Source organism: Phaenicophaeus curvirostris, chromosome 5 (genome assembly GCF_032191515.1).
Source record: "Phaenicophaeus curvirostris isolate KB17595 chromosome 5, BPBGC_Pcur_1.0, whole genome shotgun sequence".
NCBI lineage: Eukaryota > Metazoa > Chordata > Aves > Cuculiformes > Cuculidae > Phaenicophaeus > Phaenicophaeus curvirostris.
In genome coordinates, this window is record NC_091396.1 from 62626650 (window position 1) to 62698534 (window position 71885).

Genomic DNA, 71885 nt, shown 5'->3' on the forward strand with positions numbered 1-71885 from the left:
AAATCAGATCCCTAAGCACCTCGTTTGCCTGTCTTTTAAACACCTCCAGGGATGGTGACTCAATCACTTCCCTGAGTAGCCTCTGCCAGTGCCTGATATTTTCCCTAATGTCTAATCTGAATCTCCCTTGCTGCAATTTGAAGCCATTTCCTTTTATCCTATCGCCTGCCGCTTGTGAGAAGAGACCAACACCCACCTCACACTCACCTCATTACAACCTCCTTTCAGGTAATTGTAGACAGTGATAAATTCTCCCCTCTGCCTCCTTTTCTTTAGCCTAAATGACCCCAGTTCCCTCAGCCGCTCCTGATAAGGCTTGCTCTCCAGCGCCTTCACCAGCTCTGTTGCTCTTCTCTGGACATGCTCCAGCCCCTCAATGTCCTTCTTGTAGTGAGGAGCCCAAAACTGAACACAGGATTCAAGGTGTGGCCTCACCAATGCCAGTTACAGAGGCACAAACACTTTCCTGTCCTGCTGGCCACCCTGTTTCTGATACAGGCCAAAATGCCATTGGTGTCTATCCAACAGGTATCACACTGGTTTTGTGATCACAATGCTAAGCAAAGACACTGACTATTTTTTTGTATCTTGGTAAAAGCACGATCCAAGGTAAAGTGGAAGTTTGTGTGAAGTCATGACCTATTTTGAAGAAACAGTTTCTTTTAAGTGCTCTGTATGGATGCCCATCATGGGTTTAAAAGCACCTTGGAAGGTTTATTGTTGGTTTTCCACATAATCTGTGATTTATGTCTTTTCTTATCAGACCTCTACTGCTCTTTGGCCTCTCATGATGAGCCACAAGTATTAGTTCAAGATGGAAAAAAAATCTAAGAAGCTATGTTTTGCATCACTCTTCTTACAACAAAACAAGAGTAGTAGCAAGCAATGCATCTGCAATGAGCACAGGTGATCAGGTTAGATAAACATCTCACCTCTAAAAGTGCATTGGTAATAACTAGCATATTCCTGAGATCCTCTTCCAACTGCGAGGGAGAAAAATAAACTTGCAGCTGCGTATGATAATTCCTTCAATATATGTAGCAGCAAGAAATGCAACTGGCCAAGTAAGATTCCCAAGGCAAAAAAAAACAGCTTGGAGTTTGTATTTCATCTGGTGACATTTGTCAACCCATGTGGTATGATTTGAAAATGTGGTGCACACAAGTCCTGCTTGGCTAATGGCTAGAGTGCTCCAAAAGCTCGGCACTTCCCTGAAATATAATGGAAACATTGCTTACAAATGATTTTGTGGATAATTGTTAAGAAAAATTTTTAATCATTTCTGGTACTCATAGCTTCTGGAAATAAGCCCTTTGCAGCCATGGCAGTGAGCACCATCAGTGATCACAACACCATGCATTTTGTGGAAATCATAAAACTAGCCAAATATGTGCCTCAAGAAAAAGAAGAAAGCAGCAAGAGACCACACTTAGCTCAAGGCAGTCCTGCTACAGCAGAAGGGAGCAGATAAGAACTGCAAGCTCCTAACTGAGTTTCAGTATGGACTGTCAACCACCAAGCTTCCACCAGTCATAACAGCTGGTTCCCCGCTAGCAAGAACTTTTTTTACTTAACCGTACATTTTTCCTGATTTTCCCCAACCCAAGTCCCAAAGGATTACAGAATAAGTCCTGTGCTGCATTAAATGATTTTATGGATGTTTTGGGAACTGTGGTACAATGTGGAAAACTAACTTCATGTTATTAAAGCATTTGACATTATTCTCCTGAGGAGTCATAACAGTCAAAATATTTAACCTTTTTTATATGTTTAAACATTCTATTAGAATGGAAATATCCATCCTTTGATATTTCTTTTCATATCCCTTTGGCAGCATCTTTTGTGTTGAATGAAACCAAATGGAAACTACCTGTTATTGCTGAATTATAGTGATTACTGAAAAGAAGAAAATATGGGATGTAGCAAGATGGAAGAAAAAATTTACCTTTCCAAAGGTAACACATTGCAAGTGCTAAAAAGAGCATCATCTTCACATCAAATCAAGCAAGGTACAGGATTCAAGAAAGAGCGTGCCAAGAGGCAATTTCTCAGCAAGATGTTAGCATCAGAACACAAAGTGATGTGTCTGGAAGCAGAACTGCTGAGCTGCAAACAACCTGAGTGTGAGTCAGAGAATATTAGGACAGTGCCTGTCCACCAGGAATATAGACTTGATTGCATGTGACTTGTGTCAACTCTGGAGACATCAAGAGCAGAACATAAAAGCAAGGCAACGGAGATATTTCTAAATGAGCCATTCAGCCTCTAAGGCAACAAATCTGGCAACAACTCAAGTTCCAATAGAAAAAGTCCACATTCCAGGTTTGTGTTCCACGGTTATATCCTTCATTCACTTTTATTCGGGAAAAGGTCACCAAAACATCACTTTTTAAATCATTAAAAGACACAATCATCTCCTTTTAAACTAGCCCATAACTCTGAAACCAGAATCCAATTGCCTGTTCAGGCTCATTAGTGTCTTTGGATCCTAATGACCCACTCAGTTTCAGTAAATGAAAAACTAATCCTTGTTTTATGCCATTGGCCCAAAAGGATTAGCCAACTCTTGCTACCCCTGCAATCAGCCTTGCACTGGGGAGATTACTGCCATCTAATACTGTAAGTCTACACATTCCAATCTGTTACAATAAGTAGCACTTAAAGCTTATTTCCTTGAAATGCTTAAGCGTATTAATGCTATAGTGTAAGATTGTTTTCTTACGGTACAATGATTCTTCATCCCCACCCCCAAAGTTTGCATTTACCAACCCATATGCAATGATACCCCTCTACTTCAACATCAGGTTCTAATTACGATTATAGTCTTGAAATGAAAAATGAAATAGAAATTTTTAGTTTGTATCAGACCTAAACCAGGCAGGCAATCATGTGCTGAATTTCCATGGGGTTGAGAGCAGTAATTTTCTTGAATTGTGAGGAAAAGCGTAACTTAATTGTTTGATGTTTGAAGGTCCAGGTGATATCTTTTGTACCCTACAATTAATTTAACAGGTAGCTAGAAAAAGAGCCACTACTTACATTTAATATTCTCTAATAAACACTTCAGGTTGTAGCTCAGTTTTGTACCACTTGTATCACTGCAATTTTTCCAACCCAGAATTCTGGCTGCTTTTGATATATTACACATAGAATGAGTGATTAATTACATAAGATGAGTCTACACTGATATGTTTGATACGTACTTTTTTTCCCAAAAGTATTCACACAACGTTACTGTTGAAAATTTTATATGGTGAAGAATTGACTTTAACACGTGTCCCACTGATACTTGAACACTCAACAGGTTTTCTGACATCAAATTAAGGAACTCTTGTGGCTTGATCGCCTTAAGTATTACATATAACAGCACAACGAAACCTGTCCTAAAGAATGCTCTGTCATGCATATTTGCTCTATTTTGACAGACCCAGACTGAAGTTACCGAAAATTAATAAATTGCTCTTAAGTGGAAATCTTATTTTTGAGTGGGAACACTCTGATGAATACCTGATTTTCTATCAAAAGCTGTGCATGAATTCACAAAACAGCATTAGGTTAAAATAAATGCCATATCCCACAGCTGCTGGATGTCATTCCATTAGTTTTTACCTCCTAGTTTCTAAATTAATATTTTAGTATCAAACCTACCCAGCTGTTGCTTATTTGTTAACCAAATATCCTGGAGTGTTTATAAGCACGTTTTACATTTATACATCAGCAAAGTTAACAGTAAAATAGCAGGTGGGACCCCAGTCAAAGCATTACATCACCTTGCAAATGATAATGATTTCTTTTTGCTGGAAGACCACTTTATTCAACAAGGCAAATGTGGAGAAATGGTCTTTGTGTTATTTCCAAACAGACAAATGACATCTCCCTGTAGATAGCATTTCTCTGAGAGAAAGAAACCTTGGGCATCAGTGTCTTCCTCCTGGCAGCAGTAAGTAAGAGTGTAAATTTTATTCCTCTGTGTTCAAAAACTGTATTCAGCGAATTAAAAATTTTATTTACACCAACGTCATGGTATTTCTTACCAATCTGCTGACATAAGGTACTTAATGGGCACTGACCTAGTGCTGGGTAGTACATGAGCTTTTACAAGGAATTTTCAAGTTAAATATTTTCGGTCAAATACGTCATTAAAAACTGAAATGGAACAGTGATGATATCAGGGCCCTAAATAAACATTTGACTTCTGGTTAGGATACTCACACAAGAGTCAAAGTCAAATCCATGCTCTGCCTATTTCAGAGAGGCTTTTTATTGTTATTACCTTAGGGCTCAGTTGTGAACCTGAACTCTTTTACTAGATGCAAGACAAGGACAGAACAGAAAGGCAACCCCCACCTCCAAGGATTCGCAGTAGAAGGACACCATATAACCACTTTAGTACTTGCAGACAGCTGCACTGCTTTTAAGAGATTACAGCTCCCAGCTGCCATTGCTATCCCACTGCTGGAAGTTACCGTCTCTAGTTAAGTTGTAGTCATGTGTGTAATATCTTTTCCTACCTATGGGAGTCAAGTCAGCTAAGTCACCTTCCCACACTTTCCCCAGTGCTACAAATCAAACTGACTGACTCTGTGTTGAGGAGTGAGGAACCAGCGCGCAGTCCATTTGCTGTGTCTGCACCACGGGGGCAATAACTGCACAAAACACATGGCAACAAATAAACAGCACTTTGCTCTCAAGCAGCCCTTGCTACATTGACAAGAGGATCTCAGTCCGTAGAGTCTTTTAGACCAGAAGTGGATGTGGCCAGGCAGATATATAAAGGACAGAACAAAATTACATTAGCCAATGTGACACACGCTAGTGTAAGCAATTCATCAACAGAACTACTATTGATTTTATAGGCCTAAACACAAGGGATCATTTTTAGGCAGAATTTGACAGATACAAATGAAAAATCTCAGTGCATGTTTATACATATTTCATGCTCTTAGATCTGAGGAAAGTATCCCAAATACTAAGTGGCTGCCTTTTCTGAAGCCACTTTCTCTTTTCTGTTGTTAACCACCCTATCCAACGTATGTAAGTAAGCAGCCGGCAAAATCTAGAACTACAGTTTCTCCCACTTCAACCAGCAGCCTTGACTAGAGGATTGCAGTGTCACAGGCACAGATAACAGAATTCATGAGGACACAGGAGAGCAAGCTTCAGTTATGGAATAATTGAGCAAACAAAATTGTTGTTTCTAGCTTTCTAAATGATCTCAGAACGTATGTCAGTAGCATACCTTAAAACACTACCTCAAATAGCAAAGACAGGTTCTCAAACTTGCCTCCACCTTACATTTTTCAGATTGTGAGGTATTGCACTAAAATAGAAAAGCTGTTTAAAACAGATCAACATGGAAACCCACACTTGGAAAGCATAAAGTCTATCAAATCCGTCTTTCTCCCTTCCTATTAGCTGGATCATAGCAGTACTTCACTAAAACTTCCTGAATCCCTCTCCAGTAACAAAATTCCACCTTTCACTAATCTCTCGGCACAAGTATTTAAGGAGAAGCCAGACTGCACAAAAATAGCCCCAAGGCATTTACAAGTTTGGCAGAAAAGTAGCAGTGGTATAGGTAACCAAGCTTTTGGTTACATGGGGCTTTGCAGGTAAGCAAGGAAAAGGAGACTCTGCTCCCTTTTGGACTCTTGGCATTTTATTGGAAGACTGTAGGTTATACTGAGAGGACGCTTTTTGTCAACTTGTTCCTCTCAGAACATGTGCCCTTCTGACCAGTTTATGCATTTGCAATGTCTTCCATGAATTCTGCTGAATGATGTTGTCTCCCCTTTATGTTCTTTATTTCCATTTCAGCCTCTTTCTTGCCTGCCCTCAGGCAGGGTGTTTACTTCACAGTAAGTGACTGAGAAACCAAATGTCCCTTATAAATTCATAAGGAGTCTCAAAAGCTAGTAACCTGTGTTTCACATGTAAGAGAAAAGAATAACCCCGAAGTGATCTGGTGTTTTCTTCAAAGGCCAGAAATGTGGAACTGCTGGTTCTAGAGAAGATGAATCTGAGGGATACACAGTGCACAGTGCTGCAGTGGCTCAGAACAGTCAGCTATTCCATAAGGAAAGATGGTTTTGGAGAACTGATGGATACACTTGTACTGACCACAGTCAGACTTTGGGAACTGTCTGCTTTTGTATCTTTTTATGAAATATACTTGATAAAGAGGAAGGAACTTGCTTTCAGTGTTTCAATTTAGAGGGACAGAAGTTGAAATATGAAGTATTATAATTGCAACACTATTTTACATCAGATATTAAGAAATACCTACAAAACTTTAAGTAAAATGTACAAAAATGTTTATTTCAAAAATTTTATAAACATTCAGTGTATAACAGCTAATTTAAGAACATTGCCTTTAACTCAAATTCAGCTTCGGTTGCTACAATCAACAGTTACTAACACTTTCTACGCAAGTTATTTAGTTTATATCAGGCTGAAAGTACTCACCTAGAAGTTCAGATGCTCTCTTACAGATATTAACTTGACACACTACCTTAAAATGATAGTTCTGCTGCTTGTGAGCACCAATGTAGCAAGAGCATAAAATAACATTTAATGAGAACAACATGCTTATAAAATAAATAAGAAAAATAAAAGCCACATGTCAAAGCACGTACGCTTGATGAACATGCATGTGCTTGCACAGCAATTGCAATAATGTATTCTTACATGAAAGGAGAAGATTAAATGCTTTGTATTTTAACTTAAGACACTGTAAACATTTGTCAAGGCTAAGTAGGAAAAGAATTTAAAAGGAAGTCAAAGGTATTCAAAAGAATGTAAATGGCTTTGTATTTTGCAAAGAAGAATGAAAACCTTTCACAGAAGGAGGCTGTGATGATCTCTGATCCTGTCCAAATGCAAATGGAAAACTAAAGTCATCTTTTCCATCTCCAAATGCATGAGAAGTCGATTCCGATGAGAAGGGAAAGGTAAACGCATCCTCACTTTCTGATTTCCCAAACAAGCTTCCTATATGGAACATATATTACATTTATTATTAAACTAAATCTTACTGAAAGAATATTGCATTCAGCATCATGTTTCTGTAATAATATTGTAGTCCCAACGTCCTGCTGAGTATCAGCCTGCAGTTGTGTGTTTATTTCTGCACTAGAAATGATATTTCCAGAAGGGCATTATTAGAATCTACATAGAATGGAGTGTGAAGTACTTGAACGATTTAGGGCAACAAATCACTTCTACACAATATACTGGGTGAAATATCTTGAATACTAAGCAATAGCGGTCTTTGTAAAATGATACGTATTTGCAGATTCTTGCTTCTCTACAAAACAAAACACTCAACTGCTGAAATACTTGGAGAAACAAAGCTAGTGACAGAAAAACACCTGAGTTTTATATTTAGTAACACAAAATTCTTGAGTTTTTCTCTACAATGGTTACATATGCATACAACCTAATATTCATCCACTTCAAAAGAGTAGTTTTGCACTTGGAGCAAACACCACCCCCCCAAAAAAAAATATTATAGCTCCATTCAGCAAAGTGTTTGATCAGAAGTGTTGATCCTATTGATATCGTGAAAAATTGGCTTTTCATTTCACTAAAGCCAGAATTTCATACCAAATGTGTAAATGTGTATGGCTCCTTTGTGTGAGTGAAAGATACTGTTTATTAAGTCTGATATTCCTCTCTGTTCCTTATGCTGTTCTTGGTTTAAACTGATAGTTTAAACTGATGGAAGTCCATTTACTATCAAGATCTCTTTAACCAAATGAAAACTTGATTTTCATTTAGTTGAGAGAGGAAAAAAACTCAACAGATGTACGCTTTCCAACACTAAGGTGGAAGATTTAATTTAAATTGTAGTATTTACTGATTATTTTAGCTTTTTCCATTAAAAGAAGTGTTCTTTTTATCAGTGAAAAAGCTTTGACACTAAAATTCTTCTCCCTTGCGGGTCCTCTCTGCTTGCACAAAACCTCCTTAATGCTATCCCTATTTCTTTCTTTGTCAAGCTTCTTTTTTCATGACATCTCATACATTTGAAGTCAAACATGCAGGGAAAGGTTTCATCTAGACAAAGCGAAAACAAACACAACAAACCACTGAACTACAGTATCACAGATGAACATCCCTTCAGACAACCAAAGGTGCAGTATCATGAGCTTGTCAGTCCCGCAAGCACATAGAGAGAGCTGAATTTCAGACTTACCTGTATCTTTTTGTGGCGACAAGGCATTCAAGTTTCCCACAGAATAACTTCCCTCTATCTGAAATGTAAACAGTTGTTTTATTTAACAAATGAGAAAGACAAAAGATAAGCTCTAATGCTGATATGTAATAAGATCTAAGACGTTGTCCCAATGAAGGTTAGTAGCCTTCACAAAATCTGCATTTAAGTGTATATATCAGTCCCTAAATTTTCAAGGTAAGCTGGTAAGATAGGTTTCATGATGTTTGCTTACATCTACAAACAGACTCCTTCCATTCTTCTAAAAAACCACACCGAACTGAGAACAGACCAAAATCTAATGTGTCTTCCTGCTGTTTTTTTAAACTGAAAAGATCCAGTATTATTTCATTCTGTGACATTTTGGAAAACCTCTAGGCACCAACAAAATTACTGCCTACTGAGTAGGACCTAATATTGCCAGAAAGAGTAGCAGAATAACCACTTGTCCCTCTTGAGAAGGGTTCTTAGGCTAGATTTATAATAGATACTTAAGTCCTTCAGAACTCCCATTTAACTTCAGAGAACCCCACAGGACTGTTACAGGCTAGTAAATTCTTGCTTTCTGCCACTGAGCAGGTGTGAAATAGTGTGAGCTCTGACAGCACTAGATGGCTTAATACCTACCTCATTCCTAAACAATTCACAAACTGCTTGCCAAACTATTCTTTCCTACACACAACTGATGCTAGAGGATTTGAACTGAACCATCTTTATGCTCCCTTTCAACTCAAATCATTCTATGATTCTGTGATATCAACTTAACATATCTTGCCAAACACAAAATAAAACAGTGGTTTCCATCTTCCATCCTTCAGCTTTCATTTGGTAACTTCAAGGCTCAGCACACCCACTGAAACAGGAGATACCTGGTTTCAAATTTCTTATTTTCATAAAAGTGTTTGAATCTACTTTCCAGAGAGTCATCCCTAAGCACTGCACTACACGCTGGTACACATCTATCCTGAGTACCCAGCTATCTATTAGCCCAGCAGAGTAAAAATGACCCCAGAGCACTGCAGTTAGGGAACCTGCAAGGGAAAAGGAAGATCTGAATTCCATTCCCTGTTCCAGTCAATTACCTACTTATCTCCTCTATTTAAGTATAACTGATCCATAGTTGCTAGTCAATAATCCTAACAGACAGTCCTTTCTTCCTTTGCTCAGCGTTCTGCATTTTGTGAAAAATGGAGGTGGAAAAAATATAATTTTAAATACTTGATTCCCCCTTTCAGCAAGACAGAACCACACAGAAGAGGCGCGTGGGTTGTGAGTTCTACCAGAGTACCTGAGGGTTTGCATTGTAAAGCTGATCCAGAAGCCTTTTTGTGAATCACCTGTATATTTTAAAAAGACCCAATCTTGCCCATATGGGAAAGATCCATAGTTGATCAGAATTTATCGTAAGGGGGTCACCAGGAAAGGAGATAAGCATTTTCAAAGGGTATCAAACCTAAAATTGAGCAGGCTAGTATAAAACTATTTACTACAACTGCAACCAATCTGAAAACCTCACTCACTGTCAATGCTGTTTTCTTAGCATACTTTGCTTTGTGGGAATTTAATATTCTCAAGTGTATTTAATAATATTCTCAAGTATATCCTAATTTTTACCTCATCAGATGAATTTTCTGCCCCAAACACAGAAGAATCAAACAAATTAAAGCCAGGTGACTTCTGGGAGAAGTTCATGAGAGAAAAGAAAGCAGGAGATTTTGATGTTCCTTCTTCACAATCTAAACTGTGAACGTTGTGAAGACAGAAAGGAAGAAACTACATTAACCATTTTTTAAAGTGCATGGATTATTTTTTTTCTCTATTTTTAATTTTTCTCGTTTGTCACTTTTTTAGATTCCTGTAGCTTCCATCAACAATTTCTTCTTCCAAAACTGAACAGATAACACACCTCTTCAAAGCAAAGTGCGGTGGTGTTCTTACCAATTCCCTAGCTTTTACTAAAATTCTTAAAGATGAAAATTGGTATGACAAATACTATTGCAGAAAAAAGCAACAATTTTAGCAAAGGAACTACAAAGAACCTGAATCTCATATCTTTCTAAGCAGCATGCTTCAAGTCAGAATGATACTTTAAGAATAAAATCTAATTAATTACCTAGCATAACTCAAAAAACATATATTTACAGAAGAGCTTTATAGAAAAGTCTTCCTATAATATCTTTAAAAAACAGCATAAAGGCTTCTACTATAAACATCAGTACAACTTTACTCAAAATCAAAATAAGAGCTGAAATCATACAAGTCAAACGGAGGTGTTTTAGGGAACAGGGTTTTCTTCCCCTTCAAGTCATGTGTTCCTCCAAAATCAGGTGTTTCTGGTGCTCTTAAAAAGTGTTCTGTGCTTTCATCTGCTCTGTCTGGATTGTCTTCATTTGACTCGAAACATGGATGAATGTCCTATTAAAAGAAATAGACAATAATGTTTATTGCATGTAAAATTTCCCAAATTATCATTAGTCCATTTACCTATATACACAGTCATTATGTTTTAGGGTTAGCTAGATGTTTTTATTCTCATGAAAATAAAATAATTTAAATAAAATGCTCACAGTGTCATATTCATCATACTTAAAACTATAACTTTAATCTCATTTAAAATAGACTCCTTTACACTGAAACAATATATGAAAATTTTCATCCAAAACATAAAGAAACTCAAGAACTGGCTGAAAATACTGATTTTGAATAAAAGAATTATTTCACTCTAAAGTATATGTTAGCATAATGCTTAAAGTCACACTGTAATCCTCTCGATACTCCCTGGTGAAATGAAGGAACATCACCATCAGTATATGTTTCAGTTGACTGAGATGTTTCCCCTTCCTCAGAAAATGTTAAATGAGAACGTACTCTTGGATTCTGTGGGACAATTTCCATCAGACTCAGTATTGGTTTAAAGACATTCTTCTCCACCAACTGCCTGCAGGCATCACCTTGTAGTGAGCTAACCAGAAGATGATCAAACTTGATCTTGTACACTGCCTTTGGCTGAGAGCTAATAACTTGTATGGCGCTACATTTTGGATCCATGGTTAAAACAACACTGGTAAAACAGAGATATTGTATTTATTGCTGAACAGTTATTGCTTACACAGAGTCAAGTCCTTCTCTGCTCCTCACCCCACCAGCAGGCGGGCAGGGGGTGCACAAGAAGCTGGGAGGGGACACATCCGGGACAGCTATCCCAACTGACCAACGGGATATTGCACACCATATGTTGTGTTCAGCAATAAGGGCTGCAGAGGAGAAGGAGGAAGAGGGGCATGTTTGGAGTTAGGGTATCTGTCTTCCCAAGTAACTGCTCCATATGATGAAGCCCTGCATTCCTGGAAATGGCTAAAGAACTGCCTGTAGTGAATGCATTCCTTATTTTGTTTTGCTAGCGTGCAACTGTCTTTATCTCGACCCACAAGTTTTTGTACTGCTCCTCTTCTGATTCTCTTCCCCATCCCGCTGTGGGAGTGCTGAACCAGCAGCTGTGCAGTGCTTATCTGCTCAATGGTGTCAAAGCACCTCTTGGTGTCACCTGTATATGCAACCTGTACACACAAGTGGTGTGAATAAAGCAAGTAAAAGCAGCACCAAAGGAGCCACACAGCCTCTGTAGCCAGCACAGAGCCTATTTGTTATGGTTTTGTGGGAAATGAAGGGGTTTGAGAAACTAGTTTCAAACACAAATATTTTTTAAATGTTTCATGTGAACAAATATTATATACATCAATTCATACAAAAACTAGGATGCGCATAGGGTACTCATCCTAAAAAGCCTATTTTTAAGGTAACTTAAAACCCCATGGAACACTGATGTGATGAAGGCTTCATACCTGTTGGGGCGCCTTAGAATAAGCGATTAAATTTACCAGATTTTGAGATTTACCTCTCGCCAAGAGATTCAAGCATGTCAAGATACTTCGACTACTCTAAACAAAATAACTCCTTACAATATAAGAAAGGCTTTGCTTACCTGAGGTGTATATGAAGACTCCTTTGGCTCATCTGCTTCTTTATCATCACATTTGGACTCTTGGTTGTCTATACAGAAAAAACAGCACTGCTTGTATTATAACAGCATTTTAAAGGGATTAATAAAAAATTATGTTGTGGGAAAGAATCCTTGAAAAAGGTTTACTAACTTGGCATTGCTATTGGTATTGGCAAGGAAGTGTTTTGTCTGCAATTTTCAAAATAACCCAGTTTGTGGCTACATCCATAACCATTACCCCTTGTTCTGCCACTCGTTCGCTGTCGTTACAGCTATGCTCAGGCTGCTTCACGTGGTTTGGCGTGTTCTTCAAACCCATCTATTGTTCCCTGAGAGTGCTATGTCTGTAAAATCCAGCTGTTGCCCTCTGAGTGTGCTGATAGCAGCCAATAGAAACCAGGTGGAAACAATATAAAAAGCACATTCATATGACATTGATGAAATGCATCTTAAAGGACTGGACAAAAGCCAGGATGAGAAATCAGAAGAACGTTGTCAGACTTTCTGCTCTAAGCTTCAAAATGCGTAATGTGTCCTGTGTATCAGGATAGATAATCTAAACTGGCAGTAGAATTTTTAAAAAAATATTTAAATGGAAGCTCAGTGCCTTGTGATTTCAAAAACTATAGGTGTATTTGTAACTATCCGATTATGTTTCCGTAAGCATCCTGTATGCATTTCTCAAGTTAATTTTCATGTTTAATAATCTTCGTATGATGCTTCATTATTCCTAAATTATTGAGTTCATTATATCCCTTTTATTCTCATTTTCTCATGCCTTCTGGGCAGATTTTCAGACTGGATTTCATTTTACCCAAGTAATTTGAGACTAGAGTATGGATTCACAAGAGATGCTGGAAGGTTCCCTTCATTAGCAATGGTCAAAGCAGAATGACTTCCAAGTTACTAAGCAGTTCAGCCTCTGTTTAAATTAGGATCCTGCATGCCTGTTATATGCAAAGTTTGAATTAAATAATCATAGAATGGTTTGAGTTGGAAGGGACATTAAAGATCATCCAGTTCCAATCCCCCTGCCATGAGCAAGGACACCTCCCACTAGACCAGGCTGCTCAAGGCCCCAGCGAGGCTGCCAAAGGCCCCAGAAACCACAGTGGAAAGGGAATACAAATGGTGGCTCCCTTAATACCAAAATGAAAAACAGCCCTTGGGATTTTCTCTTTTGTATTTATTTGATCCAGTATACAGTAACAATGCATCCTATCAGAAAAGAAAAATACTGGTAGTTTACCTACTACTGCATTTTCACTTTCAAACTGTTGATTGGAAGTCATCTGCTTCAGAGGAACTCGCAGTCTAAAAGACAAAAATTATCATTTGCCTGAATATGGAGTATTTCCATCAACTTTAACCTCAAGAATCAAAATTAGATTATTAAATAAAAGTTACCTGAATTGCATTTGGTTTTGTAAGCTTGCTATTGATTGGACTTGGGCCATTTGTGGGTTATCAGTCCCTGCAGTGTCAATAACCTTCTGAAACATAGGAAAAAATTCAAATGAGGCAGCACATGAAATTGTTACTTCACAATATCACTCTAATTTCCCCTTAGATTGTGGACATTCCTTCTTCTAGCCCTTCTTTAGGGGTCAGGGAACATAAAAATTTTTTGCTTATCTTTGCTTTACATTCCAACAGTATGAAACCCCAAACAACTTCTGTAATAATTCATAAAGTAACATTCACAGCATTGATGATTGGAAGTGAATTACTAACTTTTTTGCCACACAAATAACATTACATAATTTGCCAGCTTTATACAGGTTTTCTACTACTGCAGCCAGGTTGCTCCTGGCTGGAAAAAAACATAGAAAGAGCTGGAGCCAGGCTTGTCTCCACCTCCAAAAGCAAGTGAGGGAATACATCAGCAGCAACTATGTCCCCTGTGTAGACTGAAAAACTGCAGAAAACATGGAAATATGCCTGCCTCACAAATTTTCATCAGCTCAGAAGCCTTAACTCGTACATGTATGTAGCATGTTTGTGCCTTAAAGGCAGAGTGACAGCAGGAACCTATGCCTCAGCATCGGATGACACATTCTTTCACAGGGAGATGCTGTTTCTGGTTTGTTTCTTAATTTGTAAAATTAATTCAAATTGGGGTGTGGGACAAAAGGGCTGGTTATGCAGAATGTGTCTGCCAGTAGTTTACAGCACACCTTTTCTGAAGCATAACAACCTTCTTCCAAACTTTTTATTTTTCATCAGACTTCATCTTCTTTTCCCTGTTGCTATCACCCTTTCTTAAAGTCCCCTTACCTATGACTTGCTCCTTCCCCCTATTCTCTAAGTGCAGTTCTAGGTCCCAGACTCCCATCCTCATCCATGGATTCCCCTGGCAATAGCCCTTCTAGCATCCTCATCATGTCCAGCTCCCTCCACCTGCCACAAACCTAAATTTCTTGAAATTTCTTCTGGTCTTGCTCCACTCAGTCTACCACTGCCCTTCATGTTGCCTTATCTAATGAAGGCTGCTTCTTCTACCACAGGCTCCACTCTAAACCATTTAGTGATTCACTCCATCCTTCAGTTCCCTTGAAATTCTTAAGAAAAATCACAACTGGTTCTGTTAAATTTCTACATGACAATTTTTGTTGTTCATTAAAATTTGGGTTTAAATAGGCCCAGTGGGATGTCCCTTATAAAGAAAGACTTTGGCACACAAACTTCCCTGAGCTTCTGCCCAGCAAATACAGTTGCAAGCCATTGGGCTGTGACCAACAGGATGAGGCTTGACAAGGCCAAGTGCCAAGTCCTGCATTTGGGACACAACAACCCTGTGCAGCATTACAAGCTTGGAGAAGAGTAGCTGGAAAGTTGCCTGGCAGAGAAGGACCTGGGGGTGTTGATCGAAAGTGGCTGAATGTGAGCGGTGTGCCCAGTTGGCCAAGAAGGCCAACAGCATCTTGGCTTGTATCAGAAACAACGTGGTCAGCAGGACCAGGGAAGTGATTGTGCCCCTGTACTTGGCATTGTTGAGGCCTCACCTTGAATCCTGTGTTCAGTTTTGGGCCCCTCACTACAAGAAGGACATTGAGGGGCAGGAGGAAGTCCAGAGAAGGACAATGAAGATGGTGAAGGGTCTGGAGAACAAATCTTATGAGGAGCATCTGAGGGAACTGGGGTTGCTGTATTTGAAGTGCTTTGTATTTGAACAACCACATAAAATAGATTATGTATTGTCATGTTTTTACCAATGGGAGTTCTGCATACCTGTGACGATTCTTCAGCAAGGCTGGAGGAACTGCTAGTCGCCACTGAAAGTTCCATTGGTTTTTCTTTTTCTTCTTTCCCTAGATTAACAAATATTACTTAGTATTGTCAATAGAACTAAGCATCCAAAGTACGTCACTCTTAAACTGAACTTGGGAACAAAGATAATGAATTTTGCTGTTGATAAAGAGATAAAAGAAAATTAAGACAAAATATGAAAGTATCAATTTACTGCAAATAATACTTGGCTAATATTTGCTACAAACAGCACTAAAGATAAATTATGGATATTTCTGGCACTACGCATCAGGTATACTTCATTGCACACATAAGACAAATCAGACACAGGAGATTTTTGGAACAGACAGACAGGTTAAGTACCCAGCTTCCATTGAAAGTGTGGCTTAAACTATCACAGTACTAGCCATTTGGTAGATTTGTTATCATGGTTTCCACTCATTTACATAAAAATAATCCAAAATCTTCACAGAAAGATCATTCAACACACCGCACCTGTTTCTGTTCCTTGCATTTTAATTCTAATGCTCTGTACAGACTGGACTAATTTCTGAGGAATGCATGGGACATGTAATGGTTTATACAGCTGATGCTTCTTGTTTAGCAAGGCTGGATGTTCATTCTCTTCAAATATCCTAAAAAAAAAAATTTAAAAAAATTAACAACTGCAGAAGGAAGGAAGTCATAAAACACAACTGCTTCAAATAAGTGGAGTTTTCAAGGGACATGCTTGCTGCTAGGGTGGTTCTACTTCTTTCAGCTCCAGCAACTGCTAAAAATGGAAGTTTCCTTTAAATAATATCAGACAGAGTACATAACTGAAGGCAGAAGACATGATGTAGTAAGAAGCTAATCATAAGAACATTGTCGACTTAAGTGTTGCCAAAGAAAAGTATTAGTAGTTTGAGGTTTAACACTTTCGTCAAAGTACTTCATTATCGTAGTTCTGAAATCACATTTTCACTGAAAAAAAACACTTTTACTCTCTCTGAGATTGTCTGGAATACTCATACCATACACACAAAAGAGAAAGCTGCAACAAGCATTTTCACTTGTGGGTTAATAATCTGTGTAGGGCAAATAGACTTTTACAGCATAGAAAAACAAAGGTTAGCAGAACAATGCAGGGTAAAGTGTCTGTTTGACACAGGAACATCTACCATTTTTTAAAATAACGAGTTTTATCTAATTTTCTCCCTGGCATTCCTGCTTAGGCCTCGATGCTTCTAGCTGCAACATCTGGTTTATAGCTGGCTAAACAATGTTGTTCATAACAAATGAATAATTGAGACAGCTTTTTTGCTCTTCTTGACATTTTCCTTAATCAAAAATAAGATAAACTGTGGGATGCATTTCGTAAAGTAGTGTGGAGTGAAATTAGCAACACTACTAAAAAGTACAAAACTAGAAGCTCTGGTTAAGATACACAGATCTCACACCACATTAAACTAATAAGCATGCACAACTGTGATCACATAAAACCACGAATGCACTGCAGTCAAATAGCTGATGAAAAGGAATATCTACACCTGCAAAGTTACATAAACACTTGGACTGACATCCAACAAACTATATAAACCATATCTCACCTAACAGATCAATCAAAAAAACCCCAGGAATGATAAGAGATTCTTTAAAATCTGTTTTTCTTTCAATTACAGGAATAACAGACATTGCCTGAGTCAAGAACAAGTATTACAGGAAATAAGATGTGCACATGGCTAGTGTATCTTTAAATTCAGACGCAGAGAGTGTGAAATCAGGGAGAAATAAAAGCAGTGCAAAGAACAGAACCCTTGCAAAAACTGCTTCACCTTTTCCAAATGGATTATTTGGCCACTTTACCACAATCATCATTCAAAATGAATTGAACAAAGCTGCTGCTGCTGAGGTTGTGAGTTAGACTGTCATAAACCATTTCTTTTACAGAACATAGGATGCTCAATTGTGTTTTTAAAAGTCCCTGAAGTCAGTTTTCATGGGCTTCTGTAAAGCCTAGCAGACAAAAAAAACCCACCTACTGTCCATGAGATAAAGCATTCATTTACAAAGCGTATCTTTTCAGAAGAATGTGTCAATGGCCAAATTACAAACAGGACTCCGAAGCTCTTAAGATACATGTTTTTTAAGTAATACAACCTTCTGCAAGAGCCTGCAGTTAAACTTCATGCATGTGCAATGCACCTGCTCCCTGCCCTCCCTAAAAACATTACAGAAAAAACAATGTGCAACTCTGACAACAACTCTGACATAATTAATCACCATTGAAAGAAAAATCAAACTGTATACTGAAGCTCAAAATAGTCCAAATTGCAGTAACAAGAAAGATTGTGTTCTTTCTCTACTTCATTGTTAGTAGACATCTGAGTAGATAAAAAATATTTATCTTAATTCATACTGTGAAATAGATAACATATTTTTACTAAGATGCAAAGAAAAAAACCCACATATTCTTAAGTCTAAGAAAAATCCCATTTCCATAGCAATAGTTTCTTCTTTATAGAATTATGAAGCCCAAATATGAATATTTTATCTTCACTATAGGAATAAAGAGTATTTGATTATACCTATGAAGAATTACACTTGCTGATGTGGTGTGTACAAGGTTCTCTACTGAAGCCATGTTCAGTGTTCTAATCCAGAACACGCCAAAAAGTCCTTTTGGAAGCATCACTTTCAATAATTAGTAACTAACAATTGACTAGAAGGTTGTGGTTAGTACAAGGTTAAGTCTTCATTTACATTCACATTTAGACATCCAAAAGCAGCCGTCTTTTCCAAGAAATATATTGTGTTTTTTTTTCTCTGCTCAGTAGAATCTCATCACTTGTAACGCAAAGGTAGTGAAAGACCTGCAGTAATCCACCATGGAATATCCTTCCCAAGAAGGTTTAGCAAAAATGTCTCACTTGGAATGTAAGATATTTTAGGTGTGCAGAAGTAGAATGAATATATAATGAAAAAAAAAAAAACCAAGCCCACAATTACAGAATAATGGAACTAAAACTCTCACAAACATTCTTAAAAGCAGAGAGAATGAACATGATACATGACAAACCACAGTTCAAGATTTCAGCCTTTCTGTGTAATAAATATGATCTCTAATGGATAAATCAAGACAAGGGCTTCAAAAGGGTTGAGACCTATTTGGTGATTGACGAAAACTCTGAGTCTGTAAATGTTAGTTGTGATACCTGCCTGTGTAAATGGCAAACTATGAAAGCCCACAGTTAGGAGAAAACAGTTGAAATGGGAAGAGGAATTTGTGTTTTGCAGTCAGCCTAATCAATGAACAGCTGGCCAGCAACAAGTGGTTCAAACTGGCATCTTCCAAGCCTTTTAAAAGCACAGTTACCACTACCACCCTACTCAAAGAACCTACATCTAAACACCTATTCATTAACTCGTGGGTTGGTTTCTTGTCCTGCTGCCCCCTAAAGCATTTAATGGGTAGTAACTTGTACATTGATCTCAGTGCTTTCATTACTCTGTTTAGCTCTTTCGCTCAGTGTTGCTGGTGGTTTTCACACTGGTCTGCATCAGTTCAAGGAGGGTCACAGCATAACTCTTCATCTTTCTTTCATTCTTTCTTCTTTTGTGGCAGAATATGAAGATATCTAATTTTTTCTTCACAAAGCTCTCTTTGCTTTGTAGTAACCTTGTAATAACTGCAGAACAGCTCTCAAGAGATACTGCCTCTGGTCCCCACATTCTGCTGTAACAGTTTTGTATGTTGCCTTGAGTTTGCAAGGGTTTTAATTTAAGTGACTCATGAGCTAAGCAATTTTTTTTTGTCTGTGTTTTTTTCACAGTGGTTAGAATCACAAGTTAATACACTTATTTTTAAAATTGATAATTACTTTATTAGATACTTCTAAGCTTTCTAGTAAAGACTGGTTTTAATACACTAGTGCCAAATATGGATTTTTAAAAGCAATTTTCATGCCATTTTCTACCAGTCTTTATGTTATGGATACCTTTGAGCTAAATAAGCTTTAAAATTTAGGGAAAACATACTAATTAATAATCAGGTTATGGTCTGACACCATGTGCTATATCATGTAAATGCATCTACAGAGATGAAAAGGCAATGTGAGTTAGGATAGTGTACAATGTTTACAGAATCTTACAGCCAAGATGCAAGCCAGGTAATTATTGCCTCACTAAGAGCACTAAAAAGATCTACTTGTATGCAATAAAAACAACTTCAGGTGAAGGCACAAGCACCTAAGGTCTCCATGACATGGAGGTAAGCATACAGCTGGCAGGTCCAGCAATGCACCCTATGAATTCCTTTCCATGAGGAGCCTGACTGAGTGCTTCTTACACTTCCATGCTCAATGCATAGATCTCTGCCTTTTAGAACAGGTCTTTAACTGGCATTTTGCTTTCTGCAGATTGCACATACATGGATTTCTTTGAAAACTCAAAAAGAGTGCTTCCCATTTGGTTTTTTTTACCTCTTAAGTGGATTTCTTGCTTCCCTACGCTTCTTAGGACTTGCCAGTTACAAAAAGTTTACAAAAGGCAGAATGGGTGAAAGGACTTAAACCACCAAAAAGAAAGGAATCATCTAAATAATTCATAGGTCTGTAAGCAGATATTAAAGACCTTAAATCCTTCATGGAATGGATCTTAGGGTTGATTAAAATTACACCTTTCTACAGATATAATACCTATTTAAAACCCTAAAAAGCTCCTTTTTCAAGCACACCATAATGCAAAATCACATGGACAAAGTCTTTTGGACATATTTTCAGTTTAACATGGATCGTGGTCTAAAAGCATCAGCTCTAAGGTTCGTGTTTCAACATCTGCAAGGACTCCAAATAAGTGCAAGATAGTCCTGATGCTGATTTTCAGTCATTGTAATTGAGCTGAAATTGAAGTGGGTCCCAGTTGTAAATGATTACTGACTAACTAACTAAGCCAATAATCCTGTCTATGAAACTTTCACTCATGCTTGTTTTTAAGAACCAAATTAAGAGTTAAATTTCTTAATTAGTTCAGAGCCAAAGACAAATGTCATGTGGAACCCTGACTATTTTCCCCAAAATATTTGTTTAGCAGAGTTAATGTATTTTACCTCTGACTGAGCAGTCACTGTAGTTGTATTCAAGACTTGCAAAGCTGTTCACATAGATCCATCAGCAGTAGCTGTGAGGAGCAACTGTTTCTACAAAACACTTTTAAATAGTGTGTTTCCAGATACATTTAGAATCATAGAATCAAAATTTGCCACCATTTTAAACCCAAGAAACATAAATCTTTTAAAATTACACACGTAAATCACATAACCAGAATTAGAGAAACTTGCCAGGCATTATTCAGCAACAATCTGTGTTTTGTAGCAGGCTTTGTGTGTAAACGCACAGAGAGTACTCTGGATAAAAGCAAGGGAAAGAAATAATTTTTAAGTGTACCTTTCTTTAAACTGCTTCGGCTTCTCTAGACTTTTCTGATTTTTTCCTTCAATCATTTTGGAATTATTTTGATCTTCCACAGTCTCTTCAAATGTCTTAAAAGATAAAAAACAAATAACACAAAAATCGAAAGAACTTGAAAAATTACAGCTACATGCTGCTGTTGTTTTCCAAACCTGATGAATCAGTGCATAGCAGCAGAGTTTTTGTAGCCAGGACAGTCTGAAGAAATAAGCAGAACAAGGATAAAGAGAGGCAATATTTTTTTTGTTGGACCAACTGCAACAACTGGAATGAACACGGATGTTTTTGAGCACAGCCTCTACATATCTATTCAAAACAAGGAGCTCCTTACATGGCCTCCTTCACAGTTATAAATAAAGCACATCCCTGCTTGCTATATATTTATACTGCGCACACCACATTAAGAACTTGAGTCTGTAACGATGAGTATCAAACAGTATCACAAAATAGAAAGAGAAAGCACCACCCGTGCACAACGTGCTTCCACCAGGGCTGGCTGAAGGGGACCTGGCTGACACATCCATAAATGGAGTACATGATCATCCAGCCCAGAGAGGTTAAAGTGTCCAGGTGCAACAATACAAAACTTACCAGACTCTTCACAAGGTTGGCCTGCTGGGCTACTCAGGCTTAGAACCTTTTACCTCCTAGCAGAGAAGAGGGTCAAAATGCTGTCCTGACTGAGTTTTGGGGGTTTTTTTGGAGGACTTCTCATCAGTGGAGCTGTTCTGATCTCCTGCCTAAAATCAGCCAGTTTTACCTCTGAGTATAATTTATGTACACGTTTATTGAGGGGGAGGGATTAATCTACAAGTTTTTTATTGTGAAGCGAATCTAGTTAAGCACATTCATATTAATGAAACCTTAAAAACCAGTTGGACCCACACAGGCTCTGTGCTCGAGCCCTAGGGCTCACTGAGGAACAGCCCTGCTGTATGTTGAAGTGTGTTCTCCAGCACTCTTGAGCTTGCATGAAAGTCATCGTGATACAGTGCCTTGATGGAAATTATGTTGCAAACTGAGGTCAACAGAAAGCAAGCCTGAAGAGCCTTTACATTCATGGACCCCTCTTCTCTAAGAAAACATATGCGATGTTAAAGGAACATAATTACTAATACTAGAATCATCCTGTTGATCCAAGTGCTTGAAAACATGCTACTTCTTTCACATTTCAGAAAACGAGGGTGGTATACAAAACTACATACAGAAAATGTATTTTTATAAAACAGAATTAAAATACAGTTACCTTTTTAAAATAATTTATTTTAATTTCTAATTCATCTGCTTCTTTTTGCAGTTCAATGGATTCTTGCTTAGCAGCTGCAGCAAGCTTTAACATTTCCTGTGTTTTTTGATATGAAGAAGCACTTTCACGTTAGGGAATATATACTACTTTTTTCAAGTAAGAGATACTATCAGATCCCTCAGCCCTCTATACCGTAAGTGCAAATGCTAGAGGAAGAGAAAGCTCTGACAAACGTACATTTCATTGACTCATAGAATGGTTTAGGTTGGAAAGGACTTTAAAGGTCATCCAGTTCCAACCCCCCGCCATAGGCAGGGACACCTCCCACTGGACCAGGGTGCTCAAAACTTCATCCAACCTGACCCTGAACACCTGCAAGGATGGAACATCCATGACTTCTCTGGGCAGCCTGGGCCAGGGCCTTCCCAACCTCGTTGTGAAGAATTTCTTCCTAATATTTAATCTAAAAGCTCCTCCTTCCAACTTGTAGCTCAGACAAGTCTTCAAATCTAATTTCACATGGGCTTCTCCTCTTTAATCAAGCAAATAGGAAAAGTTGGACTCGATGATCCAAGAGGTCTTTTCCAACCTGGTGATTCTAAGATTTTTACGTCATTAAGTGAAATTTTATTTTCTTTACTTTAAATGCTGCCATAAATTTGAGCTGAAGACTATTGTTTGACCTTCAGTTTTCTTGCAGTGAACTGCCAATGCTGCCCCTCTAAACATGAATTTGTAAATAATTACTATACTTCTTAATAGAAAGATGTTAAATGTAAATATAAACTTTCTTGCCTGTAAACTACATAAACACTATAAATCAAGGATACATGTGTAAAGCCCAGTCATTCAGGGATTTAAAAGGAACAAGCTCTGCAGAAATAAAATTTCATTTCATATCATTAATTCACAAATCTGATTTTCTTTACAAAAGCAAGATAAATTAATAGATCAGTATCACTTATCTCTACTTAGTACACATAGCAGAAATAGCAGTATAACAGACAGTAATGCTATCAAAAACAGCACCAAAAAAGATGAAAAAATAAATTTAAAATGTTGAGAAGATTGTTATGAAGTAATTTTAGGAGTTTTTCACTCCCAGAAGCCCAATGGCAAACATCTCCTCATTACCTTCGTGGGTTGGAAGAATGAATATTAGTGTATGGACTTTAAATTCTTGTTCAAAGTCTCAGTTTGCTAAAGATTTTTTTCCTAAAAAATGGTGCAAGAAAAAGAAGACCTTTCTTTTAGCTGAAAAGAAACTGCAGAAAATTAATTAGAGAATTTCTGTTCACCATTCTTAATGTGCAATGTACTACCATTATTCTCTACTGTAAAGGCATTGTTGTAGTAGTACCCAGAATATCCAAGGAAGCATCTTCATCCAATTTATACTTTTCAGAGTGTTTCAAAATCCGGTTTTGCATTTCTTCAATCTCTTTCTTTTTTTTGTAATACTCCTGTGCAAGAGCAGTTTCTGCGTATTTTTCACGGTGTTGCTTCAAAATCTCCTTATACTGGGTTATGTAATCCTCATACATTTTCCTATAAAAATACATATAATTTAATTTTTTTTTTCACTCAAAGCCATTGTTTATAAGGAAAAAAAAAACTATTAATTTTTTGCACCAGGTCAATTAGATTTGCAGCTGTCCTGGAAAAAAAGTGGGATTACACTTTTTTTATCTTCCAGCCAATTTTCAAGAAAAACTATGCTGTATGTAACAAAGAATGTACTCATTACATAAAAACAATCAAATCTCATTGTTCTGGAAGGACTGCAGACCATCCCATGTCCAAAGGCAGCCTGGCAGATGACATTTTTTTCCACATTTAATTATGATGAAACTCACTGCAGGTCAGTTTCTCCACTCTTGTATATTGGCACAATTCCACCAGTTTTGGTGGAACTGTATCGAACTTACATTAAAAGAGAACTTGGCCTGGAATCTCATATTTAGAGCAGACTGACGCACCGCTGGACTCAGAGCTGCCCCCAAGGAGATGCTGAGTAATCTCTGTCTGACTCAGGGAAGCCTTAAACATGCACATCAATCACATTAAACCTGCAGGAGTATTCTTGCTTAAGGTTAAGCAAACACTTAAATGTTTAGCTGGCAAAGAGCCAGAATGCTCAGCTTCTCGTAGGATTGCCCTCTAAATTATTGGTACACTAATATCATTGCACCATGTGAATACATAGCTTCCAGTCATGAGAGTAGGTAGCATCAATTAATGTTCATGGCATCTTGTACGTCTGCAAATTATCAATATCATGTTTGGAAAGAAGAGAAAGAAAAGTGGTTTTGCAAAGAACAGCCATCCTCTTGTGTTATATCAATGACTGACTACGCTGGAAAAGACTTTTTTCAGGCTTGCTCACTTGGGCAAGCAATATACAGGATAGATTGCTAATAACAGTTCAAATATTTAACTGCCTCATTGGGACAAGTCTTTCATTACACCAATACTGCTGCTAGGCATAAGTTTTTATGGGTAATTTCCAGTATAAAAGTAGTATCTTTTAAGAATGCTGAATAATTGAAATTGCAATCAAAGAACTGTGTCCGGTTCTTAACATCACACACAAGTAAGCTAAGTATAGAATCATAGAAGCCTGTATTTTCCACACAGACAAGACCTAACCACTAATAGTTGTTTTTTTTTAATTATGACTAATTACAGCCAGTGCCCAGTAACTGTATTTCTCTGCATTTGAAAGCCAAAACTTAATAACTGCATAAAATGAAATCAAGATGCCAATATTTTTTAAAATGTTGATATTCTATTCATTCTTGAAAAAGAAAGATAAATTTAGGCATATGCAAAATACATAATAAGAGTTTGATGATGATATTTTATGTGGATGGCACATGTTTATAAAGGTGTACAACAGCTACAGACATCCAGCATGTATCTTTAATGCAGGCTGGTCATTTAAATGAGAAAGAAATACTGCACAAAGCTGCTTGATAGTAGAATAGGTCAATATAAAATAACAGAAGGTGAAGGAAATGTCGTCCCCTAGGAAAAGGCTGTGTGAAAAATAGAGGCAAATTTTAAAATATTAAGTTATTGGGACACCTGTAGATCATCCAGAAATTCCTTTCTGAAACAAATTATGGTGCATAACGCAACTAAAGCCAGAGACTCACCTGCTTAACTGCAGCACAAATTAAGCCTACATTAAAGAACAGCTTTCACTGCTTGCAAAGCACATGGTGTTTCTCTTTAAAGAAACTGCTATTAATCATTTAAATGCAGCATGACTGAAAGGCAGACACTTCTGGCTGCCCACTGGCTCATCCGGGCAATGGAAGAGAGAAAACTTTGTGACCACATTCAAGGGCAGAAGTTCCTGATCTTACAAAAAGAAATGTTCTTTTTAATTGTCACAACAGGGGGAAAAGTAAGACCTCAATTTGCAAAGAAAAATACACTCCAGGCACTGGTTCCTGTTAAATAGACTGAAATTCCATACATCTGTTTAAGGGAAAGAAGCTGTAGATCCTGTGAAACCAAGGACTTGAGACTTCCCAAACTTCATGTAAAAAAATCCATTAATCAATTTGCTTTTCTATACAGCTGGTATTAGGAATATAAGTTTCTTGATTTACTGATTATTTGCGCATACTGTAACAAATTTTCCAGTTGTGAAAGATGGAAATTACTCAGTTCTAGTTAATTTAATAGGTGTCACAAACAATAACTGAGAAAAAAAAGGCATTTGCTGGCATGTAATTAAGAACATGTCAAAAAAAATTTAAAAGTATATATAAAAGTAAAGTAATCCTCAGATTTTATAAACTTTTCTCAAAATGTATTTTCCACAGATTAATATTTAAGGTCATAGGGAGTACAGTACAGCAGTCTTAAGAAATTCTCATTATGTTTAATATTTTTCCTAAGCAATTCCCATCCTCGGTTCATACAATTAAACACGAGCTATTAGAATTCAGCACTGTTCATATTAAAGTCATTAGAAAGAGTTTCAATCTAATACCTATGGGAAAAGGACAGCACCTTCAAAATCTCTGAACCTTACATGGACAGCTATTTATTCCTCTTTCTTTCTATTGCTTATTATCAGGATGATTTTCCAGTATTAAGCATTCCTATACGTTCATGAAAACAGTAACAAAAAAATATGTGGAATGCTTTGAAAACCTCCATAATAAGTGCCTAATTAAATGAAAACTGATCTGCCCATTTTTAAAAATATCTTCCTGTCTAAAGTAGTGGCTCCTGAATGCCCCCAATGTCAGGCTAAAACGTGCATTCAGTGGATGAAGTTTTAAATGTACTTATTTTTCTCTGAATTTATATATTTCGAATTTGCTGAATGCACATCTTGTTGATTTGAACATATCATCAAGCGTTTCAGTACAGCAGGATCGTATTTGAATGCACCATTAGATGACCCTTTCCATAAAATACATGAACTAAAATTATTTTGTGATTTATAGTCATGATGTCCTATAATTACGCTTAGGAAAACAGATCAAACACTTCCATGCTGGAATTGAAACTAGTAATCTAAAGAAGCAATTTAAAAGTAATGCTTCTTTGGCTTGTCAGCTCAAATTAGTGAAAGCCGAAATGGCTTCATCATATACTCATAGAAAGCAAACATAGCCTTGTTTTTCACCAAATATAGAGCTCAGAATGTGAAGAAGACAGATAAGCTACTAACTGAGTTAATTAAAGGCTATCAGGCATGCTCTTTTGGCTGTCTTGGACAACTGGCAAAAAGAACACTTACAAAAGAACCAAAGGCAACGTTTACCATTACCGAGAGTTACACCTCTAAATTGGTATTTAGTTATTGAGGTAAATCTGCCATGATTTTTTTCACCACAGGGCTAACCAATCTCTTCACCTTCACAAGCAGAGCAGTAGAGGTAAGCATCCCCTCTAAAATAAAGATCAAATTTATCTGAGTGTTCAACAGAGATTCAGAGGTTTAACTTAGCACACTGCTGTTTTAACATTTCAGTGAAAATCTTCAGGGACTGTTCTTTGTCCCACTGAACACAGGCAGCTACATTGCACAACTAATCACTTGTTTAAAATGCAAAATCTAATTAATGAAGGTGAAAACAACTGAAATGTCACTTACTGAGCAGAATTAAATTTGCAGTTAATACCGACTAGAATCTTACCCAAATTGGTCTCAAAATGGGTTTAGACCAGTCTTTCCTGAGCCACTCACTCTGTTTTTCATGATCTACTACTGAATATTCATGCTTTATGATTATTTTGAAGAACATACAGCAGAATACAAAAACTTGATTTGCACATTCTAATAACCATATGCAATTCATATTCTCAAATAAAGAAAAGCACAAAATTATCAGAATGCCTCCAATTGCTACCTTACTTACTCCATATATGAATGGTTCAATTACATGATTATTCTGAAGAAAACATAAAACCTAAGTATTTACCAAATAAATCTTTCCAAACCTGAATATCTGAAACTCCTGAAATCACATCTACATGAAGACAAGTCATAGCAGTGGCAAAACAAATCATTAATAGATAACACTTATGTAAGTTCTTGCAAATATGCTCTGATATTTCATGTTTCTGCCAAAGCTAAAGCATTCATTGCTTTTATTTCTTGGGCATATTTGATCCTTTTCCACCAGTAACTACAAATAGCATAAGACCTCGTAACAATGTAAACCAAAATTTCTTTAGTTACTGAGCCACTTCTGTTATCCAGAAAATTTACAACTGTTTGATGCAGACTGCTCTATCTTTGCTGATCAGTTTAGATAGCTTATTAAGTACTACTGCTAGAAACTTCATCTCATGTGATCACTGATACCTCTCATTTTCTGTAGCTTCTTGTAAAGCTTCGAGTTCGTTTTTCAAATATTCTTCATGCTTGCCAAGGATTACATAAGTGGGCTTCCACCTGTGGAGAAAGTTGAAAAAAGAAAGAACATAAATGATCTTTCCTAATAAAAACTCATTCAGAAATGAAGACATCAAGCTCCTTTAGCCAGCTTACTAGAACAAATAACTTACTTAATATTTTTAAAGTCAATCATAAATGGGTTTAGTACAGAAAGCTTTCACATGCATACTTTTAGTTTGTTCAGAACTTAAAGCTGCCAATTGAAGAACAAATATATATGATTAGCAAAGACTATAAAGCAGTTTTTAAAGAACAGAGTGAGCATCACAATTTTTTGAGACTATTTCTAAGCAGTTAAGCATCCAAATGCACATATCAGGCACTCAGAACAGCACCAGCAGTAAATCCTTTCGATGTGTACTGTCCCCTAGCTGGAGATGCACAAAACTTTGTTCTCGCCGATATCACAAGCAGCAATTTCAAAGTCAGAATCTCCTCCGTGTCCTGCTCAGGAAACAGCCAGAAAGATGCTGCCTTTCAGCACAATAGCCTAGACACTGAGAGCACTGACCTGGTCATTTGGAGTCACAGGTCCCCATGCCAGCTCTTACCAACTAGATTTGAACTCAAATTCTGACCCTTCAGGAAAACACATCAGCTAAGGGTCAATAATGAATTAATGGCCGATGAGAACTGAACTTCAGCTGCTTTCAAGTAATATTTTCTTCCTCTAAGTTGTCATCAGCCTCTATTTTCATATTTCACACAGTGGTTACCTGGCTATACAGTATGTCTGCATGGTTAAATGCACCCATTCCAGGTACCTGGCTCCAGGCAAGAGGTGCCAAGCAGCTCATACCCAACCCATAACTAGATTCCTCTAGAGCAATCTGATGGGCCCACATTCTGTAATGCTTAGCCTGGATCGCCTCTCGTGCGGTTCCCCTACAGCCTTGAAAGACAATTAATCAGTTTTTTGTTCTTCTTCTCATTTCAGGAGCTTCATGTAATGTAAGAGCCAAGATGCAGCCCATCAAAGTGAACACAGAAGGGACTTCCTACTAGTAAACTAATAGTACTCCCTCAACATCCAGGTATTTCAGGTGCCTCATCCTTGAGTGTAGGAACTCTAGAAAACAGGCTACCTATAACATAAATTCAGCTTTTGTACAGAGCAAAAGCTACCCAAAGGCATCAGAAGCACTACAATGCAGTCTGAGTGCAACTACCTGTCCTAGGAGATGCACACACAAACCCCAACTTTAGGAACACATACATAGATTCTAACAAACCTAAACATTGAAGAAATAGAACAAGGAAAATCCATAAAGACTGAAGAGATCAAGTGAATCTGAAACAGGAGAGATACAGTCACATTTAAAGAGTTACATGAACAAGCATGAAGGGAGAAATGACAATGCAGAAAAAGGTTGCAGTTGAACTAATCACATAACACTTTACTGCACAAGTGAGAGCAGCTGAGGAGGTGAGGTTCACTTTGCCTGCATATTCATGAGTAAGATTAGTAAGTGGTATTTTTGTTTGTGAGTATGAACCCATGGTTCAAAACTGTAGGGTTTATAGCACACAAATAGACAAAGTATGTGGATTCGGGCAGTCGCTCCCAAGCTGGAATAAAATAGAGGCTTCAGTAACAGCTAACAATGCATTTTACATCAGGGAAATAAAGAACAAAGACTTAAGAATTAATTTGCTGAACTGAAGTCCAATAACCTTGAACAAAATAAAATGTACTCCAGGCGGTAAGACAACACAACATATAATCAACATTTACAAAAGCAGCAAAGTTTGTCAACAAAAAAAAAACAAGTGAGAAACTGCAGCATCCATTCAGGAAATTTATGACTATTGCCACAAATTGTTTGACACAATGGGTGATTCAAAATGTAATTACAAAGTTCTACTTCACGATAGCTAGCGTATATTCAATAGAAAGCTGAATTTTTAAAGGGTCAGATTTTTTAAAAAAAAAAACAGAAACCAACATACTTATATAAAAATGTACTGGCACACAAACACCTTCTACTCAGAGAACTCCATGCCTTTCCTTGGAGGAAAAAAAGAACAAGCAAAGAAAAAGGCATAGAGCTTTTATCAATGAAAGTACAAACCGCCTCATACATTTTGTGTTCCCATCTATTCTGCAGACATGCAGAAACAACACAGTACAAGGGTGCTGTTTTGTAAACACAACACAAAATACAAAGTTCAAACAGCTCGTCTACAGCTTGGTAAATGCATCACTGTTTCACAGGGGTTCTGGGTAGCTATCCTTCCTTTCACCAGCTAAAGTATAAAAAAAATGTGTATCTACATGAATCCAAAAGAATAAAAGTATCTTGTAGTTTAGCTAGTGGGGCAAGACAACAGTTTCTTTTCCAAATTGGCAATGTTCTGAGTTTGTCTGGCTTTTTAAAATTATTATTATCTACAAGAAATCTCAGCATACCTGAATCCAAATTTATAAAACAGAAGAGAAACAATATAATTGGACTAGATTCCATCACTAGTATATCACCAATTTTTATTGTTCTGACATCAACATTTCTAATTTGAATTCATAAAGAAACAGAAACTAAGTATTAAAAAAGAGTCTTTGTCCAAAAATATGTACTTCATTTTGGTCATTCTGTGTTCTTTGTTACATAGGCCAATACATATTTCTTCAGAAAGCACAGTATCCTGATACACCTGTCTCATAGATCATATTTTCTGTAGATGTGTTGAATATAAGAATCCCATATTTCGATCAAAGTCTTCAGGCATGCTTCAGTATACTTACAATATCCAGCAACCCAGACAAAAAGTTGTTTCTTTGAGAGATCTGTTGAGTTTTACTGGGAATTCATCAACTATAAGGCTGATTTTGTCTCCAAAAAAACATTTGGATTTACAAAATCAACATCAGAATCATGTCCTATGTACACAGAATACCAACTCAAACAGATTTTAAAGTTTAAGATGATTCTACTACATAAGTGCTCTAATTGTTTGATCTTATAGCCAGGGCTTGTTTATCACAGTTTTCAGTATGTCGTTAAATGACATTTTCAATAATTTAAGACACAAAGTCTACTGTTCCGCAAGCATTGTCCTTCCATGAATACATGTATTCATTAATGAGTCACTTCTCATTTTCAGTCTCTTTACACTAATGCCATTAATTATTCTTTGTAGGACCTGAGCCAAAACCCATTGAACTCAATGATTAAAATTTTGATCAGATCCTTAGTTCTATCCTTAATTTTTTATTTCTTTATTTGCATCACTTAACAGTTTGTGATTTGCAAAAGGATTTGTGACTTCAAAAGATATCTTCTAAAGCAGCATGAATGGTTTCAGAAACTTACAAAAGTGTTCATTTTATACTGCATTGCAGGCAAGAATTTAGTATAAAAGAAAACTGGAATTTTATTTTCAAGGTCTAATCGTTTCCTAACTCTTTTTACGATAAAGCTACAAATCAGTATGGAGCGTCAATTGATCCAAACAGCAGCCACTAAACCCTCTTCACTCACTAATGACACCATTCTTTCTTCTGTTTTCAGATCGTTCAAAATACACCTAGAAATTACCCTCCCTGATGCTATTTTTCTTCTTTTCTTTATACTGAAATCCTCCATTCACATCCTAAAATAAAAATTAAAACATATATCATGATATTTTTATTCACTTACTTATCTTTAGGTATAGAATTTCAAGGAAAGAAAATGGACAGAACTTGCTAACAAACCATCACTTAGCTGCCAGAACTGACAGACTGTGGCGAGATGAACACTGCAACGAAGAGACACAATTATATTATCTGGGCCAAACTTGTATTGTCAAAAACAGATTTGCTGTTTTAGCTACTCTCAAAAATCCCTGGGATTCTCATTTTTAAAAATGAGACATTTCATGTCACTAAGAAAAAATCTCCTTATAGCCAAATTCTTGCTTGAGAAACTTCTAATTGCTAAGACTCAAAAGTGACCTTTACTTAAAACTTCTACCGGTAATGTGATAGAAAGATTTCTGTGAAGAAAACGGTGAACCACAGCCCATTGCATTCATCAAAACTGTGTGCCCAGAGGAACAGTTCTGCAGTCTGCGGTAATAATTCTACCAAAATCTGACAGCAGAAATACACATGTATCTGTCTTACGGGACATCTCAGGAGAGGAAATGTATAGAACAATAAGTAAAATGAAACACATTGTGAACAAAGGGTTGAGAGATGCTTTGATTTCAGGAAGCCAAAATCCAGAATTAAACAAAGAAAACCATAATGGAGCCTTATTGGCAATGAGATTTATTAATTTTTTTAACTAAAAAAATCTTTTTTGAACAGTATTCTTAATGCTGGTCAAATGTGACAGAACTCATATGCATGCAAATATAGAATCATGTTTCTATTACCTTATTACTTTAATACTTCAATACTTCAGCACACTGCAGACAGCACCTGTGATCTTTGAAAACTATTGATTCTAATAAAAAACTAAACCAAACTTAAATGCAGTCTGTTTTTCCATAATATACTTTTTTTGAGGGATGGCAAATACTGCAATTTTTATACCTCATGATTTGCGCAGATTGAATAAAAACAGGAAAATACTAAATTTTTTTAACATCCTTTCTGTCTAAACACACATATTTTTACACTACTTCATCACTGACTTTCTTAATGCAATCTATAACTCAAAATTGAGGCTATATTATACTTACGCATTACAGCTCTCCTTACTACTCTCATTTTGCTTGTGCAAATCAGCAATTGCATCATTGCAGCTATTTATATTTTCCTCCAACCTCGCAATTTCTTTCTTCTTTTCTGCAATTTTTGTAGTATACACTGAAATTAAAAATAAAAAAAAGTAAGCAAATGTATTTTCAACAAGTCCATGAAATAAAAAGTCTACATTCAGAATGATTCCAGCTTTCTTGCAAAATACTTAATTTCAGTAGTGCCAGTTGAGTGGACAGCCTGTAACTAAGCAAACCAACAATGAAGCAAGTCAAAAATTTAAGAGGTTTCAGCTGTGTGGCAAGTACCTTAATTATCATCTAATATTGTGCCACTGACCTTAGAAGACAAGAATTCTATGTGCATCCCAGTCTATATAAAACTGAAGTAGCTATTAATCGTAGAAATCAAAACATTTTTAACAGTTAGAGCTGACCTTTCTTCTTTTCTCAGCCCACAGCATATGTAAATGCCAGAAGCAGCATGCAAGGAAACAACAGCATAAGCCACTTTGCCCTCAATAATGCTTGCAACTGGGTAGAGTGACTGGAGCAAACAAGTTGATGTCTCTCTCAAACATTTGTTCTGTTTTACAGAACCTCAGAATCACAAAAGTTTTGAATGGGAAAGCTGACTACAAAACGGGAAAAATAAAAACATCCCTAACGACATATAAGCAAATTATTACTAGAAACAGGAACAGAGAAATTAAAATAAAAAAGGAATTTACTCCCGGCAGGAATATATAATGTATGAGAAATTATATAGGACAAAGAGGTTAATTATTAACAACATGCATCATAATAACAAATCCTCAAGTACTGTGATATTTGTGGAGATTCTTAAGGCAGAATCTTACTGCTGCCTTTTCAAACAGCAGAAACTGATTCCATTTCCTGAATGGGTGATTAGTTAGGAATCCATGTCGTTGATCATGATCGGTGTTCTCTTTCACAAGTTAAAGCTGCAAGAGCTATAACGCATGCTCACATTGCAATGCATTAAGCACAACTAGGTGCATGTTTGTTTTCTCTGTGCTCTTGATTTCTTATTTTTCCATTCAGATTTATTAGTGCCAAATCATCCCTTCCCATCAGTGACGCCCTGATGCACTGTACACCAAAGCCGGTTGCCCCAAACAGAAGCCAATCATGGACATCCTGCCCTTCTCATCTACTTAACAGGGAAGGGCATCTTAGTTATGCGAGATGCTGCGTTGCTTGAATTACTACTCTAGAAATTCAAGTCATCTGGAAGTTTGAGTCTGGTTTTGCAGCACTTGTTATATATTCGCTTTCAATGCCCCCTGCATTTATATCAGAAAAAAATACTTCTCAGAGAGAAACATCAGTCAGTGAAAAGCTAAAGATTCTCAATGTATTTTACTGTCCTGAGTCACCTTGAATATCTTCAATATTATAATATTTTCTGTATCTTAAGTCAGTAACTTGCCCTTACTTAGCATGAAGCGTAACTATTAGACAACTGACTTATTCTTCATTACTATTTTAAAAAAATGGTGTATTTGGAAGTGTCCTGCAGGTGACATTTTGAGATTTACCCAGACACAACATAACTGCATTAACAAAACTTACATACTTAACAAATCATTTTAGTATTTCCCATAGGTGAGTACTTCTGAGATAAGTGCGAGCTGTTCTGCTCACCCTTTTCTTTCGCAGGACCATGTGGATGAAATTCATCTCTCCCAACTTGACAATGCAAGCACCTACTTTAGAACTAAACACCCATTGCAATGGCCACACTCCATGGAGACAAGTAGACAAGTTTTAAAGCTTACTTGACTAACTAACTTTAAAGTCTTTCTTCAGGATAAGACAAATCACAGGCTAAAAGTGCCTATTTCCTCCTCTGGTTATGAAGGGACTCTAGCCAAAAAGCCTGATGAATCTCACACCAGAAGTCCAACGCTGAATGCTACAACTGTTCCTCTGCCAAGTAATACTCACACAGAGACAAAATTAAATCAGTGGAACTAATTCTGGTTAAGTTTTTGAAGGATTTAACCTGAACTTTTAAAAATCTGAGTATTGGTTGTGAATTCACACATATTTAGGTATCTCTGAACTGAACTCACAAATAGTTATGCCACGTTACTACAGAGCCTTTGGATTTTCCCTAAAAGCATGCTCTTTTGCCGTAAGCTTTCATAAACGTTAAGAAAAACCTCAACTCTAAGGCTCAGTTATGTGACTGAACAGTTAAAATGGAATTCCAGGTGTACCAGATTTCATGTTACAGATGTTTTAACATTTAAGATGCTTTGGTTTAATATTGATAATCTTCTTAATGAATAAGTGCTTGCTTAGGCATATCAGTCAGGATTATTAGAAATGCTGCTATCAAGAGGAGCACCAGCCAGACCAGAACTCTCTCTTATTCCTTTTCCTAAAGACTATGAGCTTCAGTATCTACCTGTGAAGTACCAGTGGTGAACACAGGTGTCCTTAGATTGTCTAAAGAATAGTTTCTCTGCCACAACTGTTTTTATGAACGAATGATAGGATATGGTAGCATGGTAAAAAAAAAATCATCAGTCCAGACCTAAGTCTGTAATATCATGCCATATGTTAGTCCTGGGGAAAAGGAATTTGATGTGGAGCAGTATTTTCTCATTGGGTTTACTGCTTAGAATTTCAAATAAAATTGTCAACTGCTCAGTTGCAGGAAAGAGGTACCAGGCTTAAGTAGGTAGTGGGAACTGAGAGAACTTTCATTATTGTAAGAGAACAGAAAGAGAGAAGCAGCAGTGAGGCAGAGGTCCAAACCTGTAAAGAACAAAAAACATGAAGAAAGAAAGGGAGGCAAGTGGCAGATGCATTGAGCAAGCACAGCTGAATCAAAGAACTGCCAGTGACTGTGAGGAGCTACAGAGTAAGAGCAGGAAATGGCGCAGCATGAAACTGGCTGTCCACGAGACAGCTGAACAGCATTAGCTGAAAGTCACAAGCAAAAGCAAAGTCTGCTAAGGAGAATGAGCAAGTATTGATGGCAAAGGATGAGGTAGGGTGATAGCAGGACACGAGACAGCTTCCATTATTAGTCTTGCTTCCGCCCCTGAAACACAGAACATGTACCAGGACAAATGAAACAAAAGCAGTGTGTTCAGTGTCTAATAAAATGATAATTTATCACTACTCACAATTTATCTGTTGCTTCACATGTTCCTTAGCATAAGTTGTTTGTTCTAGCTGGAACACTAAGAAGAAAACAAACACTTTTACATATATACATATACACAAACGTATATTGTGCAGCGTTATTTGCACAAGCACTGATTAATTAAGATTTTAACAAAGTACTCCTCTCCATAACCTCACAGCTAACAAAACAGCATGTAGGCAAACATGAAAAATTTAATACTATAAATTTGTTTGAGGTTACTATAACTGTTTAAGTAGAAAATGTCACTGTATGTACTGCATTGGTAATTAGTAATTTAAAAGTACTTATAATGACCTACCAAACTCCAGCAGCAGTTTGTCTAAGTTGTTCAAAAGCCTGTCACTCATTGTGCCGTCTACAAAAGAAAAATGCAATTTGATGATATACACAGTCAAAAGCTTTATTGCTACAATAAACAAGTCAAAATTGCAAGACAAACCCACACATTTTAGGAGAAAAGGGAGAAAAAAAATGTAACTGCATTTGAATTTGTATCTAAACCACTTTAGAGGAACCACGATAGTGGTAATGCAATCACTGGAACTCCAAATCACAGTTTAGGAAAAGGGAGGTGTAGCATTTAGGCAAAGCTTTGTTCCAGGAGCAGTTCTGTATTTGAGAGGCTTAATGTTCTTAGAAGGCATGAAGGACACAAGAAAAGGTGCTTGTGTACAAAATGTGTAGCCTTCAGTCCAGCTGGTTTATTAAGCCTATCGGAAAAGCTTCTTATCCATTCTGTACACTCCTCCTGTAGTAATCACAAAGTACATTTAAATCAGAAAGTATATGCATAAATGTGATTATAGACAGAACTCGCACACAACGGAAAGCAGATCCATTCTTCTGTTTATATAGTGCTGCTATGTGCAGAAAATCAGTTACAGGTTTTCAAAGAGTTTGGGAGTAGTCTTCTAAAAAGGATGCAGTCACTATTTCATCAGGAGGTGATGAATACAGCTAGTTAGCTCAGGCATACTTAAGCAAAGTTTTCTGATTCTTAACTGCTTAAGCAAAATTTCCTGATAATTAACTGTCCCACAACAGCTTTCCCATACCCTTAGTATTGTCTAAAAAGTAAAGCCACAACAAACTCATGATGGGGATGATATCCTAATCCAGGATGAAGTGGAATAGAAAACAACTGCAGAATTTAACTGAAGTGGCATTAAGGCTACATGCTGTAGCACTGAGACTGGGAAACAGGGGGAGGAGGGGGAAGCATTTAAAATGCTGGATGTTTGACAGAAATTAATTTGCCTAACAGTTAAGTGAGGATCAGAACACCTAATCCAAGTGACTGGATTAAGTATAGCCAGTGATAAAAACTCCAAGAAAGAGATAATAGTTTTACCAAACGTATTTAAAAGCTTGGAGCCCCCTTTCCTCATGCATAGGAACACTTAAGATAGCAAACAAAACATTTTCTGAAAAATTAAGAAAAATACTAAGAAATGCTACCTCACACCACAGGTCAATGAAGCTTAATTTGGCTTTCACATGATCTGAAAAAGAACTCTAAGTAATTCCTTCAGATGCAAAAATCAGTTTGGAGCATAAACTAAAAATCTGTTCTCTCAAAAGAGTATAACAATGTCTACGAGTTGTTTCCCTGACAGTTCCTATAAAAGCTGCAAGGCATCAGGGCGTGCGCAGACGAAAGCAAAATAAAACCCACAAACATTACTTCAAACAGCAAATAATTTCTATTCATTGTTTTTTGAAATCACAACATAAAGTTCACCAATAGAGCAGACTATTATTCTATCATCTAGTCACTAAGGCAGCTATGAACAATTTTATCTTTTGAATGGTTTTGTGAAAGACAGAAACAGAATGCAAGTGAGTGTTTAATATTTTTTCTCCACTTTTACAATACAATTTATGTAAAAAGTAAAGTTGCAGAAAATAACAGTGCTTCTGAAAGCACACATATGTAATATACCTGCTACTCTGGATGTTGCTAAAATGAAGTTATACAAGGGCAAGTGGCAAATGCTGTTCTGTGTGATTAATTAAGAGGATGCACGTGTTCAGTTGCATTGGTAACCTGCAAGATGTTTGTAGATTTTAAAAGCAGTGGTTAACATAAGCCTAATACAAAAGACATCTAAATTTTGGACAAATGATGACTCCCAGGGTAAGACTGTAGTAAAGATCAATTCTGGGTCCTACTGGAGAAAAGTAGCCTCGAATCATTAGCCAAGTCTGGATGACAAATCCAGAGCATGTTCTCATATGGGGCTGTTATTTTTGGTAAGTAAGCCCTACAGAGCTCCATCAGCTTGTGCTACTGCAAAAATCGAACACTTTTTAGGATATGCTGTGATGTTCATTTTTCAAACAAATTGTAAATCAAAACCTATCGCTGATGTAATGTATTTCACAGGTTCTTGTAACTAAATTAAAAGCTTTGATGGGAACGCATTTGTCCTTTTTCTCCATTTTAATGTTAAAGAGAAATACATAATACACAGCAATGGGTAAAACAGCTTCAAACAGCATATATTATTCCTAATGCTCCTATTCAGAACGCTGTCATCAGAAAAATACTATTACCCATCTTGCATGTTTATACCGCATTAATAAATGTAATTATATGGAATTCAATTGTGGCAATAAAGTTACGTGTGTCACAAGATTGCACCGAGCGCAGAGACCACAAACAAACTGCCTGATGGACTCTCTGGCCATTATCGAAACACCAATATCAATGCCACTTCTGATAGCAGAATTAAAGCAGCAGCTTCATATCTCATCTGACAACCACCCTTTCTAGGTTCCTCATTAAAAGGTGGAAAATACTGCTAATCTGTGAAGTAAATTTATTCCTTACAACCAAATGCTCCATTTAACCCATTGTCAGCTGTGAGACAGTACTAAATTCTGTTGGCTTTACTAATTTTCATTCCAGCAGAGCTATTTTGAGACCAGGCTGTATTTAGAATCATAGAATCATTTGGATTGGAAGGGACTTTAAAGATCATCCAGTTCCAACCCCCCTGCCATGGACAGGGACACACCCGACTAGATCAGGCTTCCCAAGGCTCCATCCAACGTGGCCTTGAACACCTCCAGGGACAGGGCAGCCACAATTCCCCTGGGCAACCTGTGCCAGTGCCTCACCACTCTCACAGTGAAGAAATTCTTCCTTATATCAAGCCTAAATCTGCCCCCCTCCAGTTTATACCCATTACTCCTAGTCCTATCAGTACAAGTCTTTGTGAATAGTCCCTCCCGAGCTTTCTTGTAGCCCCCTTCAGGAACCAGAAGGTCACTATAAGGTCTCCTTGGAGCCTTCTCTCCTCCAGGCTGAACAACCCCCACTCTCTCAGCCTGTCCTCATACAGGAGGTTCTCCAGCCCTCTGATCATCTTTGTAGCCCTCCTCTGGACCCATTCCAACAGCTCCATGTCCTTCTTATGGTGAGGATTCCTGTAAAAGACTCTACAAAGCGACTGGTTGTTTGATTCTCCTTAAAATTTAGTAGAGTTCATATTTCTGCACTAACTTTTTACCTCTATTTAAAAAAAAACATGCCTTTCATCGTGCTGCTTATCTTCCTCCACCCCTCTCCTGCAACACTGTTCTAGGAGCCCTGCGAGGAGACTTCAGCCCTGCCTCCAAGATGAGGATGTGCCATCTTTGTCAAAACCCTCTGCTGTTCCCACTGTTTATGGCCACATCTAAGCCCTTTCCTCATAGGTGACAATTCCAGTTATTACATCTGAGTTAATGTAATTGTAGGGCTCTTCTTTTATGAAGCCTCTGTTTCTAACACTTTTTAAAGTGTTTTAAAGCTTTTGCCTTGTGTGTTGCGTACCCTGCCTTCACGACTGCCTACCAACACGTCCGTCAAGCCTTCAGAAAGTCAAATATCACACTTTACCACAAAAGTAGTTCCCATTACAGAAAGTGGAATATTTTGATTTAAACTAACATAGAGTTAAGTTCATCCAAGTAATCGTATTTTTGAAAGTTAGACAGAATGTCCCTCTGATAGCATGGGTTTTTTTTAAGGCAGTTTTTTTTCAAGTAGTGGTTTCCCAGACACTGTTACATCTTGTGTTAAGTATGATCTGTTACTAACACTTAAGTTTTAAAGTGCTTTGCCATGTGCATCGTATACTCTGCCCTCATGAGTGGCTACCAGTGTGTACAATGAGCTGGACTGACACAATTAATTGAGTTGGGAACATGACAAACAAAAGGATATTGATGCAGATAAATCCCTAAATTCCTAGAATTTGGAAATTTAGTTTATTTTTTGTCAAAATTTCTTCACCGAAAGGGTTCTTGGGCAGTGGCAGAGGCTTCCCAAGGAGGTGGTTGAGTCCCCTTCCCTGGAGGTGTTTAAGGCACAGATGGACGAGGCGCTGAGGGGCATGGTTTAGTGATTGATAGGAATGGTTGGACTCGATGATCTGGTGGGTCTTTTCCAACCTGGGCATTCTATGATTCTATGATTCTATGAAAATAGTAAGGAAAGCCCCCGTCCTGTGGCAAACCACAGAGGCTGTGATGAGCACCATAAAATGGTGGCACCAGAGAAGGGGAGTGGGAGGACAGAGGTGGTGGGTATCCAGGTGGCCCCTCTGCATTTTGTGGGGCTGTGAACGCTTGGAAAATGACCAGGACATGCTGGCTTTGCCAGAAGGGGAAAGGTGAAGAGAACCATGACAGGGGCTGCCTGTCATGGCACCTGTCATGGTGGTGGCATGGCCACCACCCCGCTCCCTCAGCTTCGTCTAACAGGGGCAGAGCCGCCTGCCTACCCCAAGGACTGCCCTGAACAAAGGGCTAGCTTCAGCCAAACATCGCCTGGTTGTTCTCCCTCCCTGACGCGCGCGCTGCCCTAAGGCAGGGAAATGGCGGGGGGAAAATGGCGGCGGGGGGGGAAATGGAGGGGAAAAAAATGGCGGGAAAATAGTCAGGCAGCCCCACACCCCTGAGCACCGAGCAGGGAAAGGGGCGCGGAGCCAAGCTGGAACCACAGCAGCTCAGCCCCAGCAAACAGCACAGTGACGCTGGGAAACCTGGACCAGCTTCGTTTGATACAAGAAGGAGCTCCCGTGACAAAAAGGGGAATGGAACAGGCTGCCCGGGAAGGGGGTTGAGTCCCCTTCCCTGGAGGTGTTTAAGGGACGGGTGGACGAGGCGCTGAGGGACATGGTTTAGTGTTTGATAGGAATGGTTGGACTCGATGGTCCGGTGGGTCTCTTCCAACCTGGTGATTCTATGATTCTATATTTTTCATGTAAGCTAAAGTAAAGCTTCACCTAAGAAACTGTATTTTCTGAAAGTTAGATGGAATGTCCCTCTGATAGCATCTTTTCTTTCAAACAGTGTTTTTCCAAGCACTGATAATGTCTTGCACGAAGCACAATCTGTGCTGAACAGATGCGTCTTCTATAATCACCTCTGTTTGCAGCCTTTCCCCATCTCAAATGCAAAGTCACCAGAGCTGGAGCCAAAGCTCCAAATCAGCAAGAGATTTGACTGTTGTAAAGCTCATAATAACATTAAAATTAGTCTTTCGGAAGCAATAGTGATACAAGAAGTAGCTGCTATGACCAAAAAAAAAAAAAAGTGGAATATTTTGATTTAAGCTAAAGTAAAGTTTCATTAGGTGATTGTATTTTTTGAAAGTTAGACAGAATGCCCCTCTGATAGCATGTTTTCTTTCTCTGATAGCATGTTCTCTTTTAGGCAGTGTTTTTTCCAGACACTGTTCACTCTTTGGAGGTGATAACGTCTTGCGTGAAGCGTGATCTGTGCTGAGCAGATGTGTCTTCTCCTATAATCACCTCTGTTTGCAGCCTTTCCCCATCCCAAAACAAGGTCAGGCAGCACTGGAACCAAAGCTCCAAATCAGTAAGAGATTTGACTGTTGTGAAGTTCACATTAACATTAAAATGAGTCCTTGGGAAGTAACAGAACATGCATAAGATTACTGGGAAAATTTATCTATATGCATATAAGTGGGAAATACATACTGTAACAGCTCTTGCCTCACTGCATACGGCTGGTGGAGAGTGTTCCCTTACATTGCCCAGCCCTGATTAGAGTGTGCTTGCATTTTGAAGCTCCAAATTAAGTCTTAGAGAGTTTACTTGCCAGCATTTTTGGTACCAAGTGGGAAATCCATTCTGTTCCCAGTTCTTGTCTCGCTGCACATGGCTGATGGAGATCACTCCCTCGTGTTGCCCAGGCCCGATGAAGGATGCTTGCTCTCTAAAACTCCAAAACGAGTTTATTTGTCAGCATTTTCCACCTCACACCTGCGGGGAGAAGGGGCTGGAGCCATTCTGCGCGCAGGTCGATGTGCAGCCCTTCCATCCCTCGGGGGACACACTAGAGGGGTGCCTGTCTCCCCAGAAAACACCCGTTTGCCGTAACAGTGAGAGCTGGGGGGCAGGGGGGAACAAAACCACATTTCCCAGCGCTCTCGCTCCAGCCATGGGTGAAAAGCGATGAGGATGCTCCATCTACCGGGGAGAGCGCGCAGGCGGGAGGGAGCGGGGAGAGGTGGCAGCGCCCGTGCTGGCCCAGCCGGGGGTGGGCATGGATGTTACCACTGCCTAAAGCCTCCCTCCTTCCATCTATCAGGTCTAAAGGTGCGGGGCAGCCCCACACATACTTTAAAACCGCGTTGAAGTCTCCCACTTGGCACCCGGGAGCGGTGCTTTGCATTGAAGATGCGTGGGAACGTCACCAGCCCCAGCAGCTCCGATGCGCCCCGCAGCCTCCCCTCGGCACAAGTTGGGTGCATTTATTTATTTATCGATACGCGGGCAGCATTACAAGGCAAAAAAATGCACAGTTCCGACACGGAAAAAAAAAAAAAAACTATAACATTAGTACATGACACTTCTTTCCAAACTGTGGTAGCCTCGGGGTTGGTTTTTTCCTCCCTATTGAGATTGCTGAGGCTGAGGGTGGATATAAGACCATAAATAAGCAAAGGAAAATAAATGAGACGAGGGGGGCACAGCGTGCAGGGGTGGGGGGAAGGGATATCGGCATGGCTGGTGAAAGAAGAAAGGACAGGGAAAATAGAAACAGGACGGAAGAGATTAACAGAAAACAGTTTCTGCCACCCGAGGCACTGGTCAGACGCGATGCTGCTTTCAGGAGAGTCAATTCAACCCACGAGAAATGCAGCTTCAAAGAGAAATAGCTGACCCACCTGGCTTCAGGTCAGAGATGAAGGAAAGGAAAGAAAAAGAGAGATAAGTGGAAAACGGAGTGTTCTTTTGGAAGCCACATGTCTGCGGCCTGTGCTCAGTGCACCCCTCTGGCAGCGAGGCTCTGTCCTTCCCTGCAGCATCTCCGTGCTGCTCCCATCACCCACCTTCTCTCCCTGCCTGTCCCGGAGGGCAAAAGCCGCTTCCCTGCCCGGCTTTCTCGGGGATGCTTTAGTCCCTAAATACCCTGCAACATTCCGCAATTGCTGGTTTGCAACCCCTTTTCCTATATCATTAAATAAAGCCCGAGGAGGAACCACTTCAAAGCTTTGTCCTGCCTGAAGCAACTCTCCTAAAGACCCCACGAACTTCCAGAAACAGGAATTTAATAGCGGAGTAGCAGGTAACTCCAGTGATGCTCATTAACACCTCCCGGTGTTTTAAGCAGCGATGCCAAGGGAGGCTGAGGTTCCCACAAACCCGGGGACCCGAGCTCACCCGGAAGGTTGTCAGTCGTTTCAACAGGCTTTGGATAAAGCCAGCAAAGACTTCCCGGCTAATTCCCTCCCAGGACTGGCAAGAGCTCCTCACTGGGGCTTTTCAGGGCCCCGGAGCTACTGCAGCCCGTCTATTTATCACAGGGACTCCCGACCCGAGGTTATCGCGGTGCAGGCACCACAAAACGGTTCCTGCAGCTGCAGAAAAGAGGACTTTGTGTCCCGCTGGTTCCGCCTTGTTTGTTTTGCCTTGCATCCCTTAAAAAAAAAAAAAAATAAATAAGAACCCCAAAGCTATAAACGACTCCTTTCACTCCCGGCCGGAGAGCAGGAAGGACTCTTCCATAGGATCACCCCTAATCAATGATGAATGGGTTGCGTTACTCTGAGAAAAGATGTGGTCAGTTCAGGGCTCAGAAAGGGCACCCAAACCCTCTTCCCTCGGCTGTCAGACCCCTCGACCCGTGACCCCCTTAGCGGGGATCCCCGACTCCGCCTCTCCGCTTTCTCCATGCCTCTTTCATCCAGTTTTGGAGCTTCCCTCGCTGCCTCCTCTAGCCGATGGAGAGGGTACAGAAACCCAGAACCTTCTCTGCAGAGGGGACGGGACACCCTGTGCCCCCCAGGCTGCACTAATGAACTGCGTTGGGAAGATCTCTAGGGTCACCCCTGCCAAATTCCCCAGAAGAAAACAGGGAAGAGGGTCCCTGCAGTGTTTGGGAGACACGGGAGAGAGCACTAACAAATGCAGAGAGACAGGGACAGGATAAACTTGTCCTGGTCAAGTCCCTTTCTTCTCAACCAGAATAACCAGCACAGAAAGACGATGAGCAGGTGGAGAGACCGAACTACTGATTCTTGAAACTCGGCAAGGTTCAGGGACTTGTTACCGCCCGAAAACAAAAACACAAACAAACCCCAAAACCAACCAACAACCAAAAAAAGTCGTATGGCAGTTTGTCGGGGTACGGGATGGACGATTCCCGTCCTCACGCAGCTGCTCTTGGAGAAATTTGCTCCTTGGAGCTGCACAGTGAATGCCGAACCCAGGCAGATGCCACCACCGCCGTTGGCCATATCCCTCTTTCCAAGCCCGGGATATTCCCAGGGACCTGGACCAGGAGCTTGGACTGGCCTGGATGTGATGCTGCTGACACCCACTAGGCACCTAACGCTGAGGAGGAGCTCCCTCGCCAAAAAACAGGGACCTTCACTCCCGAGCAGCCTCCATCCGCAGCGGGCAACCCCCAGTAAGGGCTGGAGCCCAGCTCAGTGCCAGCGTCCAGGCCAGTCGTGACACGGTACTTGTGCCGGACTCAGTCCCAGAAGCATTTAGACACTAAGCTATCTCACGATATCTCATCCTGTTTCTTCACCCTTCCCCCAAACACACGAATTGTCCCCATTCCTGCTTTCTGTTAAGTTGGTTTCGTGGCAGCCCTAGTCCCCAACCTGGGGAGATATGTAATAGCTGAAGGATTGGGGTTTTTTTCATTTCCATAGGCATGAAATAGCTTTCCATACGCCTGCCACTTTCAGATCCCCCCCTCCCAAGGGAAAGGAGTCGCCAGAATTCCTTCTTTTCCCAAAGGACCGCTTCCCGGGAAAGGTGGGGGGTAGGGGGGAAAGAAGGCAAAAAAACGTTAAAACAGACAAACAAAAAAAAAAAAAAAGTAAAAAGAAAACAAGGACTTCTTGGCTGACAAAACCGCCTGTATTGTCAAAACCTTCCAGATCAATTTGAAAATTTTGGGGGGTTTGTTTGATTGCTTTTTGTTGCATTTTTTCAGTGCAAAACCTGATGGAAACAGTGGGGTTTAAGATACATGTAGATTTTTATGTGAACATACTTTGGTTAAAAAGGAGATTTGGTGCTCCGTGTATTTATTTTCAGGTAAAAGCAGCAGCCAAACAAATCCCAATAGATCGGACGCTTTTGAATCAGGCCCATAACTGCACCCTAAAGATAATTAAAGATAAATCTTGGGTGTTGGATACTTTCTGCCTGCAGCCCTGACCTTGATCAGGGCCCTGTACAAACGTGATCTTTCCTTACGAGTCTCAAAATAATTGATTTTTTTGTTGTTGTTTTCAATGACTCTTTATTATAACATCAAATATATCAGCCGGGGTCTAACACCTCGTATTACACCTACATATTATAATAGGTAGAAGGACAAATATTTAATAAATAGCTTTGAGATTGGAAAATGGGAGAACATCTCTGTCGGTCTGATTGCGTTTGAGGGACTCTAGTGCTTTTGACGGTTCTCCGTGATTTAAGTGGGGATCCAGCCTGCACGCTCTCCCTGACACTAAACAGACTACAGCTGTGAGCATAACTCTTTTTAGGAAGAAATGGAGTGATCGATAGGTGCTATTTCAACAGTTATGGCACTCTTAAAACGAAAAAAAAGACAAACTCGCGAAACACATCGGAACACGGGTCCTACCAAGCATCTCCCACCACATCATGCGGAGCCTGATCCCTCCCTCCTCCAAAGCTCCCGGGTGGCTCGGTGGGAAACACTCCCGAAAGCCCTAGACCCGGTCCCCGGAGGGGCTGACATTTTCAATAACCTTTTCTTATGAGCGACAGCGGGTTCTCTCCTCCGCCTGAGCATCCCTCCTCCTCCTGAGGCGCGGGGCGAGCTGCGGGAGCCGGGGTGAGGGCAGGGAGCCCCGGTGCCAGCTCCAGCGTCGCCGAACCCGGAGCAATCCCGGTACCAAGCCGGGCCGGTACCGATTCAAGCCCAAAACATGCCGGTTGATCTCCTAGGTGCCCTCCCGAGGGACTTATTGCACTCCACCTCCCTCAGCCAGCGCTGCAGACCCTGTTAGCATCACTTCACGAGCTCCTGCATCCCCGGCAATCCTGCTGATACCTTTACAGCGGGGCTTGTCATTCCCAGGGTATTTTTGGGTTTGCTTTTGTTTTGTGCAATACTTAAGGCAAATCAAATGTTTAAAAATACCTATTCGCGCTTTGGAAACTCCGTCTAGATAAACAATCCCCAGGGACTGCGATCCTGGGACCCAGGGTAGCTGATAGATGCTGATGTGAGGATGTACAGACACGCTGCTCAGCATATTTCTTGCTTTAAGGCCCTGGGGGAGGATGACAGAGCCCATCGCGTCCACGCAGGCCGGTGTGGATTGCTAGCGGGATTGCTGATTAATCTCTTTTAATGTGCTGTTTTATTCCTTGTTCCCCAGCGGGTTCAGTTCTGCAGGGTGAACTCCTCACGCTACCTGTAACAAGAGGCAAAGCCGTGACCCAAATTAAGGTAATCGCCATTGCCAGCTGTTAGTGTCACGAGTGGAGTCCATATTATACGGGAAAAAATGGAAAAGGGGGAGGAAAGCGGAATCGAAGCGGACTCGCCCGAGCGCACAGCCAGGCTCTAATGAGACCCGGGGATGCGCTGGGAACCTGGGCATCCCAAGACCTCCAGTTTTCTCGGGATCACTTCCCCGAGGAGCCTCTCCTGGCCGCGGCACCGGGTCCCCTTTCCAGAGCCCTGGACACGGATAAAACGCCCGAGGGAATGGGAGAGGGACTGCAGGGTCCCCCTGGGGCTCCTTGCTCTGTCTCCGAGCTAGCGGCACAGAGCAAGGAGCCCCTGCGTCCTTCTCCAACCAGGCACAAGCCGATTCCCCCAGCCTGTGCCGCTTCCCAAATACAAAGCCGGGCTGATTTCCCCCCTCGGGTCACCCTTTAAATGGTTAAACAGCGAGTTCCCGGGTCCATTTCGGCGTTGCCTTTTCTTTCTCCTCCTCTCCCATCCCAGCAGAGCTGACAGCATCTCCCCATCGGGGCCGGTTTCTGGGGAACAAAGACTGGGGAGCTGGGGGACAGGGCGCTCGCCCCTGCGAGCTGCTCTCGCTGCCTTAATGAGGATTCATTTCTTTAGCCCACAGTCCTGGCTTTCATTGTGGAGCCTGTCTCGCTCTGCTCACAATCATTAGGCTGCAGCCCCAGTGACTCCCTCGCCAGATCATGTGCATGCTTTAAAAAAAAAAGAAAAAAAAAGAAAAAGAAAGACCTTCAGGAATATTAGTAATCCTCCTCATCATCATTTGGCCAGTCTAAATTAGCTGCCCCTTCGCCCATGCTTCCCAGCGTTTCACCGCTCTCAGAGCAGAGGGTTTTTCCATCAGCCCCGTCTTGGGATGCTGTCGGGGCTGCTACCGAGGTCGCCACCTTCTCCCCCGCAGCTCTGGGATTTTCTTATCCCCGTCCGAAGTGTTGAGCTGCCCGGATTGCTGTTTTTCCCTGGCGAAAAGGATAGATGGGGCGTAAAGGCACTCTCCCTTATCAATATTATATCATATAAATGATATTTCCTATTTCCCTCTTCTCTCTCCCTTCTTTTTTATTTTTTGGGGGGGGCATCTGCCCCTTTTATTCCTCTAAAATGGGGCGAATCCAACCCGGGTCTATAAAGTGAAGCCGAAGAGTCTCCCCTTTTATTTTTTTTTTAAGTTTCTGTTCAGTGCCTCCGAACTCGCGAGTTTTGCGTGTGCTTTTATGTCTCCCCAGCTCTGTCGGGTTTTATGAAAATGAGCAGTATTGAAAGCTTTTCCATCCTGCTAGCTGTGAGCCTCACATAAATGATGTAAATGGCTCGAAGGGTTTTTTTCAAGTGAACTGTGTAGATCTGTGAAAATAATATCAGAGTTTTCCGTCAGAATGAGCTTAGCACTGTACTGAGGCGTAGCATAATCTGACCCGACACCTCCGACCATCTGCGCTATCTATCTGCCTTCTGATTTACCAAATCTTCACAAGCAAAAGACAAATTGTACTTGATACTAAAGAAAAGACGGCGAGCCCCAGCCCGGCTCCATTTCTGCAGAGAAATGATTGGAGAAAATGTAAATCTGTTTAATTTCAGTCTACGAGCAGCTAGCAAAGGAGCTTTCTTAAGGAAGGAAGAAAGGAAAACAAAAAAAAAACCCAATAAGACAAAAAAAAACAAGAAAAAAAAGAAGAAAAGAGAAGGGGGAAAGAGACAATAACAAGATATCAAATTAAGGAGGAATTTCTTTGACAAGCGTTCTAGAAAAAAAGAAAAAACGCATTACAAAGAGCAGAGGAGAGAACATATTGAGCTTAATACAAAATATATGCTGCCTTTCCGACCATGGTCACTAATGTTCCCGGGAAGAAATTGCCACTGAGCAGCTACGTGTGTAATAAAGTGTGGCTTCTTGATTTACCACCCTACCTCTCTCTCCAGAAAACAAATTGTACACTCACGGCTCAGAAAGTGAGTTCCCCCCTGCCCCGAGAGGCTGGAGGTTTGTCCCTCTCCTCCGATGGGGCGTGCGGGAGCAGAAAAACCCGCGGGGAACGATTCCTACTGGGTGATCAATATTTCAAAAGAGTCCTGAAATCTGTTTTAAGTCGCTGTCCTGACCTACAAATGACTTCTCACTCCCCGCGACTATTCTCGGCGTCTATTCAGGGCCATTCAGCCGAAAACAATACGGTTTTAAATGTTAAAAAATATAATAATTTATGAAGCTTTAGTTGAACGGAGAAGGAAGCTGGGCTCTTTGCGGATAATTCCTGGTCTTAACAGAGGTGGGAAGTCACCTATAGACGGAAAGGGGAGAGTTTTTCCCTAAATCTAGTCCCTAAATCCCCGCTGCATCCATTGTCACTCCCAGCACCGCTGCCACTGTTCTGCAGCCTTTTTTCACCTGATTCCTCATCCCTGCCTGATCCCCCTCTCCGTGCGCCCACCTCCGTGCATCCAGCACAGGGCTGGACCCCCAGGCTTTACCGGGAAGGGCGTAGGAGGGGAATCCCGGGCATCCCACCCCAAATTCCCCGCGGCGAACGGCAGCGGGTGCGCCCCTTCCCCGCACCCCGGGGTGGCCGCGGGGCAGGGAGCGGGGAGCGGGGCGGGGAGCGGGGCGGGGAACGGGGCTTCTCTCCGTGATTGGCAGCGGCTGACAGTGAGTGGCAGCCCCGCCATGGAAACCCGGGAGCCAATCTGCCGAGCCCGGCAGCAAATCAGCCTCTCCCGCAGCAGCGCGGCGGCGGCGGCGCGGAGCTGCGCTTCTGCCTTGTTTTTTTTTTTTTTTCTTTTTTCCCCGTTTTTTTTTTTAAATTTTTTTTAATTCCCTTTTTCCTCCCCTCCTTCCCTCCCACCTCCTCTCCGCCCGCCCCCCCTCCCCGCTCCATCCTCCTCCGCCTCGCCCCTGCCCGCCGCCCCCAGTCTCCGGAGCCGCCGAGCGCTCCCCATCGCCTCCTTCTCCGCCCTCGCCGGCGCCTCGGAGGCAGCAGCGGGGCTCGGGGCGGCCGCTGCCCGCTTCCCCGCCGCGGGGGTGTGCGGGGGGCATCGCCCGGAGCCCCCCGGAGCCGCCTTCATGTTCCAGCTGCCCATCCTCAATTTCAGCCCGCAGCAGGTGGCCGGGGTATGCGAGACCCTGGAGGAGAGCGGGGACATCGAGAGGCTGGGGCGCTTCCTCTGGTCCCTGCCCGTGGCCCCCGCCGCCTGCGAGGCTCTCAACAAGAACGAATCCGTGCTGAGAGCCCGAGCCATCGTGGCCTTCCACACCGGGAACTACCGGGAGCTCTACCACATCCTGGAGAACCACAAGTTCACCAAGGAGTCGCACGCCAAGCTGCAAGCCCTCTGGCTGGAAGCTCATTACCAGGAGGCGGAGAAGCTGCGGGGGCGACCCCTGGGGCCGGTGGACAAGTACCGGGTGAGGAAGAAGTTCCCGCTGCCCCGCACCATCTGGGACGGCGAGCAGAAGACACATTGCTTCAAGGAGAGGACGAGGCACTTGCTGCGGGAGTGGTACCTGCAGGACCCTTACCCCAACCCCAGCAAAAAGCGGGAACTGGCTCAGGCCACGGGACTTACCCCCACGCAGGTGGGCAACTGGTTCAAAAACCGCAGGCAAAGGGACAGGGCGGCAGCCGCCAAGAACAGGTAAGGAGCTGCCCCCCCCGTCGGGGCGCTCGGAGTCCCCGCAGGGGGCTTCGTCCCCGCCTCCCGGGGACCGCGCTGGGATGCGGGCACAGGCAGGAACGGGGACGTGTCTCCCCGGGAAACGCGGCGAAGGATCAGCGCGAAAACCCTACGGCTTCTTATTTCTTTTTCATAGCCGGGGGGGTCTCCCCCGCTCGGGCTCCTCCTCGGCTGCTCCTCGAGGAGCGGGAGCTGCCGTCACCCCGGCAGGACCTGGAGGCTAAGCGGGAAGAAACCCCCCCTTCCAAGTTTTTCCTGGACGTACAGATGCCTCTTTCACATCTGTCCACCTGGAGCAGAGCCGGCAATACCCTCCGTGCCCCTTGCTCCTTTGTCTTGCCTGAAACCTTCACCGGAGCCATCCAGGAACGTTTCTTGGAGGTGGCATTGGGGTTGGAATTGGATGGGCTTTGAGGTCCCTTCCAACCCAAACCATTTTATGGTTCTATTATTTTTCTTATTTCTCTTCTCCCTCCCCTTTCTTTTTAAATCTTAAAGGACAAAACCCCGGCTCTCCCTGTGCGATTTTGCCCCAACACCAGTGGCAAAAGCAGCCACCCCGGGAAACGGGAAAGGGAGCAGAGTCCCCCCCATTATCTCCTGTCCAGAAGCCCGGGGGGAGGGCTGGATTCCACTTGTCACCCTGTATTCCCGCCGGCCTCACGTCGGGGCAGCGGCTGCTGTCACCCAGAGGGAAGGTGTAAGGCCTGCAGGAGGGGAGCTGCCGCCCAGGAGATGCTGCTGGGAATGACAGTCCCCTCGGATGTGGGCACAGGCTGTGGAGGGGGGACAGCCACTCCCCGGGTCTGCTGGCCCTGGGGTGGGCACCGCTTTCCCAGGCAATCCCTTGCACCCCTCTGCCCTCTGCACCCCAATCCTCCTGCGCCCCTCTACCCTGTTCACACTGATCTCCCCATTCCACCCTACTTTGTGCGCCACAATCTGCATGTACCCCTCTGGCCTGCGCACTCCCATCTTCCCTCTATCCCCTTCTCCTGTGCACCCAATACCCCTGCACCCCTCTACCTTGTCCACCCCAATCTCCCCGCGTCCCTCTACCCTGTGCATCCCAATCCCCATGCACCCCTCTTCTCTGTACACCCCAATCCCATGCATCCCTGTAACTTGTGCACCCCAATCCCCATGCACTCCCTTATCCTGTGCACCTAATCCCCCTGCACTCTTCTACCCTGAGCACCCCAATCTCCCCTGCGCCCCTCTGCCCTGTGCATCTCCATCTCCCTGCACCCCAATCCCCCTGCACTCTGTGCATCCCAATCCTATGCACCCCTCTACCCCGAGCACCCCAAACCCCCTGCACCCCTCTGCCCTGTGCACCCCCTTCTCCCCTTCACTCCCTTACCGTATGTACACAATCCTCCTGCACCCTTTTACATTGTGCACCCCAATCCCCCTGCATCCCTCTGCTCTGTGCACCCCAGTCCTCCTGCACACTTTGCACCCCAGTCCCATGCACTCCTCTATGCTGAGCACCCCAATCCCATGCACCCCTCTATCCTGAGCACCCTAATCTCCCTACACCCTGTGCACCCGAATCTCATGCACCCCTGTACCCTGAGCAATCCAAACCCCCTGCAGCCCTCTATCCCGAGCACCCCAATCCCCCTGTATCCCTCTTCCCTGGGTACCCCAGTCCCCCTGTGCCCTGTGCATCAGAATCCCATGCACTCCTCTATCCCAAATACCCAATCCCATGCCCACCTGTATCCTGAGCACACTAATCTCCCTGCATCCCTCTACCCAAGCACCCTAACCTCCCTGCACCCCGTGCACCCCAATCCCATGCACCTCTCTATCCCGAGCACCTCAAACCCCTTGCACCCCTCTATCTTGAGCACCCCAATCCCCCTGCGCCCTGTGCATCCCAATCCCATGTCCACCTGTATCCTGAGCACCCTAATCTTCCTGCATCCCTCTATCCAAGCACCCTAACCTCCCTGCACCCCGTGCACCCCAATCCCATGCACCTCTCTATCCCGAGCACCTCAAACCCTTCACACTCCTCTATCTTGAGCACCCCAATCCCCCTGCACCCTGTGCATCCCAACCCCCTTGCACTCCTCTATCCCGAGCACCCCAACCTCCCTGCACCTTATGCACCCCAATCCCTTGCACCCCTGTATCCCGAGCACCCCAATCCCATGCATCCCTCTACCCTGAGCACCCCAGTCCCCCTGCCCCCCGCGCACCCGACCCCCCCAGCTCAGACTGGGGCGAAGCGGTGCGGGCTGGAGGCGGGGGTGCCGGGGGGGGGGAAAGGGGGGGTCGGGGGGTGCCGGGGGTCCCGCCGCGGTCCCCGGGCGGTGACGCGGTGTGTGCCGGTTCCTTGCAGGCTCCAGCAGCAGGTCCTCTCGCAGGGCCCGGGGCGGGCGCTGCCGGCGGGGGAGGAGAGCGGCGGGGAAGCTCCGGGCGCAGCCTCCAGCCCCGCCGCCAGCCTCTCCAGCAAAGCGGCCACCTCCGCCATCTCCATCACATCCAGCGACAGCGAATGTGACATCTGACGCCGCCGCGGCGACGAACCGGGGGCCGGCGGGAGCCCCGGCTGCTCGCCCGCACGGCCCGGGGGCTCGCCAAACGCGGGCGCTCGCCAGCCGCACGCCTCCTCCCAGCCCCGCAGCGGACTGCGAGCAAAAACCCTGAGGAAAAAAAGGAAAAAAAAAAAAAACAACCCACCTCTGCTCAGAAGGATTTGCAGAATTGATGCCTAAAAAAAAAAGAAAATTAAAAAAAAAAGGAAAAAATACTAAAGAAAAGCCACAAACCGTTTAAAAAGCAAACAAACAAAAAAATTAATAAATACCCACCCCAAATGCCAAGTTGCAAAATGTCTGAGCGCCTGCCCGCGGGGATGTTTCTTGTGGAAAAGACGCTGTTCTTTTTGTTGGGTTTTGCTTTACTTTAAAAGTTTTTTTTATATATATATATATAATGTTTATTTACTTATTTAAGGGATTGCTATGGTAGATTTTTTCTATTATTATTATTATTAATTATTATTATTTTTTGGCTTGTTCTCTATGTGCACAGGTGACTTGTAGAGCATGTGCAGGACGAAACTGTATGAAGCAGCCTAAAACCGTAATAAAATATTTGGTGAACAACCCTCGCGTCTGCTTTGAGGTGACAGTGTCGGTGCCGAGCCCCGCCGGCCACGGGTATTTCAGCATCAACTCTGCAAGAACCGAAATAGCCGGGTCCCTGGGACTGGGGGTGATGGATTTGGGAGGCAGGGAAGAAAGGGGAGCAGGGATAAAAAAAAAAAACGGGGAGCGGGGATGGAGCTGGCGGAGGATGGGGATGCCCGGGGAAGGAGTGAAGGAATCGCCGAGGCTTCTCTTCTTCCTAGGGTTAAGGCTTTTGGGATTCTCAGAGCAGAATTTTTGGACAGGGACAAGAAAAAAAATTTAAAAAAAAAATTAAAAAAAAAAAAGGAAAAAAAAAAAGCAAAAAACAAACCCAAAACGGGGAAGCTTAGCTTCCTCCCTCGCCTGGGAAATGTAAAAAGAAGGGGATTTAACAGCCCTCCGTGCCCGAGAAGGGCTTGAATCGGGGGTGAAACCCCCCTAAATCCCAGTCCCTGCGCTGTGCCAGGATCTGTCCCCACCATCCGCCTCTCTCGCTTTGTTTTTGCGGCGTCTTTTCTGGAGGAAACCAAACGCCAGGTCCAAGGAGCGCGCTAAGCTTTCTCCCCCAGCAGAAGGATTTTATATTATACAATTTGACATTGATCTTTAAATCGCCTGAGCTGTGCTTTTTTTGTCTGCTCGCTCTCATCGCGTTTACTCCCCTGTCCTCGGAGATGCCTCCCCCGGTAAGCTGATTGCTCGGCTCGTTTTATTTAGCAGGAGAAGACTCGGATGGGAGAAGCCGGGCAGAGCCAGTGCGAGAAATTCCTCGGCTCCAGCTCCCCTGCAAAACCTGGGGAGGCACAGGGGCCGTTTCAGCTCCCCGATAGATTAATTCAGTCCTGCTGAAGCAATACGCAATTCCTTTTATCGGGAAGAAGCATCTCGGCGGCGGCTTTTCCCTCTCCGCCTAAATTCGAATTTAAAGCCTAGAAGGTGTTTGCACCCGCGTTGTCTAAATCTGCGTTTTCCCCCACCAAGCGATGGTCCTTGCAGACCGCGGGGCAGGTATTTATTAGCTGGTTTTTAAGCCCATTTACCAGCAACCCTGTGTGATTCGAGGTGCCGGGAGGGAGTAAATAAACTGCATTTGGCGAGTGGGGGAGCAGAGGGAGGCAGCGCAGGGTTTTCCAGCTCCCTTTGGGGGGGACCAGAGCCCACCCTGCACCCCAAGGCTGCTCCGGGTTTGTTGCTTTTTGTGCAAGAGAAGCTTTGCAGCTCAAACCTCCAATGAGGTGGAGGTTTTGCCTCCGTTTGGGGTCGATGGGCAGCGCTACCCACCTAGGAGCCTCTTCTGGGGGGCTGATAAAAGCGGGTTTCACCCCTAAAACGGAATCGGCTGGAATACGCCGTGATATTCCTTTCCTTTCCCGGGAATCGGTGAAGCGGATTGGAATTTCTCCAGCGGCTTCTGCGGCGGAGCAGCGAGCATTTACTGTGGGGAATTAAACCTTTGGGAAAGGCGTGTAGAGGGGTGGGTAGCTCTCCGAACACACACACACACCCGCGCTGTGATAACGTGGGATTCCTTTCTAACTAAATAAAAGCTGGAATTTGGACAATAGGCAGCGGCGAGAGGATCCTTTATATCGACAAAGGATGTATGCGGTTTGAAGGATGCTGGATGCCCGGACTGGGCTGTGGAGGGAGAACCGGGGGAGCTGAGCATCTCCCAGCCCCGCTTCTTCGGCTCCGCAGCGTTTGGCCGTAAGGGTAAGACCCACGGAAGAAAAACGCTTTTTCCCCCCTCCCTTTTTTTCCCTTCTGCCCTTTCCCTCCCCGCATTGAAAGGGAATGCCCTTCCCCTGGCATCTTCAGCATCTTTTTTTTCCTAAAGATCAGCCCAAGCCTCGCCCTCCCGAGCCTTCGGCTGAAATAACAATAATAATAGTATTAGTAATAATAGTAATAACACCACCACCACTAATAATAATAATAATAATAATAATAATAATCGAGGAATGGGGGGGAGCTTGTATTTACATTAAACAAAGCGCTCAGAAAAAGGGTCGCTAAAAAGTCTGCCTTGACCCCTCTCTCTCCGGTTTAACAAAGAAGGAAAATATTGTATCAAAAGTGAAGTGAATGAGGAGGGCGGGGAAGAGAAACAGCTTTTTCCTCTATTCAAGCTGGGGAAGGGGAGGGGGGAGAAATGTTTGAATATTTCCGTTTCTTTTGAGAAGCGGGGCAGCCCCGGGCAGGGCTGAATGGGAAAGTCTTGTAAGCGGGCTGGGAGGCTGTCAAACTGCTCAGAGTAATCACTGCTAATGAAGGGGTCTCCAGCCCTCCCTGGGACAAAGGATGCTTACGAGTGCTCGCTGGGGCTGAATAGCTAATAAGTTTGCAAGGGGGGAAAATGAGTGAGCTGCCCGTCAATTGATTTTGCAAAAAAAAAAAAACCACCAAAAAAAACACCAAAACCAAAAAACCAACAAGAACAAAAAAAAGGAAAGCAAAAGGCTTGCAGGTTGGGGAGAGGCTGGTCTCGGTGCAGCTGGGGACAGAAGGCCCACTTATCTGGGGCGCATTGTCCCAGCCCTCCGTGTCAGAGCAAGGCTGCTGCTGTTCGAGGTGGAAATCGGTGTGGAGGGAGGGCTGGGGGATGCAGGAGCCTTGGAAAAGCTACGCTGGCGTTTCCATGCTGGCAGCGCTGCCCCAGCTGCTGCCTGGCACATGCGGGTGCTCCCCGCATAGCGATCTTCGTGCTCCAGTTTGCACGAGCCTTGCAGAGCGTTCATCCCAGCCCCATCCCACAGCCAGGTCATAGAATCATAGAATCGTAGGACAACCAGGTTGGAAGAGACCCACCGCATCATCGAGTCCAACCATTCCTATCAAACACTAAACCATGCCCCTCAGCACCTCGTCCACCCGTGCCTTAAACACCTCCAGGGAAGGTGACTCAACCACCTCCCTGCAGAAGGGGAAGACTGTTCCCTAATTGTTCTGCCACCGCCTTTTGGCCCTCATCTCGCTACGGCATTTTCTTTGCAGAACAATAAAAGGGTGGGTGTCTAGAAAACTATTGAATATTCCGCTGCCACCAGCACCCCGCTTGGCTGGGAGGCTCCTTCGCAAAGGGCCTGCTTTGGCTTGCTGGCCTGGGAGCTGCCTGTCATCGGGGGTCAGGAAGGGGGCTCAGTTCATCGATAAGTGCCCTTGTGTGATGAGAAACTGGTGCATCTCACAGCTGGGGGAAACCGGAGAGTGAGCTGCGTTTTGGACCTTTCACGCATCCAATTAAAGGCTTGGGAGGATCAGAGTCTATCACAGATCCAGTTACCCCTGGCCAATGCAGGGGTAATACCATGAGAGAGAGCGTAATGCTCCCTAGTTATGTCTGTACCTGCCTCTCAGCCACGCCACGTACTGGCTTTTTTAAAATTCCTGTTATATTCCAGGAAAAGATCTAGATGTGTTTGCTGGAGGGCAGGATGGAGGGGAGGGAAGCCAAAGGGAAAGGGCGCTGTGGGGTGCAGAAGCTGCTAAACTTTGACTTGTCCTGTCTCCTGTCCCCTCCTCAAGGCCACCTTGCAGCCCCAGCACCCAGAGCAGAGCCTGAAGCCTGGGCTGACCTCGATGTGCCTCCCTCGAGGGGGGCCTGGAGGGTGAGAGTGAGCTGGGAATCCAGGGAAGGAACAGTCATCTTAGATCCCTCGAGGGGTACAGCACTTTGCACTCTATCAGCATTTATTCTTGGCACCGTTTTATGGCTGAAGCCCTTGGATTTCTATTCCCCTCTGTTTCAGAACAAGGCGCAAGACCTCCAGCATAAGGCCAGGAATTGGCTTCCCTTCCTTCATCGCTTTCTACATTCAGTCTAAGCCGCCCAAAAATTCCCTAGAGAGACCATTTTAACCCAACAATCTTTTGATCTGCGACACAGATCTCTCTGGCACACATCGTCCCTGTGAGAAACACAGCTTGGAGAAAAGTTTCCAACTTCAAACATTATCAGAGCAGTGTGGGTTCACATATTTGTCCTCTGGCTTTTTTTCGGAGATGGGGGAGAGGCACCGTGGCCCCAGAACCCTACACACTTGGGTAGTTTATTAGTTGTCTCCTTACGCTTAGCAAAGTTGTACCTGGTGACCCTCCATCCTGCTGGGGTCAGCCCCAGGGCATCAGCCCTCACTGCTTCCACTGTTTCTGTCCTAGAAAGAAGATGCCAATCAACCAGTGCTCTCCCCTCACAGCCTCTTCTCGCACTGTATAAAGTAAAACCCAAAGAGTTTTGCCCCACAGCACAGAGATAAACCTGACTCCGTGGCCTTTCCTGCCATGATCGTGCACATGGTGTGGGTGGGATGGGATTTGTGCCCTCCCCATGTCTGGAGGAAAAGTGTCTCCTCTCCAGCAATGCCTGAGGAGGGACTTGTGGAGACCTCCAGGATTCTCTCCCCATCACACCTATCCCAAGCCAAATAGAGATGGAGATGATGTCAGACGAGACTAGGAGGTTGCTATCCACAAAACCTGGATTTGCAGCTTATTAGGCAACCAGGTCAGCCTTTTAGGGGGGTGTCCACACACAGACCAGCCTCACAGGGTAGTCTTTCTCCCCCAACACGCCTTCATTCCTGACTGGAAAACATCCGCAGGGTTTTAGCTCTTTATTGTCACAGCAGAGAGTAGCCACGGAGCAGGGAAGCCGCTTTGCCACGTCTGTGTTATAAAAGGACATATCCTGGCACTGCTGCTCACTGGTGAGGGGCCCTGCTCCATGCTTTTCAGCCCCATCACCCTCTAAATAGGGTGGCTGTGCCCATATGGCCTATGGGAAATGCTCCACAACCCCCGCTAGCTACCGAGCTGCTCTCCAGGGACCATGTGGGACAGCTCTGCCTGGTCTGATGCAATCCCGTGCCAGGGACTCTTCTAACATTTTAATAGGATAAGTGATGAACCTAAGTGCCCTCATACGTTTTAACATACAGATACAGCCAGACTAAATCACTTGAGACATCCCAAACAGCCTAAAGGATTTAGACACATCTCTTTATTTCCATTTAAAGCTGTTCCTCATAACCCAGCGGCAGGAGCAGAGGGTGTCCATTTGTCCTGGGCACCCACGCCTGATTTGCACCAGTCTCAGAAGTCCAATCCCTTAGAAACTTCACAGAAGCTGGATGTAGGTTTTAGAGGGGAGCTTCCACGAGACATGCAGCCACTGCCGAGATCGGCATCTGCATCCACACACACGGGTATTGATCAGCAGAACAAGCTTCTCAGCCTTTATTCAATAACTCCATAGTAACCCGCAATGACACATGATTTGGGGCTGCACTAGGACAAGTGGGGATTTTTATTCTAGTGTTACCTCCTCTTAATTTCAATGGAGAGCTCTACAACAAGAGAGCAGGACATTATTTTGTTCAGCTGGAAGACTTTTGCTGCGTTGAATCTTATTTCAATGACCATTAGTGGCTCCATTAAGAACAAAGGCAACCCATTACTCCCAATTTTACTTACTGGAATACGTGTCCTTCTTCAGAAGCAATTCTTGAAATGCTTTCACACCACATAGTTGTAATACTAAGGTAGCCAAGGACAGAATGACACCTTTTATTCTGGAACAACATATTGCAGGATAATTCCCCATTAAATGTACAGTCAAGGCAGCTACACGTAGGGACACACAGGTTCAGTGTTTTTCAGGAACTTCAAAGAAACACAAGGACACACAACTGTTCTACAAGGAACAAATTGTGATTCTGTGAAATTGGTGTGTCTTCAAGCTGGGGAAAAAAAAACTTCTCATAAACCTCTCTATCAGGACATTTATACTGGAAACTGCTCTTCAAGCCAGATTGGTTTTTAAGTTAATTTGAAGGCTTTGTGGATTGTTCTTCAAATTACCTCTGTTTTCAGTCACTTTCTTGTGTGCCTGTTCCCATCCCGGTCAGTAGCTGGTCCCTGGAGCTACTGTGGGGATGGGTGTTTCCGAAGCCGACACGAAAGAGATTGATTTCCACAGGTTGCCAGCACGGTCAGTGGGAGAGAGACATTCGCAGGTAGATGACTCAGAGCACCTAATCCCACTCTAGTTGCGCTAGCACAGTAATCCAGCACTGTCAATCTGGCTCTGTTGCCCAGAGAGATGGTCCTACCCTCCTCCCCCTCCATCCACAGCAGCAAGAAGATCTAGGCAGTTTTAACCAAGATCAGCTTTCTAATCAAGTTCACCGTCTGCGAAAGCCTGTCTCTCCCTATTGACCGCAGAGATAGATGAGACTTCTGAGGGCAAAGTTGAGTTTCTGTGAGTATTGTTCCCACTCAATCCATGATCCTTTTTATCCCTTGACATCCCCAAGTGCTGAGGGAGCGATGCTACGCAATTTGTTCAGCTTAAACTGCCAGAGTGTTTCCCAATGGACTTGTTTGGCATGTCACTTGTCAGTTCGAAGTTCTTCAGGGCTTCAGTGGTGGGATGATTCTGTAGGGGATGGCACTTGAAGCAATATTCCCAAGTAACAAGTGATAGGATGAGGGGAAATGACCTCAAGTTATGCCAGGGAAGGTTCAGACCGGATATTAGAAAAAAATTCTTTACTGAAAGGGTGATGAAGCATCGGAACAGGCTGCCCAAGGAAGTTGTAGAGTCCCTTTCCCTAGAGAAGTAGATATGGCACTTTGGGAAGTGGTTTAGTAGGCACGGTGGTGTTGGGCTGACGGTTGGAATGGATGGTCATAGAGGTCTTTTCCGACCTCAGTGATTCTATGATTCTACAATCACATTGATACTTACAAGCACATAGTTCATGGTTCCTTGGTGGAACTACTCACCTGCTTCCAACATTTTGAAGCTGGTTTTCCCAGTAATATTTCATTTTATTGCTATGCAATGCTAATAAATACTCCTATTACAGTATTTTAGCTGGTCTCTACCATTTTCCTTTGGCTTTGCCTCTGCTGGAAACTCGCTATCTCCAGGAGCTGAGTGGTCAATAGCCTCATCTCTCTGCTCCAAAACCTCTTCACTAAAGAGCTGAGCCACAGGAACTCAGTTAAAAATACTCCTTACATCCATGGTATGTGCGGGACTTGATGGATGCAGTTCTTCACCCTGGGCTCCCACAGCGTTAGGTCTTGCCTTTCACCCATCTTTCATCATCCATTGACTTTCAAGCGTGTCAGCTCAAAACTAAGTGCTTGCAAGACTGAGGCTTTAAACAGATGAAATATGAAAAATTTAAGGTTTGTAATGCAGCCTCAGAGCAAAGTGAACGAGCTGTTCTGCTTGTGGCTTGTTTTTTCAGAGACACCTATTTGTTCTATTACTTATTGGTGTTGCTAATTGCCATCTGAGGGTTTGGGTGGAAGAGGGAGAAGGTTGAGCTGCAGGATGTGGAGCTCTCCTGAGAAAAATTAGCTCTGAGTAGTAAAGAATCTGCTGTAGCAGTCCTGGAACACGTGCCACATTTTGCAGAGGCTTTCAGTGCTCTGCATTTCTTTGCAGAGAGAGCTGCTGGTGCTCAGTGGTTTTATTTAGGAAGCCACAAAAAATAGTTGTTTCGTTTAAAAGTCCTAAATTTGAAAATGCTGGCCCAAGAACTCAGGTTTGGGACATGCTTGAAGGGAATAAAAAATCCATTTAAAAACATTTTTAAAGTCTTTGATTTTCGAAAATCAAATTTAAATGCTTTGTTTCAGTGTGGTATCAAAATACCCCAGCCAGGAAATTGTTGCTTTCCTGAATTGAAGACAGAAGTGTTGTCTCCTGCCCACATCACACACACACACACACACACACACACACACACACGGAAGCAGGGGAGGGAGGAGGACACAAGGGAGGGATCTTTTAGTGTTCTGTCTAAACTAAATGTCCATTATGGAAATAAATGTGCTCAAAGGAAAAAAAAATGCATCCACATTAGACATTTAATAGGTCATTTCTTTACATGTACAGTATACATCTTTTTATATAGCTGATATTGCCTGTATTGGAGCATAAACATTAACCTCCTACAATTCACCTTGGTTTGCAAACTGTAAGAATCAATTCACCTAAGATGGATGTTGACGTCTAGTTAGCTTTCTGCATTATCTCAGCTGGAGAGGTCACTAAAAATAGTTGTATAGCACTTTGAATTTTCAACAGGGAGACTTTATTATCGTTTAGATCCATCATCGTTACTTTACCTACTGTGGTTCTTCCAGCTGAAATAATGCACAGAGCTGGTAGTGGCTAAGTGTTTTCAGAGTTCATGCACTGATGAGCAGGACAGCTTGGACAATATCTGAACTGCTAGCAACAGCAAACTGAGCAAGCTGCATGGACAGGGTAACACTGGTTCAGTAAATCACCACCGCTTCAACTATTTCATCAAAAATGTCTTTTTTTTTTCTGCTTTCCTGCACTGCAGAAGCAGGATTGAGCTGTCACTGTGTGCTACCCTGATCCTGCAAGCCATTACTTTCACAAGGAGCAGCCCTCAGCCTCCTCACCTGCCCCGATGAAGTCGATGGGGCTATTTGTGCCAAGAAGCATCAAGGGGCTGTGGGGTCACATCCTCGTTGTGTGAGGCAGGGCAACAGGAGAAAGACTGTTCTTAATGGTGCTGCAGCATGATTTTTGTTTATCTTTGTTACTTTTAGCAATTTCCCATGCTTTCTTAGGAATAAGTCACCTTGCCAAGGCTCTCATGGCCTTCCAGGCATTAGAACTTGCTGTTTACATGTCACCTCTATATGTCACTGCACATACATATGGATGCAGGTATACGTTTGGGCTGTTCTGTTTCGTTTGTGTTACTAGACCGACTCAGTCATTACAAGGTTTCTAAGTTTCACCTACCAAGTACTCGCACGTGAGAGCACAATGCCTTGGCCCAGTGCCTTGGCCCAGTTGCTCACACTGGCATTGCTGATCCTGTTTCCAGGTATTGCATATATTTAAGCAATGGGGCAAGGCTCAGAGAAGGAACAAAAAGCCTGGGAACAACAGCAAAGTATCAGAAGACACCAAGAGCGATGGAGCAGGTTGACTCCTTCATTACACTGTGGAGTAGGTGTGATTAATAAAATGCTTCTTTTATTTTTTTAATAAAATTATATTAATCACTTATTGCATATACACTCTTTCACAGAGTCACAGAATCACTAGGCTGAAAAAGACCCACTTGATCATCGAGTCCAACCATTCCTATCAAACACTAAACCATGCCCCTTAGCACCTCCAGGGAAGGTGACTCAACCACCTCCCTGGGCAGCCTCTGTCAGTGTCCAATGACCCTTTCTGTGAAAAATTTTTTCCTAATGTCCAGCCTAAATCTCCCCTGGCGGAGCTTGAGGCCATTCCCTCTTGTCCTGTCTCCTGTCACTTGGGAGAAGAGGCCAGCACCCTCCTCTCTACAACCTCCTTTCAGGTAGTTGTAGAGAGCAATGAGGTCTCCCCTCAGCCTCCTCTTCTCCAGGCTAAACACCCCCAGCTCTCTCAGCCGTTCCTCATAAGGCCTGTTCTCCAGCCCCTTCACCAGCTTCGTTGCTCTTCTCTGGACTCTCTCCAGAGCCTCAACATCCTTCTTGTGGTGAGGGGCCCAGAACTGAACCCAGAATTCGAGGAGCGGTCTCACCAGTGCCGAGTACAGAGGGAGAATAACCTCCCTGGCCCTGCTGGTCACACCATTTCTGATACAAGCCAAGGTGCCATTTCCTTCAGCATTAGAAGTTTGGGAACATTTGGGAATATCAGAACCAGAAGTTTGGGAACATTGTTAACTGCCAGCATCTTTTTGGATAATGGAAGAAGTATACAGCTGTGGATGTTATGTGTTTGTATCCCTGTCTCTCATTTCTGCATCAGAGGAATTTCAGGAAACATTTCTAGAAAAATAAGCTACCTGAAATTTTTATCCTGCAAAAGTTTGTTCCCAAGGAGGGTCCTTCACTGGATGCTGTTCACACAAGTCAGGACTGATCACATTCAGCCATGCTTTCTTAATACCCTGCAATAAAACCTCAAAGTTTCAAGGAAGTCATAGAATCACAAAATCATAGAATGGTTTGAGTCAGAAGGGACCTTAAAGATCACCCAGTCCCAAGCCTCCTGTCATGGCCAGGGACACGTCCCACTGGATCAGGCTGCCCAAGGTCCCATCCAGCCTGGCCTTGAACACCTCCAGGGATGCAGCAGCCACAACCTCCCCAGGCAACCTGTTCCAGGGCCTCACCTTTCTCATAATGAAAAATTTCTTCTTTATGCCTAGTCTAAATCTGCTCCTCTCCAGTTTATACCCACTGCCCCTAGTCCTATCACTACTGCCCTTGTAAAAATTTCCTCCCCAGCTTTCTTGTAGCCCCTTCAGATACTGGAAGGTTTCCTCAGAGCCTTCTCTTCTCCGGGCTGAACAACCCCAACTCTCCCAGCCTGTCCTCATACAGGAGGTGCTCCAGCCCTTGGATCATCTTTGTAGGCTCCTCTGGACCTGTTCCAACAGTTCCGTATCCTTCTGATATTGAAGATTCCAGAACTGGACACAGTACTCCAGATGGAGTCTCGCAAGAGCAGAACAGAGGAGCAGAATCACCTCTCCCAACCTGCTGGCCCCTCTTCTTCATAGCCTAGGATATGTTTGGCCTTCTGGGCGGCGAAGGTCAATGGACCTTTAAGTCAGGGATACACCAAATGAATAAACCTCCTAGTAAAAGTCAACAAATGCAGAAGTCTGTAAACTAGAGAATTTCTTCACTGTGAGGGTGGTGAGACACTGGCACAGGTTGCCGAGAATGCCCAGTGGCTGCCCCATCCCTGAGAGTGCTCCAGGCCAGGCTGAATGGGTCTTTGAGCAACCTGGACCAGTGAGAGGTGTCCCTGCCCATGGCAGTGGATTCGAACCGGAGGATCTTTGAGGTTCTTTCCAACCCAAACCATTCTGTGATTCTAAAATCCCCACCTAAGCTCACAAAAAGACCCTGCACCAACATACTGATGCCACATGGACCCCTCTGCTAACACTGCACATCATCTTCACTCCACGTGTTTACCCTCACTGTACGTGCCTGGAGGTCAGCATGACCTGACAGCAGCAAAAAGAGATGCCAGGAAAGTGCAGAAGAACTTTGTGCTCCTGCGTGGCTCCCACTCAGCTAGGGGCTCCCCAAGCCAGAAGAGGATTTCTCTCCCATGAACCTCCCTCTGATTGGTGGAAACTTTTACCAACTGCAGCATCTCATGTCTCAGCATCTCGTGTCTCAGCATATCTGAGCACAGCGCTCTTCATGTTCAGCACAATGACTTCTTGTCTGCCTTACAGACACTCTAGTCACACAAACAATTATATTTTAACAGGTCTAGCTGTGTCAATTGTTGCAGCACCATCTATCTGGAAGTTCTGCTGTGATCACCTTTTTTTTGCATTGCATGTAAGAAGAAAAACAAGCAAAGAAAGCATTTATCTCCTGTGATAACAGTCACCCATCTCTCAGAATCATAGAAACCTGTGAATACTTGAATGTCAATTCAATATTTTCCCTCCTCAATTATCAATGATTAAAGCGATGAGTCTTTTTGATATCAATGTTGCCTTGATGCAATGTATACCAGCAAATACAAAGACTACCACACATGGGAAGGATCCAGTGTTGATTAAAATGCATTATCCACACTGCTTTACCCAGTATGTTTGTAACTCGCACAGGCCACACTCTATGGATAATACATTTTAATTTTATGGGGTTTAGGGCTGCAGGTGAAAGATTCAGCAACCTAGAGAAGAGCCTAAGAGCACTGAAGGAAATAGGGTTTCAGCACTGAAAGGAATACGGGTGTTGTCAAAGGAATAGAGAGGTTTTCCTAATTAATTTTCAGATTTCACCCTCACTTCAGAGAAATGCTCTGATTTCTGTGCTGCATCTCAGAGGAACATTTCCACATCGAATTGCCAGCCAAGTGGCAGGTAAGTGAGGGTGGGACTGCAGACGCCTTGGTCCACGTTAGGTGCAGAGCCTACCAAAGCTCTTAAAGTGAGTGAGGCAGAGGGCTAGACATGATGGTGAGGAAGAAGTAGAGGAACCAGTGCCTGGCATGCAGACACTGATGGGCACCATATCACAGTCAGATTTATTTGCACCTCTGTTCGCATCCGTAGGGCTCTGCAGAGGTTGGCCCTGACCCCTCATGTCTGTGCAGCTGATTTCAGGCCACAAGGCTTAAGTTCAAGATTTCTCCAGCAGCACAAGCGAGTCCTCTGGCAGTACCCCTGAGGCAAAAATGGGTAAATTCAGGCTGAGGAGCGGAGGTGGTGCTGGATCATACAAAAATCAGGCAGCGGGGACTGTCCCTTTGCCTTTTGGGAAGGGGCAGCAGCTTGGATTAGGGTTAAACGGATTTGTGCTTGCAGGACCCTGGGCCTCTAATTGGGTTTTTTTTTTTTAATTCCTGTAATCCTGGATGATTTGGAGCAGATGCTTCCAGATTACTGCCAGGCCCAAAGGTGACTGCAGGAAGAAAACAGTCCACGCTCAGCAGGCAGCAGGACAGAGGGCTGGGGGTGTTACTGTGCTTGCAGGTTTTCTCCCCTTTTTGCTGCTCAGAGGGGATGCAGAACCAGCAGGGACTGGCCTGAGCTGGGGTTTGGCGATTTGGAGTGGCTTGAAGTCACCTTTGGCCTCCCGGTAGCCCATGGGCATGGAGGGACAGAGCCCATTCCCCAGGAGGCAGCTGATGGGAAAGACAAAACCATACGTAGCTGCCAAAGAGAATTTATTTTTCCTGGCTGCTCCTGAGCATGTGTGAAAATCCCCTGGGTGTTGGCAGAAACCCTTACACCTGAAACCCCAGCGCCAGGCTGCAAACACACCCCACTGGCCAGCAGCAACCTCAGTGGGTCCTGTGGGTGAGAACTCTCTGTCACCCATCAAAGGGTGAGGCTTCAACTGCTGTTGAATACAACACATTGAATACTGACAGGGATAGACTTTTTATCAGGGTCTGTTGCAACAGGACATGGTTTTAAGCTGAATGAAGGCAGATTTAGACTAGAGAGAAGGTAGGAATTTTTTACAACAAGGATGGTGAAATACTGGCACAGGTTGACCAGGGAGGTAGTGGATGCCTCATCCCTGGAAACCTTCAAGGTCAGGTTGGACAGGGCTCTGAGCAACCTGATGGAGTTGAAGATGCTCTTGCCCGCTGCAGGGGTGTTGGACTGGATGGGATTTAAAGGTCCCTTCCAATCCAAACCATTCTGTGGTTCTTTGATTATATGACAGCCTGTTATACATGGGCTTGGCTTAGTTTAGCACCAACCTGTAGCTTTTCTCCAGGATTCTCGTGAGGTTGAGCAGCTCCTGCTTGGCTTCTGCAGGAGAGACCAAGGGACTATGTTGACCAGAGAGACAGCAAGAGGCACGGGTGATAAGGGCAATGAGGTTAGTCCATGGGAAAAAATGGAAATACAGTTTCTTCTTAACCATCTCGGGGAATTCTGATGATACCTCAGAAAAGTAGCCTATACCCACCTTCTGCACAACATAAAAATTTGTTTAATCTAATTCCCAGGAATACTTGGTGAAATCCTTTGGGTTTGTTGGCTCAACAGGACTCCTTGCTGTCCACTCCAGCGCTTCCTTCCTCTTGTCTCTTTACTGCTCTAGGTCGGATGACCAGTAACTTGTCTTTGATCTTTGGGAAATGGTTGCCTAACCTGACAGAATAAGATTAGGAGCCTGGATCCGAGAGCAAACCTGTGTTTGTCTGTGGGCTCCAGCAATAATTTTGCAAGTCTCTAATGCTGCCACTCAAAGCAGCCATTTAGGGTAAAATATCTTTTCTGATGTTAAATATTTAACAAATACCATACAAAGATATGTAATATCTGCAATATTCATAGCCTCAACAGCAGTCTGAAAACACTCAGATTTGGCATGGGGTTATTTGAGTTTTCCTTTGAAGTGCAGTAAATTTCCATTGTTTCTTTGGCATTCAACATTGCCGTACAACATTAACAACAAGTAACTGATAATTCACAGGCCATTTGGGAGAACGTGATGGCCCGGAGATTGTTGCAATAAACACAACATATCTTAAATAGCTTAAACAAGATGTGGTGTACAGGCTGACTTGTATAAGGAAATGATTAATGACTATTATTAATAATTACAAGCTCCAAGCTAGGAAAGCACTTAAGCACAATCTTATGCCCCATTGGCTTTGCAGGGCAGCCTCTCCATCAACCCTTGGGAGACTTCAGCCTGTTCCTTTGCTCAGCTCTGGTCCAGGGTGTGCAGGAGCCAGGACCATGATGCCAGCACTGCAACGACCCTGTCACATGGAAGCTGCTGTGCCAGTGGATGGTAGTGACGGTAGTGACATGTACCTCATGGGGTGGTGGAAAAGCTGAAAGAGATGAAAAGAGGAAAAAAGTGGGGAGATTTAGATGAGATATTAGGAATAAATGTTTTACTGTGAGGGTGGTGAGGTACTGGCACAGGTTGCCCTGAGAAGAAGTGAATGTCCCATCCCTGGAGGTGTCCAAGGCCAGGTTGGATGTGGCTTTGAGCGGCCTGATCCAGTGGGAGGTGTCCCTGCCCATGGCAGGGGGTGGAACTGGATGGGCTTTAAGGTCCCTTCCAACCCAACCATTCTGTGATTCTATAGGTATTGCCTTTCTCCCTTGCTTGGAAAGGAAGAGGAAAGTTTATTTAATAACACTAGCATTAAAGGTTTGTATGGAGAAGCCTAGAATCAGGCAGTTTTACCATTGCCTGACAAAGCCAGCTGCTTAGAGAGGCTTTGGGTCGGGCTATTTAAAGGTGCTTTTGATCCCCAGAAGGCTCCCTGCACCTGAGTCAACTCATGGAAAATGAAAGCTGCTGAGGGTGGCAGGTAGAAACAGGGTCCAGGGCACCCCAACCCCAAGGAACTATGAAAATGTGAGTGGGGACTGATGTACATTGTGGTGTTGGCCACAAGAAGGAGACACGGATGAGCAGAGCTGTGTCTGGCTGTCCCCACGCTCAGCGTCACACTGCAGCTGTCTCGGTGGCAGGGCAGGGCTCACCTAGCTGGCACCAAGCGTCACTTCTTATGACACAGCGGTGGCTGCATGGATCAGCCACACAAATCCTTAACTGTCACGAGCCGTGCCAGGGCTGGGACAGACGAGGTGACGTCAGGGACACAGCAGTAGCAGTGGGTCCCTAGGCACAGGGGAGTCCATGACTGACGCAAGGGCAGAGGAGCAGCTGGAACTATCAGGGCTTTATCAATTCTGTTTTCTCCTTGACAGGTACAGCTGAAGCAAAGTTCTAGGTAAGGATCTGTGCTCCAGCTTCCACTTCAGCCTGACACTACCTGATTAAAACTGCCTCCCGTGGCCCAGCCCCTGACTCCTGGCCCCACTCAGGAGCAAAAAGACTTACATTTGAGTGGGGACTTGGGGGCACTGTACCTACAGCAGATCATAGAATCATAGAACCACCAGGTTGGAAGAGACCCACCGGATCATCGAGTCCAACCATTCCTATCAGACACTAAACCACGTCCCTCAGCGCCTCGTCCGCCCGTCCCTTAAATGCAGCTGCTGGCAACCCTCCAGCCACAGCTCAGCCAAAATCCAAGGCTTTAAAATAAAAGTAAACTCCTGTCTGCCTGGGTCCAGGGTTGGGGATTAGGTCCATGACCAGTATCAGGGTCTGGGGTCCGAATCCAGTTCTGGGATCAGGATCTGGAGTCGGGCTCTGGGATCTGGTCTGAGTCTGGGATCGGGGTTGAGACTGGTATCCAGAGTCCAGGTCCAGGGTCGGAGTCTGTGGCTGAGTTGGGGTCCAGATCCAGGCTTGGAGTTTGTGTCCAAGTTGGGGTCTGGATCTGGATCTGGCTCCAGGATTTGAGATTGGGATTGGGGTCTGGGCTGGATCTGGGTTGCAGTACGGGCGCCCGGGTCCGAGTCCAGGTCTGGGGTCGGGGTCCAGGGTTGTACCCTGGCAGATGGAGCCCCAGCAGCGGCCCCAGTCCCAGTCCCAGTCTCATTCTCTTTCCCAGTCCCTATCCCTCCCTACGCGGAGCAACAGCTCCACCGTGTGCAGAGACGGGTGAGCACCAGCCCTGGAGCCTGGGAGAGCCTGAGGACACCAGCCAGGTTCAGCTCCTGTCAGTCACATTTATGTCTTTATTTACCTCTTTTTTTTTTTTTTAAGTTGAAAAAAAGAATAACATTTTTTATAAAGCAAAACAAGATAACCCTGCTGTTACAAAGAGCATCTTCTTACCCCATTCCCAAGGAAGGATAAATTCTTCCAGGACTGAATAGCCCAGAATGTTGCCAGAATCACAGTCTGATGTATTGCATCTCGCCAGAGCCTGTGGTAATTCTGCATGGGCTTGGTTATTTGCTTTTACTCTGTGTCTGAACATTTACTGAGGGACACAGACCACAGAATCATGGAACCATAGAATCATAGAAAGGCTTGGGTTGGTAGAGACTTTAAAGCCCATCCAGTTCCAACTCCCTGCCATGGGCAGGGACACCTCCCACTGGATCAGGTCACTCAAAGTCCCATCCAACCTGGCCTTGAACATTTCCAGGGATGGGGCAGCCACGACTTCTCAGGGCAACCTGTGCCAGTGCCTCACCACCCTCAAGAAAATAATTTCTTCTCTAATATCTCATCTAAGTCTCCCTTCTTTCAGCTTAAAACCATTCCTCCCCCCTCCTCCCCCCTGTCCTACCCCTGCACCCCCTGATAAATGAGTTGGGCCTGCCCCATCCCTGGAATTGTTCAAGGCCAGGCTGGATGAAGCCTTGAGCAGCTTGATCCGTTGGGATGTGTACCTGGCCATGGCAGGGGGCTTGGAACTAGATGATCTTTAGGGTCTCTTCCAACTCAAACCATTCCATGATTCTGTGATTCTTCCTAGCTTTTTTGCTAACTGCTGCCAGTCCCACCCTCATCCTCTTGTTGCAGTTATTTGCAGGGAGGGGAGCACATTTATTTACTTAGTGATCTCTGCTGTGTTTGCTGTTCATGACTGCACTTTCCCAATGAGGTGTGATGGTCAAACACCCCTGCTGCCCCCCTGCAAGAAAGGCAGCGGTGAGCATCAGGGTTGAGGGCCAACCTTTCCAGACCAAATCCCTGACAAAAATCACATCACAGCCTCCCTTCTTCTCTCTCCCAGAAGTGTTTCTGGCTGCAGCTGTGCCAAATTATCCCAGGAAAACCCTAACTCCTGTGGGCTCTGAGCTCTAGGATGGGAAGTCCAGGTCTTTTGATGCCACCTTGTGGAAACCTTGCTATCCTGCTGTCACCAGTGTCATCCCAGAGACAGAGTTGTGGGCAGCAGGTTGGAGTGAAGATAGCTGGGGAACATTTTGGGATGAGGCTCAGGCATGCACAGAAAAGCTGCTCTGGAGGGACAATGATCATGCCAGATAAGCTGTCATGCAAAGAGAGTGCAGGAGGGTCCACTGGCAGATGGCATTAATCGTGTCGTCATCACCGCGATGGCAAGAGGTGGCATAAGAGTTATGAGCCTTATGTCAGATCAAATGATACATTCAGGAAAAAGCAGATCAGCTGTCAGGCATGTAAAGGCTCTGGCTCGTGTTCCTTGTGCTCCTCAGCTGTGGCAAGTGGTGCAGCAAGAAAAGCAGCTGTTCGCAAAAGGATGGAGAAACCTGGAGTGAGCCTCGAATGAGCTTCAGGCGTGTAAATCCAAAACTGCAGTGCAAACCTTTTTAAGCTCAGCAGCCAGTCAGTGGGCTCCAAATTCCTACTCATGCTGCTTGGAACAGAAAATACCGTTTTCCACACCTGCTCTGGACTGGTGTGAGCAGCAACCTGCTGGCCAGGTCCTCTCCCAGGGAGAAGAGTAATCAGGTAATTCAGCATGCGACCGTCATCCTTGGCATTTTAGTATCCGACAGGATCAAGGCTCTCATTATATGCAGTCACGGGTGCTTTCTCTTTGTAAAAGCCAGACCAGGAAGGAGAAGATGTGTGTACCCCCATCCATTGCAGCCCAAAGAGCTACTAAGATGATCCGAGGGCTGGAGCACCTCCTATGTGAGGACAGGTGGAGAGAGCTGGGGTTGTTCAGCCTGGAGAAGAGAAGGCTCCAAGGAGACCTTATAGCGACCTTCCAGTACCTGAAGGGGGCT

General features: G+C 43.2%; 2 protein-coding genes across 2 annotated transcripts; one reads left to right on the top strand and one right to left on the bottom strand.

The window, feature by feature from the left end:
- Nucleotides 1–6714: 6714 nt before the first annotated feature.
- C5H14orf39 (chromosome 5 C14orf39 homolog) lies at nt 6715–46238 on the bottom strand. Its single transcript, XM_069857102.1, has 18 exons — nt 46221–46238; nt 36258–36314; nt 35937–35993; nt 32755–32881; nt 27994–28083; nt 23518–23705; nt 22988–23030; nt 22158–22278; nt 20888–20982; nt 15960–16099; nt 15447–15526; nt 13623–13708; nt 13465–13529; nt 12198–12265; nt 10473–10630; nt 9830–9956; nt 8198–8255; nt 6715–6990 (listed from the first exon to the last, which is right to left on the bottom strand). Exons 2-18 carry the CDS (start codon nt 36304–36306, stop codon nt 6788–6790), a joined length of 1755 nt encoding a protein of 584 aa, XP_069713203.1. The 5' UTR covers nt 36307–36314; nt 46221–46238; the 3' UTR covers nt 6715–6787.
- A 3574-nt stretch (nt 46239–49812) lies between these two features.
- On the top strand, nt 49813–53174 carry SIX6 (SIX homeobox 6). The gene is made up of 2 exons (XM_069857103.1): nt 49813–50593; nt 52986–53174. The coding sequence occupies exons 1-2, from the start codon at nt 50022–50024 to the stop codon at nt 53152–53154; spliced, it is 741 nt and encodes a 246-aa protein (XP_069713204.1). The 5' UTR covers nt 49813–50021; the 3' UTR covers nt 53155–53174.
- Nucleotides 53175–71885: the final 18711 nt, after the last annotated feature.

Bases quoted from the DNA above. Each gene is read 5' to 3' on its own strand.
- SIX6 (XM_069857103.1), top strand. From the start codon at position 50,022: ATGTTCCAGCTGCCCATCCTCAATTTCAGCCCGCAGCAGGTGGCCGGG. The intron at 50,594-52,985 runs GTAAGGAGCTGC...GGTTCCTTGCAG, and splicing joins GCGGCAGCCGCCAAGAACAG to GCTCCAGCAGCAGGTCCTCT.
- C5H14orf39 (XM_069857102.1), bottom strand. From the start codon at position 36,306: ATGAGTGACAGGCTTTTGAACAACTTAGACAAACTGCTGCTGGAGTTT. The intron at 23,706-27,993 runs GTATCAGTGATC...GTATTTTTATAG, and splicing joins GAAGCTACAGAAAATGAGAG to GAAAATGTATGAGGATTACA. The intron at 13,530-13,622 runs GTAACTTTTATT...TTTGTCTTTTAG, and splicing joins CAAAACCAAATGCAATTCAG to ACTGCGAGTTCCTCTGAAGC.